The sequence below is a fragment of the Hemitrygon akajei genome, chromosome 13 (genome assembly GCF_048418815.1).
Source record: "Hemitrygon akajei chromosome 13, sHemAka1.3, whole genome shotgun sequence".
NCBI classification, from domain to species: Eukaryota; Metazoa; Chordata; class Chondrichthyes; order Myliobatiformes; family Dasyatidae; genus Hemitrygon; species Hemitrygon akajei.
In genome coordinates this window covers 60,608,700-60,680,788 of record NC_133136.1, presented here as the reverse complement: position 1 = coordinate 60,680,788, position 72,089 = coordinate 60,608,700, and positions in this window count along the sequence as shown.

The following is a 72,089-nucleotide window of genomic DNA, read 5'->3' as shown; positions in this document are numbered from 1 at the left end:
AATCCGGAAACAATCTCTCAACAGTATTTGTGTATTTCTTTTTCTTTTTCTTTTGGGATCTACTGGGAAAGTCTCAAAGATCGACCAGTCGATCGCGATCGATGAGTTGGCGACCACTACTCTAGATGCCTCCTGGCCTGCTGATCCCTCTAGTCTTTTGTGTATGTTCCTTTGGATTTCCAGCAACTGTAGAATTTCTCATGTTTATATATTGAACATGTCTGCATATTTTTATACATTGAGAGCTGATTATATATTTGCATTAATGAGCAGGTGTACAGGTGTACCAAATGCAGCAGCCACTGAATGTACATGAAGGTTATAACTTCATAGTTAGTCACTTCAAGTTGCCTTGTATAACTTCATATGAAGTGAAGTTTACTGAAACAGTCCTAATGACGTATATTATTATTCAAGTTACTTCTTTCTCAGTATCTTGTCTTGATTGATAACTTGTAATTCCATGTATGTTTCCATTTTATATCTAATAAACAATGCCCTCTTTTTAAATGTGGTAATATTTTTGAGTGCTAGGGTAAGGCTGATGGAAAATTCCAACATTGTGTTATACTCATCAGCACCTGTGTTGAACTTTAGGCTGAAAAGTGAAAAAATGCAGATACTAGAAATCTGAGCTGCTGAATTCGATCCTGTCCCCCCCACTATTGAAAGCCAACATGCTATACACATTTTTAACAGCTCAAATTGCACAGCAACTTTGAGAGATTCCTCTGTTACTTCCCACTGCTAGGAATCCTGCCATCAACCCTGCATTTGCCTTCAAGTCTGACCATCTAAAGTGTATCACTTCACACTTTACTGGACTGAACTCTACCTGTCACTTCGCTGCCCTGTCTATCACACTCGATGTCAACCTGACAATTCTCAAGCCATGTCTCATTGTAACCTATGACCATCTCCTACACTATCTACAACACCACCAAACAACGTGTCATCTGCAAACTACTGACACATCCAAGTCATTTATAAAAATCACAAAGGGCAGAGGTCCTGGAACAAATCCCTGCAGAATAGTAGAATACTCTCCACCTACTATCACCTTCTGCCTTCTATGGGCAATTCAGTTCTGTATCCACACAGTCACGTTTCTATGGATACCATTCCTCTGGTTTTCTGAATGGCCATACTGTTGGGATCTTTGTCACAGGCCTTAGTAAAATCCATATACTCCACATCCATTGCTCTGCCTTCATCAATTTGTTTTGTTACTTCCTCAATGAATTCTATCAGGCTCGTGAGGCATGACCTGCCCCTCACAAAGCCTTGCTATCACTTACCACACTATGCTTCTCTAATGCTCATAAATTCTGCCTTAAGAATACTCTCCAATTTTTTTGCCCACAAATGACAGAAGACTCACTGGTCAGTATTTTCTAGGATATACTACAGTCTCTTCAGTCATCTATTTCTGACTACAGCATAGTTAAATGAAATATTATGTTTGTTTTCTTGCCATTATTAAAATAATATCACTAGAGTTAACATTGAACGTTAATACAGATTGAGCACCCCTTATCCAAAAATTCAAAATCTGAAAACCTCCGAAATCTTTTAGCACTGACCTGATGCCACAAGAGGAATTTCAACAGGGTGCTGGAAAGTTTCCCAGGTGATGTGCCGGACTCTGCGCACAAAACCGTTCTGTGAATTGACCTCACATACCCCGAGTGGGGCCCTGTTAATGGTAGTTTGTTTTCAGTAGTCATCATAGCCGGACCTTCATATATTACTCACAGTGGTTACCATGTGTTTACCATGATTACCATGTACTGTGTAAGCTTTTAATCAAAACACGGTATTGTAGGTGGAGACTGAAAGCCTGCCATTGTTTGTTGTTCAACAACCGATTCAGATATTCTCTGATACTGCTGTGCAGCTTTTGTTACCCTGTATGCATTGTGTGTGTGTGTGTGTGTGTGCGCGAGGTCGAGTTGCTAGCTTGACACTCCACCAGGATGATTTTCTTGTCTTCGGAGGACCACTCTATGATGTCCGGTCTAAGTGTGGTTTGCATCACCTCTGGAAACTACAGCTTCCTCCCCACATTGACCCATGATTTGCAGTAGATTGGATTTAGGTCTTTTTGATATGACTGGTGTGGCCCTCTCCTTGATGAAAACGATTGCCTTGTTGGCATCTACCAAATGGGCTCTTTTCACGCCTCTCCTGCTCCAGTGTGTCAGCAAGGAACAGCAAGACTTTGTCGTGGCATCACCTATACCGTCCTTGTGTTAAAGCTGTTTTTATGCATCCTGACAGTATGTGTGCCAGTGAACCCTGCTGACCACAAAGCTTGCAGTTAGGGTCCTTTCTCAGCCCCATGTGTGCAGCTACGACGGTGCAGGGAGAGTGCCATGCATGGAAGACAGGAGGGAAGGAATGTGGAATGGCTCCAGTCTCCAAAGCTCTGCCCAAGTGATCCTGCACTTGGGAAGATCCCATTTTGCCCAGGCACCCTGTGACCTCAACTCCACTGCCTTCAATACCTGCCTTTCGTCCTTGTGGTTCCATACCTCTGCTTGGAACATGTCACGCCTACCCCTTGCATTTGCTCTCCCCCATTGTTGGAAGTGTGCAGAGCCGAGGCCTTGCTGTCCCAGGCATGGGTTGCCGATGATGTCTCTCAATTGCGTGGAGCTCACTGCCTGGTCTGTGGCTGAGCTGGCATCCCACTTTCAGCCTGATCTTGTCGTGACTCCTATTTGGTTTATTAATTTATCATTGGAGTCCTTCAGTGTTAACACAACTCTACAGTTTGCCACCTTGAACTCCTCCACTACTGACAATAATGAGAGTTGTAGCTGGCCTGATCTTATGTAGAGCCCCACTGAAGAAAAACTTGGGGGGATCCCAGTCACCTCTGCAGTTGCTTGTTGATTTCTTCCTGATGCCTTCTACGATGGTCATGGGGAACTCATACCCCGTGAAAAGCCAGAGCTGCCTTGGTAGAAGACCATGTTGGTACAGCCTTGTCTTAAATTTACAAGGGAGTCTGGTTTTGTTAATCTTCTTCAGTCTGCTTTACAGTGTTCATAACATTGGTGCTGTCCATCATTGCTGTATCAAACTACTTTCCAAGACACTTTGTTGGAGGAACTCAGCAGGCTAGGCAGCACCTACGGAAAAAGGTACAGTTGATGTATTGGGCTGAAACCCCTTTGCAGGACTGGAGGAGAAATGCTGAGGGGTAGATTTAGGAGTAGAGAGGGAAAAGGGGATGGGAAATGGTGAAGGGGGGTGGGTGGTGGGGGACATTACTGAAAGTTTGAGAAATCGATGTTCATGCCATCAGGCTGGTGACTACCCAAATGGAATATAAGGTGTTGTTCCTCCAACCTAAGTGTGAATTGGGAAGTGGAATTAAAATGGGTGGCCACTGAGAGATCCTACTCGTTCTGATGGACAGAGTGTACATGCTTGGCGAAGTGGTCTCCCAATCTACATCGGGTCTCCCCTTTTCCCTATCTCACTTTATCTCTTTGTCCACCCATTGCCCCCCTCTGGTGCTCTTCCCCCCTTTTCCTTTCTTCCATGGCCTTCTGTCTCTTTCACCAATCAACTTCCCAGCTCTTTACTTCATCCTTCCTCCTCCAGGTTTCACTTATCACCTGGTGTTTCTCTCACACCCCCCCCCCCCCCCAACCTTTTATATCTACTCCTCAGCTTTATTTTTCTCCAGTCCTGCTGTAGAGACTTTTCCATAGATGCTGCCCGGCTTGCTGAGTTTCTCCAGCATTTTGCGTGTGTTGCTCGGATTTCCAGCATCTGCAGATTTTCTCTTATTTCCAAGACACTTTACTGGGTTGTCCTCTATGAATGTTTGGAATGACTTCTCCCTGTACTTGGAGACCGAACTTGTTAGTAACCTTGTCCTTTTTGATCACCATGCATTTGGACTTCCTGGCCTTGAAAGCCATCCTATCCCAGGTCGCTACATTGTCCAGAGTTTCCAATACTCATCTTGCTTGGGCATGGGTTGCAGTATTGACTGTGATGTCATCAATGAACCCTTGAATTGCAGGTTGTCGGATGCCGGGCTCCAACATTGGGCCTCAGGTTACGTCTGCTGCTGCTGATATGAGGAGGTTCATGCCCATGACAAACAAGATGTGGAAGATGGTACAACAGGTTGGAACCCCTTTTTGCAGGTCTTGCCACCTGCTTGTAAAGTGGGCTGAAACGAAGTTTAGGTTGAATCCTCCTAGGCAGCTGGTGATCATGTCTCTGTTACAGGCAGGATATGATAGTGGTCCAGGCCAGCCTGGATGAGGTTGCGTAGAATCGACCTGTAGCCGTTGGCTACGTTTAACCAGACAACTGTTCAGCTACCTTCCTTCTGCCTGGTCTCATGGATCAATTGGCTGATTGATGTGTATTTATGGCACCCAGAAAAACCTGGGATGCCACCTTGCTGGAGAGATGTGTTGGTATAGTGGTTCTCCATTAAGTAAAAGCTCTGCTTTCTCACAAGAACTGAGAAGAATATCTTGCACTTCATGCTAAGGAGGGAGATTGTCCTAAACTGGGTGATTGTAGAGGAATCTTGGGAACAAAGCATCCTTCAGCCATTTTCTAGTTTGGTGGAATAGAGCCTTTGGTACAAATCTTCCTCATTACCTTCCACAACTTCTGGAGGAGTTTTGGGCATTTCTAATATATCTTGTAGGGTATACCACCTGATCCTAGGGCAGCAGATGACTTTGCTCTCTTGATTATATCTTGGACCCGCTGCCAAGTGGGCTCAGCGATGTTCAGACCAGTTTCTGGGATTCATGCTTGGAGGTCTTTTGGATTCAATTCTAGTCCCTGATTCCTACAGGGATTGCTATGTGATTCCCACAGAAATTCTTCCACTTCATATTTTGAGCTGCTTAGGGTGCCAGATTTTCTCTGGCTGAGAAGAGCCCTGGTGAACCTGTATGGGTTTTTAACAAACTGCGCTCTTCTTCTCTCTTTCTCCCTTCTTCGCTTTCGCAGCTGTTCCACTCTCCTGAGCTTACGCAGCTGTTCCCTCAGTTTACTGGTTAGGTCTTTGACACCTCCTTTTTCGATGTGTGAACTGTTTTTGAATTGTTTGTTCAGGGCTTTATCTCGCTTCTCAGGTGGCGAATCTCCCTTTCCCTCCTGTTTGGTTGCTGTGATGGTTTAAGATCCCCTTTCTTCTCCATTGGGCTGAATCACTCTATAGCAAAGTTAAACCCAATGACTGTAAGAGAGTTGATTTTCCTGTGGGCAGATCCTACCAATGTAGCTCCCAAGATGCAATCCAGGTCATCACTGAACTGCTTTTAAGATACATTGTCTAATGATTTAGGCCATCTGATCCTCTCTTGCCTCGATGAATGGATTAGGATGTCAGAGGGGGCAGTCATTTGGTCTCTTACTTGGCACTGGGGCGGCTCAGGAGCAGAGGGAGCTTCAGCTCTGAGGGGTGTTTCCTGGCTGGAGTTCTCCATCGTCTCGGCGGATGTTGAGTCCATGCGTTGCACCTGAGTCGTCTTTGTTCCACAGCTGGACCTGCTGGATTTTGAAGCCTTCAATGTTTTTGCGGACTTTGCTGCAATGGCGCTTTGCAACGAATGCCCCCCTGGTCAGTATTGTTTGTGTGAGCGTTCTAGTTATCTTATTTCCAGTCCTGACCATTGCCGTTATGTCTGTCCTATTCATGGTATGTAATAATATACATAAGTGTGACAAACAAGTGCTTACCAGAAGCACAGAAATTCAGAGTCGGGAATGATGGTGATACCAAACAGGCACTGACTGTCCACCCGGGTGGTTGAGGAGGGGCTGCTTTCCTTTCTAATGCTTCAATCACGGTTTTAATACACAAAACTATTAAAATGTTATATAAAACTACCTTCAGCCTATATGCATAAGCTGTATATGTAATTTAAATGGATTTTAGTTTTCGACTTGTGTCCCATCCCTAAACTATCTCATTATGCAGATACAAATATTCCAAAATCCGAAAATACCCAAAATCCAAACCACTTCTGGGCCCGAGCATTTTGAATGAAGTGTGATCAACCTGTAAAACTCTGTCAAACATTCTTTTTTTTTCCCTTACATAAAAACTAAAATGACCAGGTTCCTATCTAAAGTAATTAATATTGTATTGACTCATTCAAGCTTGAACAAGTCAAAAATTTTGTGAAGAACACAGCTGAATGGCTAGGTATAGAGTGTGAAACTTAAATACTTTGCCGCACTATTTTCTCTGTGAAGGATCGCCAGCGGCAAGGGGAGATGTAAGATAAGAAAATTTTTGCTAAGTTTTAGTCAATGTTAGTAGATTAAATAAGTGAGGAAGAATATTTGATGAGAGAAATCAGACTGCCTGTGAATAGGCTGCATGGCTTCTACTGAATGCCTCCCACCCACATATCCCCTTCCCCAGTCCCACTAGTCACATTTTATCTTTTATTACTGCTATTTCACCTAGTTACACTACTGCTTGTGTTATTATAATAGTGCCAGTAACATTATCCTGTCTTACATAATCATGACTATAATCATAATCATGTTTTATGTCAACCTGTCAATCTTCAGGGTCTATGCTAATATTATTTTGTGACAATATGAACTGGATCATAACTGATGTGCTGTGTGTGATTATAAGTACTGTGTTTTTCAACTTAGCCCCAGACAAATGATGTTTTATTTAGCTGTACACATGTATATGTTTAATGTCAATGAACTTGTATTGTGGTTTCCTAAGATTCTACTGTCATCAATAAATAGACACTTTGTGACTCAGTAAGGAAATGCACACAGCAAGTTCCATTTCACATCATTGATGCTAATGGAAAACCTGTATGGGGAACACAATGATTCAGATAGAAGAGGCGTATTCCTATGTATTAGCAATTAAAACTCTTAGTTTGTCTGCACTGCAACTTTGTGAGCACATTGAAGATTAGATTTTGTGGAGAAGAACTCAGTAGAGCAAAACTAACATTATCCCATAATATCTGACTCACTGTGCAGTCACAGACTTGCATTACAGAAAGGCTGAGCAGTTTGTATGCAGGATAAGCGGGAACTGAATTGAATTGAATTGACTTTATTACTTGCATCCTTCATATACATGAGGAGTAAAAATCTTTAAGTTACGTCTCCGTCTAAATGAGCAATGTGCAATTTATGGTAATTTATAATAAATAGTATGTAGAACAGGACAGTCAATATAACATAAAAATACAGTTGTGACAGCATGTATTAATCAGTCTGATGGCCTGGTGGAAGAAGCTGTCCCGGAGCCTGTTGGTCCTGACTTTTATGCTGCGGTACCATTTCCCGGATGGTAGCAGCTGGAACAGTTTGTGTTTGGGGTGACTCGAGTCCCCAATGATCCTTCAGGCCCTCTTTACACACCTGCCTTTATAAATGTCCTGAATAGTGGGAAGTTGTCATCTGCAGATGCGCTGGGCTGTCTGCACCACTCTCTGCAGAGTCCTGCGATTGAGGGAAGTACAGTCCGCATACCAGGCAGTGATGCAGCCAGTCAGGATGCTCTCAAGTTTGTGAAATTAAATTTCGTTAACTTTAGTTAGTGTCAGATAGTTTAAGTGTCCAGATGCAGAGCACGTAATTGGGATATTGTTTTGGTACTAATGCTGAATTTATGCGAACAGTTCAGGTCAGGTTTCCAGTAAATTTAAAGTTAAAAGATTAAAGTAGATTTATTAACAAGGTAACATATACGTCACCCTATACAGCTTTGAGATTCATTTGCCAGGGTGCCTGAGACATGTGTGCACTGTCCCATCTAATCTGGGAAGCGTGCAAAGGAAAGGGAGACTTAGTCGTTCTGTGGCTAGACCTTGCCAACGTGTATGAGTTATTGTCACATAAGCTGGTGGAGATCGCGCTGAACCAACATCATGTCCCGAGGAAGATAAATGACCTCATCCTTGACTGCTATGGGAACTTCAGATGGAGAGTATCCTCAGGGATGGCCACATCAGACTGGCACTAGCTTGAGAAGGGTATTATAAGCAGATGTACAATCTCCGTGATCCTCTTCTCCCTGATCAGGAATATGCTGGTTAAGGCCACCACAGAGGAGTGTAGAGGGCCTCTGACTAAGGCAGGCATGTGGCAGCCCCCAATCAGAGCCTTCATGGATGACATCACGATGGCAACTACATCACTTCCATGTAGCAGATGGATCCTCCAGCATCTAGAGAGGATACTTGTGTGGGCAAGGATGAGCTTTAAACCAGAGAAATCCAGAGATCTGGTTTTAAAGAAAGGCAGACTCATCGACAGGTTTAGTTTCTCCTTTTTTAATTTTTTTTATTGAATTTTCAAATGGGTTACAGAAAGAAAAAAAATTGTCAACCCTTCCCCCCTCCCCTTAACCCCTCCCCCAAACATATCCCTATAGAAAAAAAAGAGAAGAAAAAAGAAAGAAAGAAAGAATGCCTGGATATCGGAAGATCTCCACATGCTCCATGGAGTTCATAATAGCTTTAATATGTATATTTAATTATTTCCCCAGATAACCAACAATTTTATCTTCGGAGCACCTATATATTTAATCCTATCTTTTGTAAATAAGGGCACCAAATTTTCAGAAATATTTCATATTTATCTCTTAAATTATAAGTAATTTTTTCAAGTGGAATGCAGCTAAAAATTTCATTCTTCCAACGATCTATACTTAAGTATGAATCTGATTTCCAAGTAACTGCAATAGCCTTTTTGGCTACTGCCAATGCAATTTTTATGAATTCTTTCTGATATTTATTCAATTTGGATTTCAATTTTATCCCTTCAATATCGCCTTGTAAAAATAATGTTGGATTATATGGAAGTTGTATTCGAATAATTTGTTCCAGTAAAACTTATCCCTTTTACAATGGATAATCAACTTTTGTATAACTGGTTTCACAAAGGAATTAGATATATAGGAGACTGTTTTGAAGGAGGTATATTAATGTCATTTGTCCAATTAAAGAATAAATATAAAATATCAAATAACACTCTTTTCTGTTATTTCCAATTAAGGGCTTATTTAAGAGATAAACTGGGTCAAACAATGTTATTGCCGAAACCTAATGAAATAGAAACTTTAATTCATAAAGGAAAAATTAAAAAAATATTTCTGGTATGTATAATTTGATTCAAAAACAGGCAATTAAACAAGGAATTCATAAGTCAAGACAAAAATGGGAAACTAATTTGAATATTAAAATTGATGTGACAAGTTGGTCAAGATTATGTCTTGACAGTATGACAAATACAATAAATGTTCGACTAAGATTAGTACAATATAACTTTTTACATCAAATATATATTACACCACAAAAAATAAATAGATTAAACTCAAATTTATCTGATCAATGTTTTCGATGTAATCAAGAAATTGGTACTTTTTTACACTCGGTCTTGTTTTAAAATTCAACCTTTTTGGACAAATTTAAGAGTTTTACTGGAACAAATTATTGGAATACAAGTTTAGTTTCTCCTTGGATGGTATTGCTGTCCCATCCATCTCTGAGAAATCAGTCAAGAGATGCAGCTGCCAGCCAGATCACTTAGAAGTTTAGCTCGCCTGCCTGGCAAGTTCAAGGCCTGCATCTACCAGGATGGCATCCTCCCCTGAATCCTTTAGCCAATGCTGGTACACGAGGTGCCCATGTCAACAGCTGAGGCTTTTACCTGCAACCTTTGAAGATGGCTGGGCCTTCCAAGTACTCTGAGCAGTACTGCTGTGTGTGGGAAAAGGCACAGGCTGCAGCTTCCTTCAGTAGCCTGAAGGAGGAGTTTGTAGATTCCTACCCAAGAGAATTGCTGTCGCACAGAGATCACAGCAATCCCACAGTCTCAGCAGCCGGCACTGAGGTCCAGGACACACGTCTGGAGGGAAAGTGGTGTCTGGTCAGATGGTGCTAGGCAGCTTCACTTCAACTCACTTCGGCAGGTCCCAGGCCAGGGGCAGAATCAAAAGGTCCAGGAAGAGCTGTGAGCAGCTGTCGAAGTGCATACCACAAGGGTGGTAAGAATGGGGCAGCAGAGAGGTTGGACAAGGGGGGAGGGTGCGCTGAAGTGGAAGATCTCCTGTTTCAACATCAGGCAGGGAGAACCCCAGCGCATTAAGTTCATGATCCAGGAGGTGGCGTCCTGCCTAATCTACCAAACATTTTTGCTTAGGGCAAAACTGAAACACTGTCATGTCCTTTCTGCCTTGCCAGAGGGACCCTGGAACATATCCTCAGCAGCTACCCAAAAACCCTAGGAGAAGGAAGCCACTGCTCATGCCATGACCAGGTGCTGAAGGCAGTGGCAAAAAAAATATCCTCAGCCATTAACAGCAGAAAGCATCTCCATCAACTCAGAAAGTCCATAGTCTTTCCATAGTTCAAGCTGGAGACCGACCACAGCCTCAGCCCAGATCACCAGCAGGTTTGTTCACCACAGTGTCTGCCTGGCAACTGAAAGTCGATCTTGGCAAGCTATTAAAGTTCCCTGACTTCATCACATCATCATGAGTGAGGCCTGACATGGTCATTTTGTCAGAAACCTTGAGGCAGGTGGACTTGGTAGAAATGATAGTGCCTTGGGAAGACTGGATTGAGTAGGTCTTCTAGCGTGAGAAAGCTAAATATCAGGAACTCGTAGAGCGGTGTCAGAGATATGGGTGGAGGCCACGTTGTCAGCCTGTAGAGGTGCGGTGTAGAGGTTTTGCTGGCTGCTTGCTCACAGAACATAGAAATCTACAACACATTACAGGCCCTTTGGCCTCCAATGTTGTGCCAACCGTGTAACTTATTCTAGAAACTGCCTAGAATTACCCTACTGTATAGCCCTCTATTTCTCTAAGCTCCATGCACCTATCTAAGAGTCTTTTAAAAGACCCTACTGTATTTGTCTCCACCATCATCGCCGATAGTGCATTCCAGGCATCCACCAATCTGTGAAAAACTTACCCCTGACATCTCCTCTGTATCTAATTCCAAGCATCTTAAAACTATGTCCCCTTATGATAGCCGTTTCAGCCCTGGGGAAAAGCCTCTGACTATCCACATGATCAATGCCTCTCATTATCTTATACACCTCTATCAGGTCACCTCTCATCCTCCATCACTTGAAAGGGAAAAGGCCAAGTTCACTCAACCTATTCTCATAAGGTACGCTCTCCAATCTAGGCAACATCCTTGTAAATCTCTCTGCACTCTCTCTCTCTATAGTATCCACATCCTTCCTGTAGAGAGGTGATCAGAACTGATCACAGTACTCCAAGTGGGGTCTGACTAAAGTCTTATATGGCTGTAACACTACATCCACCGATCTACTTTCATCAATGTGATAGTTACATCCTCAAAGAATTCAATCAGGATCATAAGGCACAACTTGCCCTTGACAAAGCCATGCTAATTATCCTTAATCAGATTATGTCTCTCCAAATGCTCATAATTCCTGCCTCTCAGGATCTTCTCCAACAACTGCCCACCATTGAAGTTAGACTCACTGGTCTATAATTTTCTGAGTTATCTCTACTCCCTTTCTAGAACAAGGGAACAACATTTCCAACCCTCTGATCTTCCAATATGTCTCGCGACCCTATTGATGATGCAAAGATCATTGCCAGAGGCTCAGCAAATTCCTCCCTTGCTTCCCACAGTAGCCTGGGATACATCCCATCCAGTCCCGGTGACTTATCTAATTTAATGCTTTTCAAAACACAGATGCAGATGCCAACACAGATGCCTTGTGCAGGAAGGCACAGAGTCGACTGTACTTCCTTAGAAGGTTGGCGTCATTCAATGTCTGTAGTGAGATGCTGAAGATGTTCTATAGGTCAGTTGTGGAGAGCGCCCTCTTCTTTGTGGTGGCGTGTTGGGGAGGAAGCATTAAGAAGAGGGACGCCTCATGTCTTAATAAGCTGGTAAGGAAGGCGGGCTCTGTCGTGGGCAAAGTACTGGAGAGTTTAACATCGGTAGCTGAGCAAAGGGCGCTGAGTAGGCTACGGTCAATTATGGAAAACTCTGAACATCCTCTACATAGCACCATCCAGAGACAGAGAAGCAGTTTCAGCGACAGGTTACTATCGATGCATTGCTCCTCAGACAGGATGAAGAGGTCAATACTCCCCAATGCCATTAGGCTTTACAATTCAACCGCCAGGACTTAAGAACTTTTTAAAAGCTATTATTAATGCTTTTTGAGATAGTGATTTAGATGCATATCATATTTTTTACTGAGTTAAGTATTGTATGTTATTAGTTTTGCTACAACAGGTGTATGGGACATTGGAAAAAATGTTGAATTTCCCCATGGGGATGAATAAAGTATCTATCTATCTATCTATCTATCTATCTATCTATCTATCACATCCTCTTTCTTAATATTTATATGCTCAAGCATTTCAGTCTGCTGTAGGTAATCCCTACAATTGTTAAGGTGAAGCAAAGTGTTCATTAAGCACCTCTGCTACCTCCTCCAACTCCATGTACCTTACTGGTCCTATTCTCACATGCCTCATCGTCTTGCTCTTCACAGTATGTTCAAAGTTAAAATTGAAATTAGATTTATTATCAAGATATGTTTATGTCACCACATACTATTTTTGAGATTTATTTTCCTGCAGGCATTCACAGTATGAAAATGAAATATCACAGATAAAGGAATACAATAGGATACAGGAAAAACTATACACAAGCCAAGACTAACAAACAGCCCATGTGCAAAAATTAAACAAAGACAAACGAACAAGCAAATACATAAATAATTCTGTGAACACGAGTTGTCGAGTCCTTGAAAGTGAGTCCATAGGTTGTGGAATCAATTCAGTGTGGAAGTGAGTGAAGTTATCCACGCCGGATCAGGACCCTGATAGTTGAAGGGTAATAACTGTTCCTGAACATGGTGTGGGAACTAAGGCTCCTGTACCTTCTGCCCACTGGCAGTTGTGAGAAGAGAGTTTGGCCAAGATGGTGTGGGCCCTTGAAGGTGGATGTGGTTTTCTTGTGGCACCAGATGTGCTTGTGCTTGTAGATATACTTAATAGTAGGAAGGGCTTTTCCTGTGATGGACTGGCCTGTATCCACTACTTTTTGTAGGCTTTTCCATTCTAAGGCATTGCTATTTCCATGCCAGACTGTGGTGAGACCAGTCAGGATACTCTTTCACTGTGCATCTATAGAAGTTTATCAATGTTTTAGATGACATGCTGAATCTGCTCAGTCTTCTAAGAAAGCAGCAGTGTTGCCATGCCTGTTTTGTAATGGCACTTATGCATTGATCCCAGGACAGATCCTCTGAAGTGAAAATGCCTAGGAATTTAGTGTTATTAACCCTTTCCACTCCAATCTAGGACTGGCTCATGGACCTCCAGTTGCTTCCTTAGAGTCAATAATTAGCTCTTCAGTTTTTCTGACATTGAGAGGGAGGTGTTATGGCAACATTCAACCAAATTTTCAATCTCGCTCCTCTCTAGTAGCTTAGGAACAACAATATCTTCTCTTGAATACAGAAGAATAGCTGCAAGGAACAAAATGTTTATTGATTTACATCTGTTTTAAATGTTTTAGCTTATTTAAGATGTTTTAGCTATTTTAAAAATTTTGGTCTTGAATCATGTTTAACTTTTTTTATTTTAATAGCTTGTTTAATTTTTAACTGCGCTGGAATGTTTTGGAAGGCTTCTCAACGTCAGAAACCGAAACGGCAAGTTTTGATCGCTTTGACAGCCAGTTAAAACAATGATGTTGATCTTGTGGATGGCGTACATTTTGCGACCCCGCCCCCCGTACGCCTCTCAAATTCACTGATCCTCCTCCCATACTACTTAAACTGATTGGTGGTAGATTTACAATACACAAGGTCATGTTACGTCTTAAATCTTGATGCTGAGAATGGAAGTAGCCTTATTCAGTAGATTATTCTTTGGAGACACAGATATAGACTTTAGTGTTCTGATCAGTGTATTGGGCAGCTTGCCAATATCCAAGAATTTTGGACCTATTTTTATATTGATTTAGTTTGAGGTAAAATGAAGGTGACAATTGTTTAGTTTAATGGTCCATTTTAGTAATTCTATAATTCTCTCCAACCAGTAGAGAAGACATACAGAAAAGCATAGCCAGCCAGGTGGGATAAGAATGTACTCCTTATTTTCCACGATGTCTGCTCACAGCTCCCTGCTGAGAGTACAGAATTGCCTCTTAACTTCTTCCTACCGAAGAAGCATCATGATAATTAGTACAAAATTGTGACATGCTGGTGTACACTGAAATTTCTATAATTTGTTTTATAATCTCTTCTGTGATTGTAATAATTTGAAGAGAGCCTATAAAATTCAGGAGTTATTAAAACATAATACCTTAACATAAATTGTGGAATTAGCAAACACAACTGTGTTTGTTTTTATATGATTAAAATTCTGTAACTAATGGATGGGAAATTACAAACTGGCATGTGACAGCTTGGTGACGTGCAGTGAAAGCATACATCAAGAATGCAGACTGATCATTGACATCAACGTGATTGTTTCTGTGAGCACACAGCTGATATTGTATTCCAGGCAACCTTTGGAAGGCTTTTCTTAAAATCATTTTCAAGAAAATGCCTTTCTCGAGCAAGTTATTCATTTATACAGTCTAACATACTTAACTGCCCTTTTCATCTTGATGAAGTTGTTGGAACTAAAAATTGAGGTAGTTATAAAATCTGCTTTACCATGTGCAATCTTCGGAGAGAATTTTTAGCAGCAGTTGGATTTGACAGTCATAAATTTATTAAGCTCATTCCTATTAGCTCAGCGCTGGCATTTAGTTGTTGTCAAAATGCATTGCACTCATTACATATTTTACATTAAATTCATTAAGATTTTCAAATTTCTTGGCTCATTAACAGTTTTGAATTAAACTCAGCACAGTTACCATATCATTGCTGGAAATCTATTTGAAATTCTGTTGTGATAGTATAGATAGGATGGAAACTAATATATTGTCAGTGTTAATTAAGTAAATTATTGGCCAGGTTTAATTATTTTGAGTGAGTCTTGCTTTAATTTGTATATTAATGTGTCATACTGTTTGATTTATAATGATTCACAGTTTATCAATGGTTCTGGTGTAGGGTCTTAACCCACAATGCTGACATTTCTTTGTCTACACAGGGGCTTCTGTTCATCCAATAGGTTATTGTGTTTTGATCTTGATTCCAGCATCTGTGGTTTCTTGGTCTCCATTCATGAAACATGCTTTTACACATAAGCTCATGAAATTAGTTCATCCCAATTGGAAGTACTAAATGACCAATATAAAAGCTGTAACTGATTCAAAACATGTACAGCAAAGATCCACATTGATATAGCACTGTGAGAGTAGTGAGCTACCTCAGTACACTTCATGTGATATTCAAAGTGATAGAAAGGTTCAAAGGTCCAATTTAATGTCAGAGAAATGTATACAATATACATCCTGAAATGCTTTTTCTTCGAAAGCATCCATGAAAACAGAGGAGTGCCCCAAAGAATGAGTGACAGATAAACATAAGAACCCTGAAGTCCCCCCCAGCTCCCCTCCTTCCCGTGCGTAAGCGGCAGCAAGCAACGAACCCCCCCCAAGCGAAAAAAAGCATCGGCACCCACCACCGAGCACTCAAGCGTGAGCAAAGCAATAGCAAAGATACAGACTTAGTTACCCCAAAGACTTTGCGTTTCACCCAGCATTCGACATACCGCAGGTTCTCTCTCTCCCTACTAAAGGAGAAGGAAGTGTCTCCATTTTCCCAGCGAGCGGGAAAACATAGCAACTCGCTGGTTTACAATGTTAAAAGTCTGTTATGTCACTTTTTCCAAGCTCTGCTCCCAAAGATCTCAAAGATCCCAGGTCTCTGGGCACACAGCCAAAGATTTTCCAACTCCCTTGACGACCCACGGGTCTCCTGCCGTAACACCAACCATCAATCCATCCATCTCCAGGGCCCCAAGATCTTAGGCTTCCCAATCCAAGCTGGACTCTCAGGCTGAACCCTCGGCGTGCCGAACTATAGCCAGCCCTGAAACCCTGTGAGTGGGTCCCATTCCTGCAAAGAACCGTAGTCAGCATGTAACTCCAGGTCAGGGTCTTCAAAAGAAACCTGAAAGGGAAAAACAGAGATATTAAAGATGGAAATAGTGCTGTTTCCCAAGGTGCAAGCTAAGGAGTCGCCGTTAAGCGCCATCTTGACTTCAACATATTGCAGTGGGTGATGCCTGAAAGCTTAATTACTAAGCTGGACTTTTAAAGGAGGGAAGAGATGCAAAGAGATCAAAAGAGAGAAGGTAATTCATAAGACTTGGCGGATATCTCCAAAGGGCTGTATGGAATATAGAGTTATCGTGGGTCAAGGCACAGAGGGATTTGGAAATTAGAGTGGAATGTTAAAATTGATATATCCATTGACTGAAAGCTGAAAAAGATCAATGAGCAACAGCACTTTTTTTTGTTTAGTAGAAATTTGGATAACTTCAAATTTACAGAGGGTATGAAAAGGTGTAAGTATGTGGTCCAGAATGAGGTGCTTTGGTCTAGTCCAGGATTACAAAATATGAAATAGGGCATTTGGTATATAATGCATATAGATTCTTAGTCGTAGTGAATGATGTTATAAGGGTGGAAATTAGTAGCTATCAATATATAACTGGTTAAGATCAGTTTGATTTACTGTCAGATAGATTTCCCATATGGAATTGGTAGCTAAAGAACAAGGAGCTGCATGAAGAGCTTAATTTTGTTTTCCTAATTTTAAGTTAGAAACATAGAAACATAGAAAGCCTACAGCACAATACAGGCCCTTCAGCCCACAAAGCTGTGCCGAATATGTCCTTACCTTAGAAATTACCTAGGGTTACCCATAGCCCTCTATTTTTCTGAGCTCCATGTACCTATCCAGGAGTCTGTTAAAAGACCCTATTGTATCTGCCTCCACCATTGCCACCGGCAGCCCATTCCACGCACTCATCACTCTCTGCGTAAAAAACCTTACCCCTGATATCTCCTCTGCACCTGCTTCCAAGCACCTTAAACTGTATCCTCTCGTGCTAGCCATTTCAGCCCTGGGAAAAAGCCTCTGACTATCCACATGATCAATGCCTCTCATCATCTTTTACACCACTATCAGGTCATCTCTCATCGTCCGTCGCTCCAGGGAAAAAAGGCTGAGTTCAGTCAACCTATTCTCATAAGGCATGCTCCCCAATCCAGGCAACATCCTTGTAAATCTCCTCTGCAACCTTTCTATGGATTCCACATCCTTCCTGTAGCGAAGTGACCAGAGCTAAACACAGTACTCCAAGTGGGGTCTGAGCAGGGTCCTATATAGCTGCAACATTACTTCTCAACTCCTAAACTCAATCCCACGATTGATGAAGGCCAATGCATCGTATGCTTTCTTAACCACAGAGTCAACCTGCTCAGCAGTTTTGAGTGTCCTATGGACTTGGACCCCAAGATCCCTCTGATTGAAGAAGGGATTTCAAGAAGATTTTTAAATATCCATCTCTGAATGTTATCTGTTGAGGAGTTTTTCCATCGTCATCTTGGTAGCAGTGTACCTTCAACCCCGGCCAATGCCAGGCGGGCACTCTGAGCTGCAGTCATGAAATAGTGTGCCCTAATACTTTCTCAATCTTTGCAGGATGATTTCAACCAGCTAGAGGAAGTCTTTGAACAATTGCCACCAACATATTGCCTGTGGAACCATAGGAGTCAACACACTTGAATAATGTCACACCACCAGCAGGAAGGCTTACTGTCCCACCTCACGCCCACACTTCAGCAAATCTGATCACCAGGCTGTACTTCTACTCCAAACATACAGACAAAGACTCAGGACCACAGCTCCAGTGGTGAGGACCACAAAGGGAGATCAAGGGAGGTGATGGAGCACTTACAGGACTTCTTTGAACCAATGCACTGGACAATATTCAAGGGTTCATCTACGGATCTGAATTGATAATGCAACAGCTGTCACCAACTTCATCAAAACCTGTGTAGATGAGTGTGTGTCTTTCAGATCATGCCAGACATACCCAAACCAGATGAACCAGAGATTCGCTGTTTGCTGACAGGAAGATCTGTGGCGTTCGAGACCAATGATCCAGTATTATGTAGGAAGTCTAAGTACAACAAACAGAAGGCTAATTTAAGATCAAAAAAGTAATTCCAATTGAAGTTAGAGATGGAATCAGATGCACATCAGCTCTGGCAAGATTTGCAAGCCATCACTTCCTACAAGGCAAAACCTAACATTATAAATGGTTGTGATGATTCACTCCAAGAGAGCTCACTGCCTTTTATGCGTGCTTAGAAAGGGAGAATAAAACTAAATTTGTGTGAATTCCTGCTGAACCTGGTGACCCTGTGATCTGTCTTAGAGGCTGACGTCAGACATCAAGAGGGTGAACCCCCTCAAGAAGTCAGGCCAATGGTATACCTGGAGGGGCACTGAAACCTGCGTCAGCCAACTGGTGGGAATATTCAAGGACATCTTCAATCTCTCACTGCTGCATCCAAAGGACGTCAATCATAGCAGAGCAAGGTGAGCTCCTTCAATGACTATCGTCCAGTTGCACTCTATTTTACTATGATGAAGTGCTTTGTGAGCTAGGTCATGGCTAGAATTACCTCCTGCCTAAGCAAGGATGTGGACCTGCTGCAATTTGCCTACCGTAACAGTAGGTCTACAGGGGATGTAATCTCACTGGCTCCTCACTCAGCTATGGACCACCTGTGCAACAGCAATACCTACGTCAGGCTGCTGTTTATTGATTACAGCTCACCATTCAACGCCATCATATCCTCAGTACTAATCATCAAGTTTCAAATCCTGGGCCTCTGTACCTCCATTTGCAACTAGATCCTTGACTTCCTCATCAGGAGACCACGGTCAGTGTGATTAGAAATAACATTGTCCCTTCACTGACAATCAATAGTGGCACACTTCAGGGATATGTGCTTAGCTCTCTGCTTTACTTTTTCGACTCCCTGACTGCGTGGCTAGACACAGCTCAAAAGCCATCTGTAAATTTGCCAATGCCACCACTGTTGTTGGCAGAAGCTCAGATGTGACAAGGGGGAGTACAGGAGTAAGGTAGATCAGCTGGTTGAGTGGTGTTACAATGACAACCTTGCACTCAATGTCAATAAGACCAAAGAACTGATTGTGGGCTTCAAGATGGGGAAGTCGAGAGAACACACACCAGTCCTCATTGCGGGATCAGCAATGGAAAGGATGAGCAGGTTCAAGTGTCAATATCTTTGAGGATCTATCCTAAGCCCAACACATTGATACCATACATGAGACTAACACAGAGAACACAAGAGGGCACAGGTTTAAGGTGCTTGGAAGTAGGTACAGAGGAGATGTCAGGGGTAAGTTTTTTTACTCAGAGAGTGGTGAGTGTGTGGAATGGTGACGGTGACGGTGGTGGAGGCGGATAAGATAGGGTCTTTTAAGAGGCCCCTAGACAGGTACATGGAGCTTAGAAAAATAGAGGGCTATGGGTAAACCTAGGTCATTTCTAAAGTAAATACATGTTTGGCACAGCATTGTGCTGTAGGTTTCCTATGTTTCTATGTTTCATACAAAGAAGACATGTTAGTGTCTATATTTCATGAGGAGTTTGAAGAGATTTGGTATGCTATCACTCCAGCATATTTCTGCAGATTTATCGTGGGACACATTCTAATTAGTTGTATCACCATCTGGTATGGAGGGGCCACTGCACAGGATTGGAACAAGCTGCAGAGTGCTTCAAGCTCAGGCAGCTCTATCAGCTTCTTCTCCTCCACCATCAGATTTCTGAATCGACAATAAACCAACCCATGAACACTACCTCACTATTTTTGCACCCTTTTTGCAATACTTACTTCTTATTGTAATTTTTAGTTTATTTAACATTTTGCACTCTGCTGTTGAAGTGGGATGGCAATGAGGGGGAGCTGCTGTCTCATTGTGGTGGCAACTGATTCTATTTTTTGGACAGTGTCACTCAGGGAAAAAGATAGATTTAGAAGAAAAATTAAGGTCTTGGGGAAAACCCAAGGTAATACTGACCCATCAGAAAGACCAATCCAAAATGGTTCTCATTGTAAGTTGGCAGATATTTACCATCTACAAGATTTATCCATCCTGTATCTAGAGGTTCAGAGACCTTAGTTCAAAACCCAGCATGGCATTTGTGGCACTTAAATTCAGCAAATGAGCTGAAGATTAAAAATAAAGTTAATTTTGTATGAAGATTACAAATTATTGTAATACTGTAAATAATAGATTGGTTCATTCATATCATTCAGGGAGGATTTATGACATCCTTACCTAGAGTTGTCCTGCTTGCGACTCCAGCCCAATACTGTTGTTGGCCTTGATATGCTTCTGTAATGGACATCAAGCTGCTCAGTTCAAGGACAATCGGGAAAGGCAATACGTATTGGTTTTGCCACCCTTGCCCAGGTCCAGAAACATAAATAAATAAATAAGTCCTCAAGCTATGAAAGAAAGAACCAGTGAAGTTTGCCTCCATCAAATGGATACAGTAGAAAAGTTTGGTGCAGTATTGCACAACAAAGACTGCAAGGACTGACTTGGAGGGTGAATGTGGTGGAGGAATAAATGAAGTTTATTCTAGCTATTGAGTATGTTTATGACCTTGGTAAAAGCTATTTATGCACAAAAGAAGAGGCCAAAATAATTGGAGTGCCTGCATCAAGAATCTTGGAAAAAGGATATGAATTTGGGTTGACTCAAATTCTCAGTGTTATTGTATAGAAGATTTAAAAGTTGTTGATGTATGCACTTAAGAAAATAAAAAAAAGGCACTCTGTCATAAATGATAACATTGTAACTGGAGAAGAAATATTTCTCTAGTCTATCCGCACTTCCTTAAATATGCTATGAATAAGCTACATCTGAGTAAAGCAGAGTATTTCATTAAGACAAGTGATCTACCACAGTTAAAAACAATTCATTAAGATAATGGATCTCAAAATAAATCTTTTTACTGAAATAAACCTACAGCAGTGACTCAGATTGAGCAAGCATTACCATTCAACTTCCAATTCCTTATTTCATGGAAATAGGTTTCACTAAAATGTCCAAAAATATTTACTTACATTTTCAAACATTGGAAGCAATTTGCATTTTGAAGATAACTTGCCAAGTAGATTTTTGTTTTGTGTGTTTTTTTTATTTCAGAAGGCTCTGAACAGTTTCCTGCATTTCACATGATATTTTTCCATCCCTAGGAGTTTAAAAAAAGCACAGCATACCAATACCATACTATTTTAACAGCTTCTCTTCTGCATAAGTTTAAGTGTTAATTTATTCCCAAGGGTAAGGAAAGAGTTAAATGTAATTCCTTTTTGGTCCTAAAATAAAATGTAAGTTGTAAGACAAAATGGTACTAGCTTCAAGTGAGGTTGTTTTGAGAAAGGCAGGGAGGTCTACAGATATAATAGTGGGGAGAGGTGTCTGTACTAAAGATCATAAGAGATAAGGGGGTGCAGCTGGTACCACCAAGCGATGAAGAAATACTAATGTAAGGAGCTTTAAATGGAATAAAAAGGGCCACTTTGTACAGGTGGGGAGCTATGACTTAGTTAGGCTAGATCACAGTCGGTGCTAGTGCAAAGATAGGAACTGTATGAGAGAGAGGGGGGAGGAGAGAGTGAGAGGTTTAAAGTAAATTTATTTTTAAAGTACATACTGTATATGTCGCCATATACAATTCTGAGAATCATTTTCTTGCAGGCATAATCAATAAATCCAATAACTATGATAAAATCAATGACAGATATGACCAATAGGGTGGACAACCAGTCTGCAAATTGAGAAAGAAAAAAGGTAAGGAAATAGTAATACTAATAATAAATAAGCAAAAAATATCAAAAACATGAGAAGAAAAGTCCTTGAAAGAGAGTCCATAGGTTATAAGAATAGTTCAGAGATGAGGCAAGTGAAGTTGAGTGAAGTTATCCCATCTGGTTCAAGAGCCGGATGGTTGATGAGTAAGAATTGGTCCTGAACCTGGTGGTGTGAGCCCTGAGGCTTCTGTACCACCCTCCTGATGGCAGCAGCAAGAAGGGTGCATGGCCTGGGTGGTGGGGGTTCCTGAGGATAGCTGCTGCTTTCCTGTGGTAGTGTTTCATGTAGATGTGCTCAGTACTGGGGAGGTCTTCACCAGTGATGGACTGGACCATATTCACTACTTCTTGTAGAATTTTCTGTTCAAGGGTATTAGTGTTTCCATAGCAAGCTGTGATGCAGCCGGTCAATATACTCTCCACCATGCATCTACAGAAGTCTGTCAAAGTTGACAAAACTTGTTAGCAAATAGACAAACAGACTATGTGAAAGATTGTTGGGTGTGTTGCTTCTCTCTGACAGTGCAGAGATTGGCTTGTTTTGCTGACCATAAGTATTATTTTGATTTCTGTACTGCTACTACCGTAGACATATTTTTTTCTTTCTGTATTGCACTTGTGCCACTTCTAATAAAGTTTTTTCTTGTGGCTTAACATGTGTGAAGTTTCTTCTTTGTGAGATGCCTATGCAAACACCCTAAGCTCAATCTGAAAAGAACACACAGAATTTATATAATTTTTGTTATTTTAAGGGGGCTATTTGGCCCACAAGTAGCAAAATAATGTGCTGCCATTGACTGATAGATACTATCAAAATTCGACAGATCATAAGGACCAGTCTACACTTTAAAACTCAGTTGAACAACAGTGTTACTGGATATAAATGGAAATTGATCTGATTTGTTTGCGTCATGTTTTCAAGTTGTATGTGATATGTGGTTTAACTCTTGTATTGTCTCAAACAATGATGAGACAGAAAACAAGAAGGAGATAGAGAGTCTAGTGGCATGTTGTCAAGACAATAATGTTTCCCTCAAGATTGACTTCAGGAAGCATGGTAAGATGCATGTCCTTCTCTGTATTAATGATGCCTTGGCGGAGTTAGGAGAGATATCCAAGTTCTTAAGTGTAAATATCACCATATAATATAATTTGTCTGTGTCCACCTGGAAGAACTTTATAGCTAAAAAATCACACCAATGGTTCTATTTCCTCTACATTGTTTAATACATTTTATAGATGCACCCAAGAGAGCATTTATCCAGATACATCTTAGTTTGTTATAGCAACTACTCTGCCCATGGCCACTAGAAATTTGTATATACAGCCTAGTCCATAAAGCAAACCAACCTCCCTCAGTTGACTTATTCTATACTTTCTGCTGCCTCTAGAAAGTTGCTAAAGTAATCAAAGACTGCTCCGAACCTACTTATTCTCTCTTCTCCCCTCTCTCATCAGGCAGAAGATAAAAAAATCCTGAGTACAGGAACACCACTTCCTCTGTAACTGCACTGAACCATTGTTTCAATATGTTGCCTGTAAAGAAAGCACTTTGACAATTTTGACAATTCTACATTTTGTTTTCTTTTTACCACTTTGTTGCAATTATACGTGGCATGATCTGTCTGGATGGCACACAAAACAAAAGCCTTTCAATGTATCTCAATACTCGTGACAATAATAAAATTATGCCACTGCCTTAATACTTTCTTTCTATGAATGATTGAATAATATCCTTAACAAAAAGTAATTTTGGATCTAGAAATATAATGCAGATATTTAATCATGATTACAATTTTATAAACTATTTTCCCACTGGGAGTAGACCGGTAATGACAGAACAAATTTCAAGTCTTAATCTAATCTGGGGACGTGGTCCTGTATTATTTAAATCTTCATTTCCGACCAAGTTAAATGGTGGGTACGATTCAAATCTCTTGTTGGAAATGTGCTGAGTAAATGCTGTGTTGGGTGAAGAAAAGCAGGAGGTGTCCTGAATAACTTGGCAAAATTGCGGATGGGTGGTGAGGTGCAATGGTTACAACCTGTTTGAGGAACTTCTCCAGCACTGGATTGCCCTAGGGATGTCAATGCTACTGTGATCACATTCAAACAGCTCAAACCCAGGAATTGTCTGCAATAAAATAGAATGTAGTTGAACAGCCAACAGCTCTTCCTGAAATGAAATTAAGCACAACCTCAGTTACCAACTTCCTAAACTATTATTCTCCCTGCTGGCGTTTGACTTGACCCGGTCATTGACCTTCAACTTCAATCCATGTTAGCCCGTGGTTACCAGTTGACCTTTCATCCTTGGTTGCTAATAGTCTTGACCTCTGATTAGCCATGCTCCCAACCTGCGTTATTTGCCAAAGTTTTAGCCTTCATAAACAAAGTGTCAAGCAGATGTGTTAACATATGTAGTCACAGGCACTTTTAAGAAAAAGTAATATTATGATTTTCTTTTGCATTGAGAAAACATGATTTAGACTACAGTAGTTGTTATGTAAGAATACAAGAAATGGAGACAGAAATAGGTGCTTTGGCCCTTTGAGCTCATTCCACCTTTAAACAAGTTCAAGACTCATCTTTTGCTTCAATGCAAAGTTCTTGCACTATTCCAACATCCCTTATATAAGAACAGAAAATGCTAGAGAAATTCAGCAAGTCCAGTGGCATCCAAGCATCTGAGGAAGGAGACATTGAGTTAGCATTTCAGGTCACCAAATCATATATCTCTTGATTCCTTAATATATAGAATTGATTGAACCCTTTTATGAATTAAGTCAATCATAGAAACTCCACAACCTTCAGGTGGAGAGAATCCACAGATACGCCATTCTCTGAGTGAAGAAATTTCTCATCAGCTCAGTCCTAAACAGCCTAAGCCTTATTCTGAGACTTCTCAGTCAGGGAAAGCATCCTTCCTGTATCGAGCATGTCAAGACCTGTAAGAAATTTCTAACCGTAATTTGAGACTGGCTTGGTAGTCTTTCAAGTACTTTTTTCAATGCAATCACTTGCCCTCAATTTACTAATTTAGTGAGTTACGTGCATAATGCAAGAAAACACTTGAAAGGAAATAATTTAATTTTTGACTTTTTATTCCTGATGTTGTTCAACACCCTTGTTATATCAAGGTGATCCTCTCCACATGCACCCTTTGTAAACATGAACTCAGACAAAGCTTATCTGCAACTGGCTCAACTGACATGATGTTCCAGTCGCATGTCACTAAATAATATCTTGCTTCTGTATTTTACACTTATGTTCAGATAAACGTTATGACCTTACCCCCCCCCCCCCCCCTTAATCTCTATAAATGCTTCCGGATTTACAACTAACCTATTTGACTAAAGCCTTTAGACACCTGTCCTAATAGCTCTTTATAGATGTTATTAATGTTGGTGTAAAATTTTTCCAGATAATGATGTTGTAGAGTGTCTTGGGACATTCTTCAGAATTGAAATTGCTATATAATTGCAGTGGCTGTTGTTGACCTTTCAATGAAATGGGTATTTTCAAGTCCCAATCAGCAAAAGTATTAGCATCTAATTTAAATGAAATCAGAAGGTAGCTACAGTGGGCGAACAGTCTAAATAAATGTATAATCTGTTTACCTTCATTTACCTGAAGTTAATTCTATTACCTCTTCCTGAACAATGACTTATGAAAATGTACACTAATTTTACACTATGGTTTAAGTATAGGGTGTTAGTGGAGAGTAAGATTTGGGAACAGGATGCAAAATGCATCTTTATCTCTTTGTTCTGATCAAAATATACACAAAATTCAAGCTTCCACTTCTTATCCTGATTATGCAGCCAGTTGATTCCACATATTCTGTTCAGTGCCTTAGGGCATGCTCCTGCTCTTGACTTCCTGAACTCTCAGCAACAGATAAAGTGAACTGGCACTGACTGATACCTAGACCTCCTGAAGGATAGATGTCTAGTGCCTGTAAAGGGTGATAGATGTCAGGTCAGAGGCTCTGGGGAAGTTGCTATGGCAGATTATGATGAAGGGTGGGATCACTGACTTTCAGGTGTGACGATAGACTCTTTTCCATTCCCCATTCTGGTTATCCTCTCACTCCTTTTCTTCTCCTCACGTGCTCATCACATCCCTCTGGTGCCCCTCCTCCTTCCCTTTCTTCCATGATCCACTGTCCTTCTCCTTTTAGATTCCTTCTTTTTCAGGCCATTACCTCTTCCACCAATCTTCTCCCAGCTTCTTACTTCATCCTCTTCCCCCACCCACCTACATTTCCTCTCACTTGGCCTCTCCTATCATCTCCTTCCTCTCCTCCAGCTGCTTATTCTGGCTTCTACCTGCTTCCTTCCCAGTCCTGATGAAGGATCTCGGCCTGAATTGTCATCTGTTTATTTCCCTCCATAGCTGCTGCCTGACTTGTTGAGTTCCTCCAGCATATTTTGTGTGTTGTGGTGATAGTCATTCTGAGAAAGGAAGTGGAGGAGAAATGTCTTTTTGTAACAGGGTCCCAGGATGTCCCCCAGATAAGTGATCAAGCGAAGGTTACAAACACACTCTAAATCAGAAGAGAAACCACAACAACATGAGTTAATTGTACCAATGAGTGAAAGCATCAACAGGTACCTAACCCTACATTGGTGCACTATTGACCTTTCACACAGTTCTATGTTATATGCACTCTGAACCAATACGTCAGTCAGGACTCCTACATGACATTGAACATCTTCATCCTCACACAATTAATATTACTCTGAACCTTACGCTCGTGTTTTCTAGCTTTGTACTCTGTAATATATTTAGCCATCAAATGCATATCACATCAGCACATTACAACACAGTCACGAACACACCTTCGTCTCACTTGCTGATGAAGATGTTACATTACTGGTCCTAACAACAACAAGTACACAGACACAAGAAAACAGTAGCAGGATTATGCCACCTTCAACCTCTCCCCACCACTCAACTCAATCATGACTGATCTACTCCTCTGCACCAGATCTGCATAGCTCTCAATACCCACTTATCAAAAGTGTTCACCTCCAACGTAAACAATTTTCATGAAGCAGTCTCTACAAATAGAGTTGATAGGTTCTTGATTAGTCATGGTGTTAATGGCTATGGGGAGAAGGCAGGAGAGTTGAAAGGGATAATATATCAGCCATAATGGAATAGTAGTGCAAATCCAGTGCGTGGCCTAATTCTGCTCCGATGTCTTATGGTCTCAAGGCGTTATGCTCTGCTGCACACTGGCAAGATGAGCATTACTGAAAAAAACAATGTAAAGGACAGGGTGATAGTGAAGGACATTGGAAAGAACTGGCAATACTGACAGTGGCTTGTAAATTAAACTGGTAAATTGGTTTGTTATTGTCCCAAGTGCTGAGTTAGGGGATGATTGGAATAAAATTGTAAGAAGGAAGACAAGGTATGAGCATAAAACCATAAAACCATAAGATTTAGGAACAGAATTAGGCCATTCCATCATGACTGGTTTATTGTCCCTTCCAACACCATTTGCCTGCAGCAATTAAATCCACAGATTCACCATGCTCTGCTAAAGTAATTTCTATTCATCTCCGTTCTAAATGACCACCCCTCTATTCTGAGGCTTGCCCTCTGATCCTAGACTCCCTGACTATAGGAAACATCCTCTCCACATCTACTTCCTCTAGGCATTTCAACATTCAATAGGTTTCAATGAGATCCCCTCTCATTTTTCCAAACACCAGTGAATGCAGGCCCAGAGCCATCAAATACTTCCATACAAGAACCCTTTCATTCTGAGAATCATTCCCATGAACTCTTCTGGACTCTCCACAATGCTAGGACCACTGTTCTTAGCTGAGGGGCCCAAAACTGCTCACAACGCTCTAAGTGTGGTTTGGAGAATGCCTTATAAATTATCAATGTTCCATTCTTTCATTATATTCTAGTCTTCTTGAAATGAATGCTAACATTGCATTTACTTTCCTTACCACTGACTCAATCTGCAAGTTAACCTTCAGGGAATCCTGCACAAGGATTCCCAAATCTCCTTTCACCTCTGATTTTTGAATTTCTCCCCATTTAGAAAATAGTTTACACCTTTATTCCAATACCGAAGTGCATGGACATGAACATGCACTTCCCTGCATTATATTCCATCTGAATCTTCTTCGCCCATTCTACAAATCAGTCTAAGCCCTTCTGCAGACTCTCTGCTTCCTCTGCATTACCTGCCCCTCCACCTATCTTTGTGTCAGCACAAAGTCATCGATTCCGCCTTCCAAATCATTGACATATAATGTAAAAAGAACTGATCCCAGTACAGTCTCCTGCAGAGCAACACTAGTCACTGGCAGCCACTCAGAGACGGCCCCCTTTATTCTCATTCTTTGTCTCTTGCCAGTCAGCCAATCTTCTATCCAGGCTATTATCTTTCCTGTAATACCATGGGATCTTATCTTCTTAAGCAGCATCATGTGTGACACCTTGTCAAAGGCCTTTTGAAAATCCAAGTAACCAACATACACTGACTCTCCTTTGTCTATCCTGCTTGTTATTTCCTCAAAAAATTCCAACAGATTTGTCAGACAAGATTTCTCCTTAAGGACTTTGGCCTATTTTATCATCTGCCTCCAAGTACCCTGAAACCTCATCCCTAATAATAGACTCCATCATTTTCCCAGCCACTGAGGTCTAACTAACTGGTCTATAATTTTCTTTCTTCTGCCTCCCTCCTTTCTTAAAGAATAGAGTGACATTTGCAATTTTCCAGTCCCCTGAAACTATTCCTGAATTTAGTGATTCTTAAAGATCATTGCAAATGTTTCCACAATTTCTTCAGCTACCTCTTTCAGAATCCTGGGATGTAGTCCATCTGGTTCAGATGACTTATCTATTTGCAGACATTTCAGCTTCCCAAGCACCTCCTCCTTAGTAAAAGGAGCTGCACTCACTTTTGCCCCCTGACACTCCCGAATTTATAGCATACTGCTAGTGTCTTCTACAGTCAAGACTGACAGAAAATACTCATTAAGTTCGTCTGCAATTCTTTGTCCCCTATTACTACCTGCGTCATTTTTCCAGCGACCCAGGATCCAATTTCGCCTCTCTTTTACTCTTTATATATCTGGAAAAAAAACTTTTGGTATCTTCTTTTAAATTATAGGCTAGGAAAGTAGCAAGAATAAAGATAAAGGAATCAATAATACCCCACCCCATCACCACTCACACCCACTCACTCCATTCTTCAACTTGCCCATCTCAGCCAGCAGCCAAAATGCTTTCTTTGGAGTGCATTAGAGACCATTTTATAGACTGGCTCTATGGACAATGAATCAAGGGGATAAAGGTGCCTGCTCAATGAAATTTAATCTCACACTATACATATGCTCCCAAAACTCAGATGTGGAGTTCAGGGAGGTAGCCTGTGGAAGTTTGGCAGGCAAGCACAACAAATGGTGCACATGCAAGCCTGCTTGAACACATGCATGGAATTTCAATTGGCGTGGTAGACTATTGTTCCTGTTTGATTACCATGTTGGATGATGTCTGCAGCCTATTGCTTCTGACATGGAAGTGGTGGCCAGTTCCATTCTACCTGCATGGGCCTAGTCAAGAGAAAATATCTGGTGCCAATGTCTCCACTGGCATTGTAATTGCATTCGGAATCAAGTGTTGTGGTCAGCATTTTGACTGACGCTGATATGGCTCAGTGTATAAAGGCTAAGGGTGCCATTGGGACTCCAGCAATTTGCCCCAATATTGAACGTCTCTACAAATGCAATCACCAGGCTGCAGTGACCTTGACACGGGGATAATGCAAACCAGAGGCACAAGCAAAGCTGCCTCTATTGTCTTTGAGCCTTCATATCACACTACAGCATGGGACCAGGATCTTCAGCCATAATGTCTGTCAAATCATGATGTCAAGTTAAACTTATGCCATTAGCTTTCATGTGAATCAAATCATTCTGTTCCTTCATGTTCATGCGTATGTCTAAATTCATCTTAAACTCCACTATTGTACCTGCCTATAACACTGAACTGGAGATATATTTCAGCCATGAACGATTCTTTGTGCAAAATCTTACTGGGTATAACTTCATTAACCCTTTCCCCTATCATCTGAAAGGTATGCATTTTATTTGATATTTCTACCCTGGGGGTAAAAAAGAACTCTGACTACTTATCCATGCCTCTCATAATTTTATAAACTTCTGTAAGGCCTTTGGCACTCCAGAGAAAATACAAGTTTTTCTCATCTGATAGCTAATACTCTGTCCAGACAGCATCCTGGTGATCATCATCTGCACCCTCTCCAAAGTCTCCACATCCTTTCTGTAAAGGAGTGATTAGAACTACATTCAATAACATAATCTTAAAACAGAATCTTAACTTGGGTGGAAACCTCAATAAATTTGAAATATTTTCTCCTTGTTACACATTTTCTCTAACCAACTTTACTTTTAATTAATCAACAAATCTGTAATTCACTGAAGATACCTTTGGTGGTTCGGAGGGATGGGATTGGATTGACTAGCAGATGCTTTAGCTCAACTGTACCATCTGATTTGCAGCACAGAAGCCAAATCAGCCTTGTGCAAAGGTTTATATCATTGGCTGTCAGCCCCACATACACCTAACCTGGACGTGTTTATCATTCTGTGCTCCTGTGCTGACCAGGTGGTCACCACTATGTAGCAGAGAGCTGCAATTCAGTTGAACAAATGGAACCAAAGGGGTACTTGTAACCAGGGCAAACCTCTACCATGGAGACTCAAGAAATTTGACACTACCATCCCATCAGACACTAATAAAATTTTAAAGATTTCAAGTGTATTTATCTTTATCTCATGTTTGCATGCTTGAAGATATTTGTCTTGCATTTCACAGAAGTATTTTCTGTCATGTGTTTTACTGGGATTTTGTCTATTCAGTACATTAATGCTCAATTTTTGCTGTAGCTCTTAGACAGCCTGGTGACATTTTCAGATGTGACTGCTATTTAGTAGTGAGGCAACTTGCAATGTTGATCTTTACAAGAGATGAGACAGTTTCATTTATCATCATGTAAACTCAATCACAAAGATATATTGGTTGAGGGATCCCTTCAATTGGAAACAATCCCTAGTATGCCTTAGAATTCTGTTTTAATTAGTTGAGACAGAAACATATTTTGTACATTATTTTTGCGACAGCTCTAATGACTACAAATACACTGATGTCACGCAGCATCCAGTACAAATTGTCTGATTGTGATGAATGCCATGCTCAAAGCCTGGCATGAAAAATTCTGAAATTAATGTGCAATAAAGTTAACATATGCTAGAACACATGCAGTCATTTTTGAAAATAGAAAAAGAAGATTCTTTTAATGCTCAGGAGGTGCAGTAAGTCTGCATGCCTAAGATTGAATAATCTTTTCTTTAGGTTTTTATCTTGATAGAATTAGATTGAATATTTAACCCTTTTGTAGTTTTTGAATTTCTGAATTATCTGAAGGGAAGATTTTGTTTCCTTGCCTTGTGTATCAAATTTCTAATTTGACACACATATTGTCCAGAGGGGATCCATGTCACACTATATATTCTAATTTTTATTGTGTTTTAAAGTCCTGGCTTTAGTATTCCTTTTGCTTTTGTTTAATAACAAATATTTATACTTCCTAAATTCTTTCCATTGTTTGACACAACAGGACAATCTTCATTAAATGTAAGTATTCTAACTTAACCACTCACATGCATGTCGTTATCCCAATTACTTAGTGTAACCTCAACTGGAGATTGCCAAAGTATGTGGAGAAATAAGAGGAACTTCAACATGTCAGGAGTAAAGCTTGGGTAAATTGCTAGCGCAGATAGTGACAGAGTGCATTCATAGATGCCAATTCAGAGCTTTCAAGTGGTGAATTATTTGTAATCATAGAAAGAGAATGATCAAAGGAGAGCCATTTAGACTGATCTCACTTTCAACTCTCTGTTCCATTGAGGATTATGGTCCTTCAAGAACTTATCATTTAGTCTTTTAATAGGATGGGGTCCATTATCATTTCAGGAAACGAGGTTCAGATGCACTTCACTCTTTGAATGGATTTTTTCCCGTTAACTTTCATCTCCTCCATCTGATATTAAACTTGCATCCCCTGGTTGTTGATTACTCTGTTAAGGGAAATAAGTCCTTTTCATGGAATGTACTGGGATTCATGTAATTTTGGATATGTTTCTCTTGGTCTCCTTTACTCCAAAGTAAACAAAACCAGTTCCACTAGACTCTCCTTATAACAAACACTTTCTGGGCCTTGAAGACTCCAAAGTGCACACTGAAGTTGCTGTCTATTTTTATTTTAATTCCCTTGGCAATAAACAATATCTTTTCCAAATATTTGCTGTACCTGCATGTTAGCCTTTTGCAAATAATGCACAAGGGCACCCAAATTGCTCACTCAGCCATTTGGATAATATGCTTCCTTTAAATATTATTCTGCCAGTATCACATGTTTCCACATAATATTTCATTTACTAGATCTGTGCCCACCCATTTAAACTATCCGTATCCCTTTATAGCCTCCTTTGAGCAGCTTACTTACCTGCCTGTCTCATGCTGGAAAAAAGTGCACTGAAATCATGTTGTGCATTTGCCTCTGTCAATCTGGCTTGGTGTAGGTCACATAGTGGGAGCTGTTGTAGAATCATTATATAATGAGACTAGTAATCCAAAGTCCTTGCCTAATGATCTGCAGACTTAAGTTCAAATCGTACCACATCAGCAGAACAATTTAAATTCAGTTAATTAAATAAATTTGGAATTATAAAAAGCTGTCATCAGTAATGATGACAATGAATCTGTTACTCATTAAAACCTAGTTTGCCAATGTTCAAGTTTGCCAACGTCCTTCAAACATGGTTCTTGATGTCTTGTCTTACATGAAGTTAGAGGCTATTTGTCATGAATTACAAATAGGAAGAGGTTATTAACAAGATTACTGACAGGAGTGGTTTAATGAACCATCCTTTTGCAAAAAGCATGAACAAATCCCAGCATTTAATTACACATACAGCTCAATGCTATGCATCCCTCTTGCTCACCAAACAATATTCTCTGTCAATCTCAGCTAAGCTGTGACCCGACTCACCCTCAAACACTGTGATGGCAAAAGGCAATTTCAACATTTTCTGCTTGGATCTTTGGTGTGTTCACAGATTGATCAGTACCTGCCACCAGTACCTGGCTTCAGGGGTCCGAGTCAAACAAAGGAAGAGCAAGACTCCTGGCCAATATCACCTACACCACCAGGTCCGTCTACCTGAAAGGGTAGGGGAATCTGGCTCAGAGGGGCTGAGGTATGTAACAAAAATTAGCCAGGGTGACTTGTGTCTGTGGAAACAGCACATTCTGTTATTTTTTTGTTTTCGATTCCAACACCTGTAGTTTCTTTAGTCTTCATACCAGGAACTCTTGTCTTCATTAAGCAATAGCACCAAAAAGACACTTCATCCCGAAGCTGATGGTTGTGGCCACAAGCTCAGATTTTGGTAGCTAAGGCAGAACACAAAGATGGCCCAGATTCTCGTCCATTGGAAAAAAAGGTAATGGAGCTTTACCTAAAATGAGCGCTAAACATTTAAACACAAGAGGAGACAAATGAGAAGTTGTTCAGGGTAAGAACAAGGTCAGATGAGCAGATGATTGTGCTGGTGGAGGGGAAAAGGTTGGACCTTTGTTGATGAAAGGGGAGAATTCTGAGGCCTTCCTGGTAGAGTATGAAGGTGTATAAAGACTAGATGCCCATGGTGAAGTTGAGGTGGGGGAGGTCATGGAATCAGACAGAGGGCATATGAGGTGACCTGAGTGTAGCTGGGAAGGCACTGGACAAAGAGAGTCAGGATAAAGTCAAGATATGAGGAGATAAATTCATGAGGTCAATAGCAGACAGAAACAATAGGCCTATCAAGACCGTCCTGTTTGTTGATCTTGGTTCTCTTAGAGTATTGTTCCTTTCTGAAGTGCAGATCAGAAGAATCATTCCCGTTGTTAATAGTTCTCTGGTATAGGCCCCTTCACTCACTGTTCTTCCTTTATTGAGTATGCTGCCCTTCACTGCTAGTCCTCGCTCATTTCTTCCTATTCCTGGGGAATTGTCACCAGTTCACCCATGCCTGAGAGTATTAGTATTTCATTCACGATTGTCATCAATATGTGCTCCCTTTCCTCTGCTAAATCGGTTAATAAGACTACTAAAATGTCTCTGAAAACTTAGAGAAGACTGTCTTGCAACCCACACCACCCAACACTCTGTAAATCAATCTGCGTCTGATGCTTAAGCTATTTCAAATGGCACACTCATGGGATCATTCCTGTTACAGAACATTGAATATTGAAAGGCATCACACTCCAACCAAGCCATGTACAGGATTATTCTCACAATATGCAAGAGCATTGCATGAGACTATGTCCTTCCCAATTTGGCTGATGACATGAGGAAAGCTAAATATGTGGGCACATGCCCCACACAGGAGATTCAATGAACTATGGCAGCATTCGTACAACTGGGGTTATGGTGATGATTTAAAGATCCAGCCAGTGATTTCTGGATGTGCTAAAGCTAACAGTTTGGACCTGTTCTATGAGCAGTAATTTTATTGGAATGAGACAAAGTTCAAAATTAATCAGTTTTTCAGCAGATGATAACCTGGAATTGAGCCAAGCAGGTTAAGTTTATTAACCCTAATGACAAATGAATAATGATGCTGTACTCTGTGCCAGTCTGCTACAACAGCCATTGATTTACACAAAATCCGTGCTGAAGTCCCACAAATTGTAGGTTTCTGCAGGTACATGGTGTGGCCATTGTAAACCTTTCCTCAGATCAAACTTCTTTGATGAAATTTCTCAAAAAGAGCAGATGGTTACATTGATGATCTACAGGCCTTAACATATAATTTACATCTGTATTAAAGAAATCATTCACATGTTGGTACACAAGGAAGTAAGTTAGTTACTTACCAGTCTGGCAGTCAATTTCGATGAACTCTTACCCCTCACCTTAAATGCTACTTTACGAAAAAGAATCTGACTATCTACTCTACTAGATAAAGGTGCATAAAATTCTCTTTATGATTTTTTTTGTCTTTATCTAGTTATTTTTCAGTCTATTTCCTCTCAGAAAAAACAAGCCCTGCCTAAAATCTCTCTCTATAACAAAAGTTATCCCATTTAGGAAACATCCCGATGAATTTCCTCTGCACCCTCTCCAGCACAACAACGTCCTTCAGAAAGTGTGGCAACTACAATTGCATCCAATACTCCAAGTGCAGCCTAACAAATGTTTGCAAACAGTCCCAATTATTATCTTCTTTGCACTGGAAAACAATATTAGCATTACTATCAAAGCAATTTGATCGAGGTGTGTAAGATTATAAGAGGCATAGATAGTGGACAGCCAGCGCCTTTTACCCAGGTTGGCACTGGTTAATACTTGAAACCATGCTGTTCTAGTGAGTGGAGGTATGTTTAGGGGAGATGTCAGAAGTAGGTTTTTTACAGTGACAGTGGTAGATACCTGGAGTGCATGGCCAGGGGTGATTGCAGAGGTTGATATATTAAGGACATTTAAGAGATCTTAGAAAGGCACACAGGTGAAAGAAAAATGGAAAGCTATGGGCTATGTAAGAGAATGTGCAGCAGGTTTATGAAGGTTGGTCCAATATCATGGGCCAAAGATCCTCTACTGTGCTGTATTATTGGATGTTCTTTAGGAACGTAACATCAGCACAAGGGCAGTTTATTTTATTGCACAAGTTCTTAAGGGATCATCTAGTCACAGCAGTCTGGGTGGAGTAACATATTTGCATCTGTTTAATGAACTGACAAGCAGGTGAACTAGAGGAAATGTGACTTTGTCCACATGAAGCTCCCCTCTGCAGAGTTCCGGTATATTGTGAACTAGCATAACAAGTGAAAAATCTGCCCGACAGTATCTGTGTTCACATGCTACACTGCAGACACCAATGTATCGGATTTCACGATCACTCCCTGGTGCTTAATGTTTTAAAAAAATCAGTGCATGTTTCAAATATCAGTGGTGATATAAACGCACAAATAAAATTGCTGTCTTATTTTTGTTAGTTACACACGCACTATCTGGAATGTTCTCCGGAGGTTTTCATTTGGTCTGCCTCAACTCAGCAAACTTCAGTGAAGCATTACAATGGTTTGTATGAGGAGCTGGAACTGCTGTGTTCTGCCAATTAACTAGCTATTTTAGGGCTGCTTGGCATATATCCTGGGAAATAATTTCCAAATGCAGTCAGAACACTTGCCAGTGCAAGTTTCCTCTTTTTCCACCTTTTGCATAAAATAGTTATTTTCTACTGTATTGTTCTCTTTTACTGAAAGTGAACATTCACCATAGGCGTGGTTGGTATGGTTAAGTTCACTGAACTTGCTTCTGACCTCTGGTGTTATTACTGCAGTGTGAGGAGCCGTCTGCTGGGCCAACATGTTGCATTACATAAATCTCATGACCACTAAAGACCCAGTTCAGTTTGTCATTACAATTTCATAAAATTCCTAACAAACATAAAGTGCACTGAGATTTCAGAAGTAACTTTCCTCTGAGACTTTCCGTCCTGACGAAGTGTCTCGGCCCGAAACGTCGACAGTGCTTCTCCTTATAGATGCTGCCTGGCCTGCTGTGTTCCACCAGCATTTTGTGTGTGTTGTTTGAATTTCCGGCATCTGCAGATTTCCTCATGTTTCCTCTGAGTAGTTAGCATCAAGCTTAGAAACGACCATACACAATATTGCCTATGAGACACCGAAGTTTAGAACTTTTTTTGGTTAACTCCAACTTTTTGATAGTAAATTCAACAGAAGAATGGAAGGAACACATGTAAATGGGAAGCTCATTGCACATTTGCTGGAATCACTGAGTTTGAATAAGGAGCTCTAGGATTTAATAGCCTGGTATTAAAAGTGAATGATAAAGTGACAGTACTCATCACAAAAAAAAACTATTTATAATGATCTCCCTAAAGACTTTCCAGAATCCTGTTGCCCTCAACTGTCTGATCAAACTTAACCCTGATATGCAGCTATGATGACACCATCAAATTAGCTCAGGAAGCATTATCATTAAGGGATTCTCACAGGCCAGATATCACGAAAGAAAAACACAATGTTTATTTAATACTTTTAACATTATATAGAGCTGTAAACGAATCACATTGCAGAATAAACTCTCTTAAAACAACAGGTACACAAATACAGAATGGAATAAATATTAGAAGAATATGAGATTAATATTACATGCAAGTGAAAGACAAAACTGAAAACATAAATTTCATTTTTATTATTTAGCAATCAACTTTTGTAAAATATCTCTAGGGAAATTATAATCCATGTGCATAAAATTGACCGACTTTGCTTACCACTACTTAAAGATTAAATACATTAAAAACTCACTATACAATGCAGCAAAGCATGACAATTTCATGATATCCTACAGTGAGAATAGTTTGTAAGGATGCATCTTGTATTCTTATTGATGCACTAATTACTATTGAGCATGTTGGATACACTGATAAACAGTTTGGTCTCTGAAGCAGTATAAAAGAAGCACTTATAGCTTAATCAAGCAATATATTAACAATATTACTCAAATATTACTGAAAATATTAAATATACAACACTCCTACCTGCTTAGTTATCAACTCAAACTCAATATAGAACACATCTGAACTCAAATATGTAACGTATTGCTCCCTAGCCAGCTATATATTTATATATTGTATATGGTTTGTTGGCATCTATCTTTCTCAAGGGACAATGGGTGATCATCATTATCATCATCACAAGTCTGGGTGGAAAGTATTGAGATCCTGAGATGCCCAGTCATCAAGGACCCTCTCTCAGCTTGTAGTCCAAAGGAAAGCTTGTGAAGCAATATGTTTGGCACCAGCTTGACTGCAGGAGCTGCCGGAAGGAAGTTCAATGATGTCCAGCCACCTTAGGGACTCCACTCCGGATTTGCTGTCTGTGTTTACTCCCATAGCCATCATCTCTCCCCAAGGCTGCCCACAAGGCAGCAGGACTATTTACCCAGAGCTGGGGATCAGGTTCAGGAGCACCAGGGCATGTCCACATGCCGGTGGGCCTGCGTACTATGTGTGCAGGGGTCAGACCTCCTCCCCACCCTCTGTAGTTCAGCCTGAATCTGAAAGGAGTTCAGTTTCCATGTGTCGTCAGCGAGGAGGGACCTGCTGTTGAAAAGGCTATGTATTGACACGGAGAGACTTACACATTCAGCTCTCCAGAATGCTAGCCAGCAGTCAAAACTGAAACTGAGAGCCACAAGCACTACCCATTACACTACCACACTAGACGAGTAACATCAACCATCTTGACACCATATATTGTACATATATAACATATATCTGTGTGTATGTATGTATATATTTCGCTCCGCTTATTTTTAACTCCAGTATCTTGCTGCGCTTTAACAGGTAGGTAGTCATCTCGGGTTTCTCTTAAAGCTACCTTGTTGTTACTGTTATCTTTTCTAACTCCTTATGACGCGCTTATGACGTGATGGCATGATGACATATGCCATTCATTTACTTTTACATATAACTCGTAATAAATTATGTAAACAACAAAGAATGCTGAATCAAACAATATATGTAAAATATTACTCAAGTATTACTGAAATATTAAATACACAATAATGTTCAAATTTGTGCTGTATTTCATTTAAAGTAAATTATTTGATAATAAGTACTTTGTATTTTTTTAATGCATTTTTAACAGTTTCCATGAAACCATAGCTAATTTTTGGGCTGCTGCTTAATTGGACCAAAACATACTGGTCCTAATGTGTCCTAATTAACTGGAATTCACTGTATTCACCAACATTTATTTTGAAAATTCTCGAAGGAGTACATCTGTGTCATATGGACCTTTGCAAGTTTGGTTCTGTAAAACCAATTGGTCATTGGCTGTGACTGTAATGCTCATGTCCCTTTAATTATTGTGTCATGTGATCATTTAGTCATGGGGTTGTAACAAAATTTATACCAAAAATGGTTTTATCATCAGCAAATTTATAGATGGTATTTGAGCTATGTCTAGCCACACAGTCATGGGTACAGACAGAGCAGAGCAGTGGGCTAAGCACACCCCCCTAAGGTGCACGAGTGGTGAATGTCAAGCAGCTCAACCTTTTTTGACCTGCCTCTCATTGTCAAAGGCCTTGCTAAAATTGATGTATACAGCATCCATTGCCTTCAGCTACTTTCCTGGTAACCTCCTTGAAAAACACTGTTGGATTAGTTAGACATAGCCTACCATGGAGAAAACCATATTGAGTATCCCTAATCAGACCCTGTCTATCCAAATAGTTATATATATTATCCCTCCAATAACTTACCTACTATACTTTCTCAGCTTATTCTTAGAGCCTTTCCTGAATAATGGAACAACATTAGCTATCCTCCAGTCTTGAAAATCTCTGCTGCTTTAAACATTTTGTTTCTTTCCTGGTGCATCTGATATTCTGAACAAACTGAAAAGGGTAAACACAATTTAAAAATCTCTCACCAATAAATCTAAATAATACACTTCTACTAATGTAAATAAAATATGTTTATAGGTAAAAAAAATATTCATGGGGGTCCTATGATATCCACTATTTACCATTATTATCATTAAATATTGAGTGTTCACTCACAATACCACTGGCCCAGCCATTTTTTATCCAAATACTGATGGATACACCAGTATCGCCCATCATCACGTGTTCTTGCAATTATCTAGCAGCCAGCTTGAGATGTTTCCTGTGAAAGCATCTGACTGCTCTTAAATGGTAAAAATTATTCCCTGCTTCCTCTGGTAGTAGAGGTAGCCATTATGTATCTTTTTTCTTATGAGTAGGGTTTAAAGAGTTGCAGGGCAACCGTATGCTGTGTGCCAACAGAGGTTATGTGTGTGCCATCTTGGACACACATGCCAAAGGTTCAGCTCTGCTGGATGAAGTGTCTTACAGGTATTTGTTTGCAAGGATCTTCATTCAGGTTAATGAGCACAAACATTTCATAGGAATCACCTGGGCAAAATATGATCATCAGGGCAAGTGATGAGGCCATATTGCTGAGGGTCCCTCTTGTCTGCAGGAAGAGTGAGAGGTGACCATGAGAACATGCACAGCAGCACTAGCTGATACAGGATAGAGGGTCATGCGTATGAAGAGATGGTGAAGCATCTTTTCACTGTCCAACAAGATCCAATGTTTTCTCCCTAAAGCAAAGAGAAATTTACCTGTATATGGGTCTAAGATTAAAGGGCATAAGTTTATGGGGGAGAGTCAAATATTTCTAGGGGATCTGAGGAGGAATCTTTTTCAGGGGTAGTTGCAATTCGGAACATGTTTTTGAAGGGGCCGTGTGGACAGGTGCTATCTTAACTTTAAAAAAAATCAAAACAAGCACTTAAATCACCAAAACATTGTTTATAAATGGATGGGGTAGGCCAAAGGGCCTGTTTCTGCACTTTGTGATTGTAAGATACTATTTATGTAATACCTCTCAGCACAGACTGTCAAGTATGACACAAACAATATGATATAATTTCCGTAAAATAGTACTGTAAGCATGGCAAACATTTGGTACAGCAAGCTCGCACAATGAGTAGTACAAGAATAACTGAAAGATAAGGAACAGCCAGAACTTCAGGATTAACTCATACACACTTGTTCAAAATAAAACCTTGGCACATTTCAAATCCACCCAAAATGGAGATGAGTTTTCACTATTATGCTGCAATACAAAAGCTGTTTAAAAGTTAAACCTGGAGCCAGATGATCCAGGTAGGCTTATATTCAACTTCTGCAGTGTCAAAGACAATTGTTCCCAGCTTGGGTATGTGTAAGTACAATCCCTATTCCTAGTCACAGCAGCCAGCTCACCATTCCTCTTAGTTATTTAGGATTCTTGTTCGAATGTTTTCGGTGTTTGGTGAACTACATATACCTGTCTGGACACGCCCCCACTGCTGACTGCTCCTGTGGCTCCTCCCACAGACCCCTGTATAAAGGCGATTGGAGGCACTGCTCCTCCCTCAGTCTCCAGGATGTTGTGTGGTGGTCGCTTGCTGCTTGTGCTTTCTTCCAGCCAATAAAAGCCTACCTTAACTCACGTCTCCGAGAGTTATTGATGGTGCATCACGGTGCTCTGGCTCTTCTAAAATACTGAAACACTTATGATTTTTACCATTGTCACATTACAGAATTATGGCGGATGTAAACTGCCTTTCCTCTTTCTTCTCGATTCATTTGCCATCTTTGATACAGTTTCCCACAACATCCTACTCCAATTCTTATCTGCCATTATCCTGGTAGCTGAGGATGCACACACCAGATCTCTGTTTTACCTATCCTCAAAGTCTTCTTTGCAATCTTTGGCCACCTTCTGATTCTCATCTGTGTTCTGCTGCTTAGCTACATCATCTGAATGCATTCTCAGTTTTCACATGTAAACTAGGTCCCCATGTTAACCAAAAACAGAAAATTCACTCAATTCTGTAGGTCAGGCAGCATCTTTGGGAAGAGAAACAATGTTCATGGTTTTGATCAAATCAAAAATCTCTTAGTTCTGCTCTTTCCACTGATTTAGAACATCTGCATTTTTATTATTTTCAACACGATTTTACTTGTACCTTTCATAGAGTGTATCAATGATAATTGACTACTTGTCCAAACTACATTATTAAGTGAGCAAAATCATCCTTCATTTAGACATTGGGAAGGCCAGATCTATTGACTTTGATTCCTTTGTGACTCTGTTCTTTTCCTGGTTATCTATCTGAAACTGAGCCAACCTGTTTCTTCCCCATGTTTGACATGAGCTCTCAACAACATATTCTTCTCATCATTGCTATTATCCATTTCTATCTCTGTAACATCGTCTTTGTTCTTACCTCATCTTGTCTGCTGCTGAAACTGTCATCTATGCCTTTACCTCCTCTAGGCAGGACAATCTACAGTCCCTCCTCTTATAATTGCCTCCCTCCTCCTACCCTCTGCAAATATGAGTTCATCCAACACTCTACTGCCCATGTCTCAATTCGCACACATTCCAACCTCTCATCCTCCCATTACTTGCTGTCCTGCATATACTTCCAGTAAATAATGCTTCATTTTAGATTTCTCCTAGGTTTCAATTCCCTCCAAAGAGCCCTTTCTTTCTCTCTTAATCTCCTCCAACCACTTTCATAAGGCTTGTATCCTCTAAATCTGTCTTTCTGATTATCCCTGATTTTAATCATTCTACCTAGATGTCTATGCCTTATGATACCAAGGCCGTTAAGTCTGGAATCTGGAGCTCCCTTCTAGTAACTTCCTCTATATGTCCTTACATTGATGATCAGGCTTTGGATTAACTGGTCATCCGTCACTTTATAACATGGTGACTTGCTATATTGAAAGGGATTAGACAGTTAGAGTGTTTTAAATTCTTTTTTCTCATTCCCTACAGGATCAGTCCTTGACCCTGATGATCACCTCTCCCTTCTGAGTCTGTCCACATCAGCCTTGAGGCCTGTCATTGAGATCTGAGTCGTTGAGATGCCAGAGGCATCAGTAGATGTGTGTAGCTTGTCAGACTGCAGTATCTTATTCCCCACACTCCACTCATGGCAGATGGTTGCTGTCAGCCGATTTCCAGGCAACTCTCGCTCTGCTGATGGATTCCTTTAACGTTCTGAACCAGAGTTCTGGGATCAATCCCACAGCTCACAGGTAAGTGCCATTTTACCCCAGGACTTATCCATCTCTTCTAAACTCTTTTAGCTCATCTTTTGTTTGGTTTTCACTGCTTCAGTTTTAGTCGCCCAGCCTCCAAAAGCCCCCAATTATGGAGCATCAGGAGGATTATAAACACACTTTGCCATTACATTTGTACAGAGCATGGAAGCATTGAAAATTGTAATATGACAGCTGGAAAGGAAATTGGACTGTTCGAGTCATCTGACAGAAGACTTGTCTTCTGATTGAATGTCACATCCACACCGAGAGCAGAATCATATGAGAATTTTCCTGTGTATTGCTTCCTGGTTATCTGATCAAATACAAAAGCATCCTTTAAATGTAGCAAATGGGCAGTGGATTATCCACATTACAGGGATATACATACAGGGAAAATATATATGAACCCTGAACCATTTCATTATGATTACCCAGGAAAGGATCATACAGAAAGATTGCTCTTACTTTCAGTAATAATAGAACAAGTTTGAGGCTTTTCAGGAAGATCTAATTCAATCAGTTTATAGGAGAGCTGCATAAGTCAACCTTCAATTTGACTTCATGGTTCACAATGTTTTAACTATTCAAACTGAATTCCATGGAGAAGCTTATTGCTTTGTTTAAACTACTATTGAGAAACAGTGATTTTACATGACACAAATATTGATGATTAATTATCATATTATTAAACCTGCTCTGTGGGAACATACATAATGTCATTTCATTTTGTTCACATCTGCTCATGTTTATTTGTGGGAAAACAAATAGAAATAAAAATATTTTCTCTTTAGTTGTTTGTTACTTTGCTTTATTGATGGACGGTGATGAACTGCCGGAAATATATTTACAGCAGAAACTCTCCCATGTTTCACATTGGATATTTTTAAATTAATATTCAGTAAATTATCACCCTAGTGTGAAAGGAGCCTTATCATTTCAAATTGTTGGATCCAATATTTCGATATACAGTATGGCCCATTTACTAAATATATGTTGTAATTACGGTTTTTGCAATCTGACCATTGTTAGTGTTGCCATGAAAGTCTGTAAAGAGTAAGCATTTCACAGAAGTATTTAACTGGCAGTACATTTGCAATGGTGCTCATGGGACTTTAGCTTCTCTCCTATGGTTATCTTCCTAATGAGCCAAGAGGTTGAAGCCTTCATTCAAGACTCCTGACAATGTGAAATAGCAGGCACAAAGAGGGAAGTTTCCTGGCAGTTCCTGCCATAACTAACCAGCCAGTATTTTGCAACTCAGTGACATCCATCACTGAACTACCTTCAGGTTTTGCCCAGCAAATAATTCTTGATGTGAAGATATTATGTTAATATCTCTTAGTTTGTATAAAATTACCATATGAATTTGTAAGGGAGAAGGTTATTTAAATTGTGTTCCAGTTACTTAAACAGAAAATGATGTCGTAGGTGGTTCTGCTTTTAAAAAGACTCAAAAATATTTCCAGCCTTCAAAGATAAACACTTTCGTTAAAATTTAATGTTCAAAGAATATCCAGCAATGAGTTACAGTATATTTAACATTGTAAGAAAACATCTTAATAAAAACACTTCTGTTATTTAGTTTATTTAATTTATTTTTATTCTGTTTTACTCTTTATCCCTGTTTTTACTCTCCATTCAAGCCAAATCCAAGGTACACTCTGCTGAGCCTGTGACGACGTTTCAACAATGGCTGTGAACCTGATTCACAGGATCCAAGAGGACTTTTTGCAAAAATAAAATGCCATTTAGATTACCATGTCTATAGAACATAGAGCAGTACAGCACAGTACTGGTGTGCTGACTTTTTAACCATTTCCAATTTCAATCCAACCCTTCCCTCCCAAATAGCCCTCTATTATTCTTTCATCCAAAAGCCTATCTAAGAATCTCTTAAATATTCCTAACGTCGGCAGTACGTTCCATGCATATACCACTCACTATGTCAAAAAACTACCTCTGACCTTCACCATATACTTACCCCCAATCACCTTAAGATGATCCCCTCTTGTAATAGCCATTGTGGTCCTGGGAAAAGGGTGCTGGCTGGTCTACTCTCATGCCTCCTCTCATTTAATACAACTCTATCAAGTCACTTCTTCTCCCCTTCTCCAATGAGAAAAGCCCTAGCTTACTCAATCTTTCCTTATAGTACATGATCTCAGGTCCAACCTGCAGCCTGGTAATTCTCTTTTACACCGTCCCTAGAGCTTCATATAATGAGGCAAGCAGAACTGAACACAATACCGTAAGTGTGGTCCAATTAGTTTCACAGAGCCACAGATTACCTCTTGGCTCTTAAACTCAGTCCCCCAGACTAATGAAGACCAATACAAAATATGCCTTCTTAACAACCCTACTGACTTGCATGACAACTTTGAGGGATCAATGGACGTGCACCAAAAGATCCTTTTGTTCCTCCACACTGCTAAGAATCCTGCCACTCACCCTGTACTCTACCTTCAAGCTAAACTCCCCAAAGTGTATCACTTCAAACTTTTCCAGATAGAAGTCCATCTGCGACAACTCTGCATCTTGTCAATGTCCCATTGTAACCTATTGCAACATCAACACTATCCACAACACCAACCTTAATGTCATCTGCAAACTTACTAACCCACCATTCCAGTTCTTCATCTAAGTTATTTATAAAAATCACAAAGAGCTGGGTTCCCAGTACAGATCCCTGTGGAAAACTGATAGTCACCAACTATCAGGCACAACAAACCCCATCTACAACCACCCTCTGCCTTCTGTTGGAAAGCCAATTCTAAATCTACGCATATTGGTTTCTCTGGATCTCATGCCTTCTGAATTTCTGAATGATATTCTGTGGGGAGCCTTAACAAATTCTTTACTAAAGTCCATATACACAACATCCACTGCTCTAGCTTCATCAGCCTGCTTTGTCACTACCTCAAAGTCTCACGATACACAACCGGCTCCTCAAAAAGCCATGCTGATTATCCCTAATCAGACTATGCTTCAGCAAATTCTCATAAATCCTGTCTCTAAGAGTCCTCTTGAACAGTTTGCCCACCACTGATGTGAGACTCACTGATCTAAAATTCTCTGGATTATTCCTGTTATCTTTCTTGAAAAAGGGAATAACATTTGCCACCCTTGAATCTTACAGTACTATTCATGTAGCCAGTGAGGATGCAAAGAATTTCACAAAGGCATAACAATCCCATCCCTTGCTTCCTGTAATAACCTGGCTATGTTCTGCCTGGCCCTGGGGACTTAACTACCTTAATATTTTCAAAAGTTCCAGCACATCCTCTTTCTTAACAGCATATTAGTCTGTTCTGTGCTGTCCCCATAATCATCAATGCCCCTCTTACTGGTGAATACTGGAGAAGACCATTAATTGTGGACCTCCCCTACCTCATCTGAGGCACATACTTCCTCTTTTATCCAAGATTGGCACTACCCTCACTCTAATTATCCTCCTGTTCTTCACATTTATGTATAATACCTTGGAATTTTTCTTAATCCCACTACAAAGACTTTTTCACATCTTCTTCTTGCTCTCCCAAGTCCCTTCTTAAGCTCCTTCCTGACTACTTTATAACTCTCAAGAGCTGTGACTGATCTTTGTTCTTAAACCTTAAGTAGGCCTCCTTCTTCCTCTTGATGAAATGTTCCACTTCTCTTCTCAGCCATGGTTTCTTCACCCTACCATCCTTTACTTGCCTTAATGGGACAAACCTATCCAGAACCAAATGCTAGTGCTCCCTAAATAACCTCTGTATTTTTGTTGTACATTTTCCTGTGTCCATCTTTTTCCAATTTTATGTTACCACTTTCTTGCTCAATAGCATCATAATTCACCCTTCTCTAGTTAAATATTTATTCATACTTTCTACTCTTATCCATGTCCAAAGCTATGGTAAAGGTGAAGGAATTGTGGTCATTGTCACACCTACTGAGAGATCTATTACCTGACCAGTTTCATTACCAAATACTGTATGCAGTATGGCCTCTCCTCTGGTCAGCATGTTGGACCAGCATTCCTTCCTGGACATACCTAATAAATTCTGCCCTGTCTAAACCTCTAATACTTTTGCACTAAAGAGATGAATCAGAATTAGAATCAGGTTCAATATTGTGAAATTTGTTTTTCCTACCTGGTCTACTACTGGTTGGAGAACACACAGAGATAAGCGCCTTCTACACTTGACAATGTGGAAGAATACTTAAGAATTATTATTGACTGGACTATTAGTACAGGTGTTACACATCCTGGGACATTCTACAAGCCTTCTGCACAGCTATGGCAGTGAACTACTTAAACAAGCAAAATAAACTGTCGGGATGAACCTTACTATGGTAAGGGAGGCCAGGGTTTGGTAGTAACTAAGTAACAAATAAAATATAACCAGGATGATGTTTTAAGAATTCTCCTAAATACTACCGAACTCAATTCCCAAAAGATTTCCAACACAGTACAAATAAGAAGCTGATGATGGAGGTAAGGGTTGGGTATGCTGCCTTAAAAGAGGATAAGAAGAAAATACTTAGTGTCCACAAGTGGGAGACACTGATTCAAGAAGGATTCGGATCATGGTGGTGGACAATCCACTTATACAAAATTAGCAATGTTATACTGGTGGCCTTACACATTCAATGCTCAAAGTTCAAAGTAAATTTATTGTCAAAATACATATGTGCACCGTGTACAACCCTGAGATTCATCTTCTTGTGAGCATATTCAATAAATCTATAGAATAATAACCATAACAGAATCAATGAAAGACTGCACCAACTTGGGCATCTGACTAGTGTGCAAAAGACAACAAACTGCAAATACAAAGAGAAAGAAATAATAAAAATAAATAAATAAGAAATAAACATTGAGAACATGAGACAGAGAGTCCTTGAAAGTGAAAAGATTGGTTCTGGGAACATTTCAATGATAGGCAAGAGAAGTTGAGTGAAATTATTTTTTTACTTCACAAGCCAATGGTCAAGGAGTAGTAACTGTTCCTGAACCTGATGATGTGAGTTTGGAGGTTCTTGTACCTTCTTCCTGGTGGCAGCAGCAAAAAGAGGTCATAACCTGGGTAGTGGGGATCCCTGAAGGTGGATGCTTCTTTCCTGCAAATTTTGTGTAGATGTGCTCAATAGTGAGGAGGGCTTTATCCATGAGGGACTGGGCTGTATCCACTACTTTTTGTAAGATTTTCCCTTCAAGGACATTGATGCTTCCATACTAGGCTGTGATGCAGCAAGTCAATATTCTCTTCACTACACATCTATTGAAACATCTATTAAAGTTTATCAAACTTTTAGATGACATGCCGAATCTTTGCAAACTCCTAAGGAAGTAGAGGTACAGTACTACTGTACTTTCTTCATAATTGCACTTACCTGCTGGGCCTAGGACTTTCTCTTGTTTGTAAATCAGCTCCTTGGTCTAACATTGTTATGGCACCACTCAGCCAGATTTTCAATCTCCTTCCTGATTCATCACCACCTTTGGTTCAGACCATGACAGTGATGTTGTCAGCAAACTTGAATATGACATTGGAGCTGTGCTTAGCCACACAGTCATAAGTGAAAAGTGAGTAGAGCAGGAGGCTATGCACACAGCCTTGTGGAGTGATTGCAAGTGATTTGTTACAAATAGTGAGGCATGTCTGGCCTACAATAAAGGAGCTGTCACAAGACCAGCTCCTGTAAGACAAACAGACCAATGCAGGTGTGGCAATATAGTCCTATTTCTGGCATCACAAGGCAACGTACCTTATCAGAAACCTTAATAAGTATAGTCCTGTGATAACTGATCTTTGTACAGGATATACATGGTTAGTTCCCTCAAGTTCTTGCAGTGAGACCACAACCTCCACTGCACTGCAAAACTCCACGTTCCCATATGCTGCCATCTCTGCCTGCATAAATGCCAACCAAGGGTCTTTCTTCAGTGATAACATCCTTCAAGTCATGTGTGAACTTATTAAATGGAGTACTACACTCCATTCCAGCCTCGTCTCATTACCTAGGTGATCAATGACAGGACTGTGGTAATCGAGACTGGGAGGGGAATTGAGACCGTAAGTAGAACTGTCTCCACAGATAAAATCAAACTTACCCCAGCAGGATTTATCCCCCCTGAATGAGTGGAACTCCAATATTAGATCAGTAATGGGTCCATCACAAAACCCTTACACCCTGATGGGGAGGGGAAGCGAAGTATTGAAAAGATCCTTAAATTAATATCTTAAAAGTAACAAAAAGATCCTGTTCACTTGAGGAAGATCTCATCTGTCCATCGCTTCATGGATTATACATTAAAAATGCCTTGTTATTTTCAGAGTAAGACAGACTCAAACTCCAGGAAGAAATGTTGCTTTTGCCGTATTTTATTCTTAATATTTATGCTTGTAGCAATATTGCTCAGTGTTACCTTACTTGCCATTTGCTTATTCAGAGATGATGTTGCATTTGCTATGGAAATTATCTCAGCCAGCTTGGACACCACTAAAACTTAATGATTCAGAGAATATCAGATTAAGGGGATCTGTGAGGAATGTTGATTCTACAAATGTTTATAATTTAAATATCCCCAAATGGCCCTTATCTCATGGTCATATATGAACTAATACACTGGAAACCTTAATGCTTGCCTCTGGCAAAGTGACTGTTTCTGGCCACTTAAAACATTCACTCTGATCACATTGCAGATGAAATGAACATAGAATCCTGGGATGGCAAAGTATCATTTGTAGAAACAATTAATAACACCCTAACAAAACTGAAAGATTTAAGCCCAGATATTGAAGGTAAACAATTAGAGGAATCCCTTGACATGGATCCTTCTATATTTGAAGAAAATTATAGACTCTGTTATGTCCCTGAATGGTCCCACACATGGAAAATAGATATTGAAACTGCTACACTAGATTGTGAAAACCCTATTTTTTATGAACTTCTTTATTAGACAGATATCTTATTGCACTTTCTCTTTCATTGATCCTGTTATAGTCACTGTTCTATAGATTTTCTGAGCATGCACACAGGGAAATGAATCTCAGGGTTGTATACGGTGACATATATGTACTGTGTTACGTATTCAGGCAACAATAAATACAGATGAGATAGGCAAGGGTTTAACAACAAATAACATGTTTATTAAACACTGAAACAAACCCCCTCAAAAGTAAACAAACTCAAACATTGACCCGAATCCAGCTGCTGGCAGCTGTTCAAACAGTTCTTAATAGCGTTGCAGTCTCAAACAGTCTTTAAAGCGGTATTGAAAAAAAAAAAGTTCTTTAAAGCGATATGCTGAAAGAAAACAGTTCTTTAGAACGGTATGCCGACAGTTTAAAAGCTCACGGTACTTTTAAAAGGAGAGACTTTTTAAAACGATTTAAATTCTCTTCCACGTCGATGTCCTTCGATTCCCAGCGTCGAACTCCCACGTCGAATTTTATTAAATATAACGGCTTAAAGTGACTGACCTCTCTTCCACACTATTCTCAAACCCTTTCTGGTCATCCCAGGGATCAACAGCGAGAATAGTCAACGAAATCCTTCCGAATGAGGATCAAACAAGGTCGAAATCAATCCACCGTCGAAAATCGGTTCTTCTCGATGTCCATCTTCCAAACTTCACTCTCCATCAGCAAAGAAACCGTTGGCTCTGACCTTTTAAACTTTAGGCATTATATAAAACTTCATTTTTAACTAAACTGCGTCATCACATTAAATCACACAGTAACATGAAGTCATCTTGGCAAATCTAGCCACGAACTGCCCCACCTGACAGGGTGGGTCTTCCTTTTATACCCTGTAGAAAAAACCTGTCACATGACCTCTACTGGCAGGAAAATGACATCACTCCACCATCACAAGACCATTACCTCATGTCCAGTATAACTTCAACCCCAGTCACGTGACAAGGGTACCACTGTCACGTGTCACGGGTACGTAACAACTGTGATAATCAAATTTACTCTGTACTTTGTACTTACTCTTCATGATCAACAAGTATTTGAACATACTTGCTACAAGGATGTTGGATGTTTCAATTTTTACAATTATGGCCACTATTTCACCCCACTGTCATGGTGACAGACAATTTTCTGCATTTTGGGGTTATGTTCTAAATGATTCAGTGAAGCAGAAGCTGAGATAAAACAGAATTGTTTTTCTCCCTGGTCAACTGAAATTGATAAATCCAGTAAGTTTTTAGAGATTTTTAATTCCATAGACTATTGTATCTACACAGATTTCTTATTTGCCCTTAATAAGACCATAAGATATGGCAGCAGAATGAGGCAATTTGGCTCATCGAGTCTGCTCTGCTGTTTCATCATGGCTGAACCATTTTCCGTCCCAACCTTTATCTCCTGCCTTCTCCTCGTATCTCTTCATGCTCTGACTCATCAAGAACCTATCAACCTCAGCCTTAAATATACCCAATGACTTGGCACCCATAACTACCTGTAGCAATGTATTCTACAGATTCATCACTCTCTGGCTAAAGAAATTCCTCCTCTCTCCAATCAAATAGTTATGAATAGTTCATACTGTGGTGCAAATAATACCTTCTAGTGAAAATTAATTCAGAATTATTGGTGTCCTTACAAATTCCATTATACCTCAGTTAAACATCCACTATAAGTTGAAAACAGAAAAAACAAGCCTATCGCAAATTTTACTGTTGAGACCAATTGATCAAGCTAAATTTTTGACTTACGCTGGTAACATTACATCTTAAATAGACATTGTTGCATACACAGACAAGCCTTCAATTATTGCTATGTATTCAGTCGCATGGTGCTATCTTCAACAGGCAGAAAAAAAAATGATTTTGCCCTAAACAATTTCACGATTTTTAAAAAAAAATGTTAGAGTAAAACTGCTTGTCCAGCTGTGCCTTGATAGTTCTCACTTTCATAACAGCACTGATGTGATTCTTTGGTTTATTCAGAAGATGGAAGTTTCTGATGAAGAAGTTGTTCAGACATACTGTTGTCAGAGGATCACACACTCATTATGGTTTATAGAGGAAATGACTCTTGGAGCAAATTAATGATTTAATCTATGTTGCTTATCTTGAAACAGAAATGCAAATCCAGCTTTAGGGAATAATTTATGATAGGTGCAACAAAGGAAGCTCTAAAAGGGCTTGAGATTCATCAACAATGGCAAGAAGAAATTCAGTCAAAATAAAGAATATATCTCTTTTTATTATGAGAGTACCAGAACTGACATCATCAGACAAGTGAGGCACCTTCCTTCACAAGTTTTCTTTGTAGACTCATACTAACCCCTTGACTGGTAAACCTTTAACTGAAACAATAATTAAGACCCTTCCAGCTGTTGCACATTTAGCTTCCACAGTGGCTAATATAGTTTCTGGGTGAATTGGCACAACTTTAAATCGAATTAAAGATTTCATTTTGCAGTTTCCTAATGGACAACTCCCCTAGCAATTGGAATTATTGGTGTGCTTTTATAATGCTCTTTTTTGCTGAAGCATTGAAGTCTGCAAGGATGGAAGTGTAATTTCTGCTTTTTGTATACTGGCTCATTCCAGAGACTTTGTTAACTCCTGCACTCAACCTTCACTAGTCATAGTCATTTCTCATATGATTATGACTGCGTTGCTTTCCATTGCCTCACACTCACTTCTTTACCTATTCCTCAGGTTTGTCCTCAACCCTGGAAGAGTGAAGAGCTCCTCTCCCTTTTCCTTGTTCTGATCGTGCATGGGCATGCATATTGTGTGTATGTATACATATGTATGAATGTATGTATGTATATATATGCATATATAAATGGCAGGGGAAAGATAGAGTTATAGAATTATAGCACAGAAACAGGTCCTTTGGCCGATCTAGTCCATTCTGAACCATTTAAACTGCAACCTCCCATCAGAATCAGAATCAGAATCAGATTCTTTATCTGATGTGATGTGAAATTTGTTAAATTAGCAATAGCAGTTCAATGCAATACATAATCTAGCAGAGAGAAAAAATAATAATATTAATAAAAAATAAATAAAACATAATAATAATAAACAAGTAAATCAATTATATATATAAAATAGATTTTTAAAAATGTGCAAAAACATAAATGCTACATATTAAAAAAAAAGAATGTGAGGTAGTGTCCAAAGCTCAAATGTTCATTTAGGAATTGGATGGCAGATGGGAAGAAGCTGTTCCTGAATTGTTGAGTGTGTGCCTTCAGGCTTCTGTACCTTCTACCTGATGGTAACAGTGAGAAAAGGGCACGCCCTGGGTGCTGGAGGTCCTTATAATGGATGCTGCCTTTCTGAGACACCGCTCCCTAAAGATGTCCTGGGTACTTTGTAGGCTAGTGCCCAAGATGGAGCTGACTAGATTTACAACCTTCTGCAGCTTCTTTTGGTCCTGTGAGGTAGCCCCTCCATACCAGACAGTGATGCAGCCTGTCAGAATGCTCTCTAAGGTACAACTATAGAAGTTTTTGAGTGTATTTGTTGACATGCCAAATCTTTTCAAACTCCCAATAAAGTATAGCCGCTGTTTTGCCTTCTTTATAACTACATCGATAAGTTGGGACCAGATTAGATCCTCAGAGATCTTGACACCCAGGAACTTGAAGCTGCTCACTTTCTCCACTTCTGATCCCTCTATGAGGATTGGTATGTGTTCCTTCGTTTTACCCTTCCTGAAGTCCACAATCAGCTCTTCTGTCTTATTGATGTTGTGTGCCAGGTTGTTACTGCGGCAACATTCCACTAGTTGGCATATCTCACTCCTGTACACCTTCTTGTCACCATCTGGGATTCTACCAACAATGGTTGTATCGTCAGCAGATTTATAGATGGTATTTGAGCTATGCCTATCCACACAGTCATGGGTATATAGAGAGTAGAGCAGTGGACTAAGCATACACCCCTTAGGTGTGCCAGTGTTGATCGTCAATGAGGAGGATATGTTATTACCAATCTGTACAGACTGTGGTCTTCTGGTTAGGAAGTCGAGGATCCAATTGCAGAGGGAGATATAGAGGCCCAGGCTCTGCAACTTCTCAATCAGGATTGTGGGAATGATGGTATTAAATATTGAGCTATAGTCAATGAAGAGCATCCTGACATAGGTGTTTGTGTTGTCTGGGTGGTCTAAAGCCGTGTAGAGAGCCATTGAGATTGTATCTGCCGTTGACCTATTGTGGCAATAGGCAAATTGCAATGGGTCCAGGTCCTTGCTGAGGCAGGAGTTCAGTCTAGTCATGACCAACCTCTCAAAGCATTTCATCATTGTCGATGTGAGTGCTACTAACATTGACCTAACGATGAGTTTTCGGGGTATTTGGAGATGAATGATAAAATCAGTCAAAGCCAGCACAGTTTCTGTCAAGGGAAATCTTGCCAGACAAATCTGTTAGAGTTCTTCAATGAAGTAACCAGCAGGATGGACAAAGGGGAAGCAGTGGATGTCATTTACTTGGATTTTCAGAAGGCATTCGATAAGGTGCCATACATGAGGCTGCTTAACAAGATAAAATCCCATGACATTACAGGAAAGATAGTGGCATAGATAGAGGAATGGCTGACAGGCAGGAGGCAGGAAGTGGGAATAAAGGGGGACTTTTCTGGTTGGCTGCCAGAAAGTAGTGGTGTTCCTCAGGGGTCAGTATTGGGACCGCTAATTTTCACATTGTTTGTCAATGATTTGGAAACAGGTATTGATGGCTTTCTGGCAAGGTTTGAGGACGATGCGAAGATAGGTGGAGGGATAGATAGTGCTAAGGAAGCAATGCAATTGAAGCAGAGCTTAGACAAATTGGAAGAATAGGCAAAAAAGTGACTGACGGAATATAGTGTTGGAGAATGTACGATAATGCATTTTGGTATAAGGAACAATAGTGCAGACAATTATCTAATGTGGAGAAAATTTAAACATCAGAGTTGCAAAGGACCTTGGGAGACCTTGTGCAAGACTCGCAGAAGGTTAATTTACAGGTTGAGTCAGTGGTGAAGAAGGCAAATGCAATGTTGGCATTTATTTCAAGGGGGATAGAATATAAAAACAAGGAGATAATACTGAGGCTTTATCGGACTCTAGTTAGGCTGCTGCACTTGGACTATTGTCAACAGTTTTGGGCCCCATATCTCAGAAAGGATGCTTTGTCAATGGAGAGAGCCCTGAGGAGGTTAATGAGGATGATTCTGGGATTGAAGGGGTTAACAAATGAGGAATGTTTGGCATTTTTGAGCTGGTACTCACTGGAATTTAGAAGAATGTGGGGGCTCTCATTAAAACATACCAAATGTTGAAAGGACTAGACAAGGTGGATGTGAAGAGGATGTTTCCTGTGGTGGGGGTATCCAGAACTAAAGGGCACAGCCTCAAAATTGAGGGGTGACCCTTTAGAACAGAGGTAAGGAGGAATTTTTTTAGCCACAGAGTAGTGAATCTGTGGAATGCTCTGCCACTGACAGCTGTGGAGACCAAGACTGTGGGTAAATTTAAAGCAAAAATTGACAGATCACTGATTGGTCGGAGCATCAAGGGTTCTTGCGAAAAGGCAGGTGTATGGGGTTGAGTGGAATCTGGATCAGCCCTGATGGAACAGCAGAGAAAACTTGATGGGCTGAATGTGACCTAATTCTGCTCCAATGTCTTAAGGTCTTATGGCACCAAGATCAGGGCCCTCCATACCCCTGACATCCATATAACTATCTGGACTTCTCTTAAAGTTTGAAATCAAGCTTTCAAGCACCACTTTCACTGGCAGCTCATTCTGCACACTCATAACCCTTTGAGTGAAGAAGTTTCCCTTCATGTTTCCCTTAAAATTTTCACCATTCACCCTTAACACATGACCACTGCTTGTAGTCCCACCCAACTTCAATGGAACATGTCTGCTTGCATTTACCTTATTTACACCCCTCATAATTGCCTCTTAGTCTTCTACACTCCAAGGAATAAAGTCCTAACCTATTCAATCTTTCCTTATTTCTCAGGTCCTCTGCTCCCAGCAGCACCCTTGCAAAATATGGTGGAGGGGCAGGTAGTGTTGAGGAAACAGGTAGGATGCAGAATGACTTAGACACATTAGGAGAATGAGCAAGAAAGTGGCAAATGAAATATAATGTTGGAAAATGCATGGCCATGCGCTTCAGTAATAGAAATAAATGTGCTGACTATTTTCTAAACGGTGAGAAAATCCAGGAATCTGAAATGCAGGGGGACTTGGGAGTCCTTGTGCAGAACACCCTGAAGGTTAACTTGCAGGTTGAGTCAATGGTGAGGAAGACAAATGCCATGTCAGCATTCATTTCAAGAGGTCTAGAATACAAGAGCAAGGGTGTGATGCTGAGGCTTTATAAGGCAGTAGTGAGGCCTCACCTTGAGTATTGTGAACAGTTTTGGGCCCCTCATGTTAGAAAAGATGTGCTGGCATTGGAGAGGGTACAGAGGAGGTTCACAAGGATGATTCCAGGAATGAAAGTGTTATCATACTAGGAACATTTGATTGCTCTGTGTCTGTATTTGCTGGAATTTTGAAGGATGATGGGGGATCTCCTTGAAACCTTTCGAATATTGAAAGGCCTAGACAGAGCAGATGTGGAAAGGATGTTTCCCATGGTGGGAGAGTCTAGGAGAAGAGGGTACAGCCTCAGGATAGAGGGGTGCCCTTTCAAAACAGATGCAGACAAATTTCTTTAACCAAAGCGTGATGAATTTGTTGCCAAATGCAGCCATGCAAGCCAGGTTGTTGGGTGTATTTAAGGCAGAGATTGATTGGTTCTTGATTGGACATGGCATCAAAGGTTACCGGGAGAAGGCGGGGAACAGGGGATGAGGAAGAAAAGAAAGAAGAAAATAAAAAAGGATCGGCCATGATTGAATGGTGGAGCAGACTCGATGGGCCAGATGGCCTAATTCTGCTCCTATGTCTTATGGTCTAATATGATCTCGTCTGATCTGTCCTTGTGCCAGCTCCACAAAGCAGACTATTTCTCAATTATCCAAAAATGTATCTAGCCCCTCTTTAGTACCTTTGTATACAATGGGAACATTAGCCTTGTTCACTCTCATTGCTCAGTAATCTCTGAAGTTGCTCAGTGGCATACCTGAGCCCATATTAGGGAGGCAACTCTAGAATCAGATTGGTTGGTTATCTCCAGGATGTCTTATATTGTTATTTGCAAGAAAGCTTATGAATGAATGCCAAAGGATATAAAAACATTAAAAAAAAGATCCATAGGCTTTCTCTATCATTCCTCTACTTAGGCACCCTTTTCCGGCAGTATCCCCATATTCCTATTTCTACTAGTATCCAGAAATCTATCATGTTTTACTTATTTTATTTCACAAATCCAGTGTAGTGTACGCCCTTCCATCTCTAAGAGCCATGTGCCCCAGTAACCCCACAGCCCCAGTTAACCCTAACTTAATCACTGGACAATTTACAATGACCAATTAACCTACCTAGTATGTCTTTGGACTGCTGTGTGAGAAAACTAGAGCACCCTGGTGAAACGCATGAATTCCACAGGGGAATGTACAGAGGCTCATTACAGAATGGTGGCGGTATTGAACTCCGGAACACCCTGAGACGTCATAGCGTAGTTTTGAGTGAACAGAACCTCCACTCCCCACTGAAGTAGAAAAATCAAAGAAAACATCCTCTGCACCAAGAATGCTTTTTGTATTTAGACTGGTTTCTTCTGATTTCTCTACGTCTAGCGAGAGTGATGATTTGTGCACAGTTTAGGCTCCAAGCAGCTCAGGCAGACTTCATATTTTGCTTCACCAAAGAGTCAGTTCATAATTAAAGTCAGAAATCATCAGACTTCTCTTTATTCGCACACCATTTTAAGGAGCAACTTTATCCCAAGAGAAGAAACTTCCTGCACAATTTAAACTGTATATTTTAAGCTTATTGTAAGTGCAGAGGAGCTGCGGTGAACAGAAATATATTAATAAAATGCCTTTCACATCCCTTCAAAAGGATCTCTCAGCTCACAATGCTTTCTGTAGTGAAGCCATTGTTCTAGGAAACAATTTCTGCATGAGAGTTTCCCACAGACAGAAATGATCAGTTACTCTTTTGTTTTAAGAAATGTTGTTTGACGGAAAACATGACCAATGACCAGGAGTATCTCTTTGTTCTTTTTTGAAGTTGTGCAATGGGATCTTAGATTTCTCCCTGAGGGTAAAGAAAGGGCTGTGGTTTAATATCTTATGTGAGAATCAATACTTCCAAAGTCAGAGCAGCTCTTCACCACTGAAATGGTGCAACACCTTAGTCCTTTGTGCTTCCTCTGAACTCCATGGTGACTTGGAAGTTGCTAACTGAACCACAGTTCTCATTAGTGTTATCCTGAAGCTGTTTTTCTAAAGTTCTAGAACTTATAGTGGATCATTGGAAGAATGCACCATCCCCTCTGCACCCTCTCCCACTCCTCCATTGTATCTGTACCATCCCTATCTTGCTCCATCTCTCCATTGTCCATCCGAATCATCCTAATGAAGTTTAATTCTTCAATGACCCCTTAATTGGCCAGGATGAGTTCACCTAACTCAGGACAACCTGTGGATTGAATGATGCTCCAGAACTGATGAATACACAGCAAACTTGTCCCAGTCTATGCATCCATATGGATATATTGCTGATTGAACAGCAGATAACATATGTATAGAAAAAAGAGAAGACTGAATAATGATTGGACTATACACTGGAGTTGAGCTGATATGGCAAATGAACAGGTTAATTACCTTGTTATTCTATTAAATATAGCTTTAACAGGAGAAAGAGTGGTTCACAGGAACTTCTGATGGAATGTTCTTCAATTATTTAGGAACTAAAAATGGCAACAATTGAAAACCTAGTTGTATGGTTAGATGTGCAGTATTGTCTCTTTTCTTATTCCAATAAGGTTTAAATTTAGCTCCAGATAAGCCTGCAGAAATCTGCATTTAGATTGATTTATGTATTTATTATAATCATTATGCTTATTTTTCTGCCTCAAAATAGATGTTCTGAGGGGTTGTTTGAAGCTGAATCACTTGCTTATTATGCAGCCCTTACCGTTGCTCTGACTCCCTACTCAGAACTTGGCTGATAAGTAATGAGCAGTGATTCACCTAGGGAGGGACATGAGTTTGAAAATAGCTGTGAAGTGCCGTCAGGTTGCTAGTTTTAGAACAATTGCTGACTTATAGGGTACCATAGGGAGAAATTGGATTCCGTTGGAGCACGTGACAATAAGGTAACAGTGATCCATGCTGAGGTCAGACTGGTGGTTTAGCTTGGAGTGAACTCGTATGCAGTGAGGTTCCTGTGTGGCTGTTGCCCCTGTGGGCTGAAAAGGTTACAGGTCTTGGAGGTGTTGCACGAAAGGACTTGGTGGATTTCAGTAGTGCATTTTGTTGAAGGTCTCTCTGCACCCATGGTTTGGCAGTGATGGGGAAGGTCACTGAGTTCAATCCCACTAGCTTAACCTAATCAGGACATATGAGCATGTGCTGTCATTGACTATGTAGATGGCTGGCATCGTATCCCATGCCAAATGTACTGTAGAATCCACTCCCTTTATTTCAATGGGGATCCTCAGACTCTGGATGAGAGGCAAACAAGAAGGTAAGGAACATTTTAATAAATTATTTTGCTTCAGTTTAATGTAATTGCTTCTGAGTACTCTAATGTTACTTCTTTCTGTACATTTAATAATTTAAATGTATTTTTGTTAATTTAAAAGTCACACTGAGATATAAAAACCTATTAAATATTACATTTAGCTGCTCCATCAAGCATACCTGTGAGCTTTGTTGCCTCTTCATTGGAAGTGGTGTAGCTGCTTAGACAAGATAGCTGAACAGGCTAGAGAAGTTGGGTCTTCAGCCCACACCAGACAAGACTGGGTTTGGGGAACTTGAATGGATTGATATAGCCAATGTTTATGGTTGGGAGTTAGGTGCTGACGAAGTGGGCTGATTCATCCTGGTTGAATCAAATACTTCAAGCGCTTTAGAAGCTACACTAATCTGAGATGGGGTCTCTGAGAATTCACATACCCTTGGTACTGTATTGAAATATCAGCTGAGCTTTATGATGGCACAGTGACACAGTCAGTAGATCTGCTGTGTCTCAGCTTGGAGAGCTGGGTTCAACCCTAAGCTCTGGTGCTGTCTGTGTGGAGTTTCTGCATTCTCTCTCTAACTGTGTTGATTTTCTCCTGATGCTCCAGCTTCCTCCCTTATCTACAGACAAGCAGAGGTTAATTGACTTCAGCTAATTTCCCCCAGGGTATAGGTGGATGATAGAAACTTGGGAGAGCTAATGTGAATCTTGAGAAAGGTAATGTAGGATTAGTGTAATGGGTGTTTAATGGTTGACCCAGGCACAGTGTCTGTGATGTATTATTTGTTCAAATAACTGGAATGGGGCTTAAACTCACAACTTTCTATCTCAGCGGTAGGAGTTCAATCTTAGTTCATCAGAGACAAGCACCACATCTCATGACAACAAAGTTAGTCCAAACACAAACACTTGTTAGATGATATAATTAGTCAACTGAAGGACCACAAAGAAAGGCATCACAGCTGAACACTTCACTGTCTGATCTACGATCTCCATCAATCTGATTCCAAAATATCAGGGACTTTACACGTGTTGTTACAAGAAGATCAATGTCAAAGTTCACAAGTTCAAAGTAAAATTTATTTTTAGGGTTCATACATGTCAGCACATACAACCCTGAGATTCTTTTTCTGGGAGCATACTTAGCAAATCTGTAGAACAGTAACTGTAAACAGAATCAATGAACAACAAACTGTGCAAATACAAATATAAATAAATAGCAATAAATAATGAGCATCAAATAACAAGATAAAGAATCCTTAAAGTGAGACCATTGGTTGTGGGAACACCAGGAATAGAATGAGTGTAGCTATCTCCTTTTGTTCACGACCTGATGGTTGAGGGCTCGTAACTGTTCTTGAACCTGATGGTGTGGGTCCCGAGGCACTGGTACCTTCTACCTGATGGCAGCAGTGAGAAAAGGGCATGGCCTGGGTGGTGAGGCTCTTTGACGATGGATGCTGCTTTTCTATGACAGCGTTTTAAGTAGATGTGATCAATGGTTTGGAGGGCTTTACTTGTGATGTCCTGGGGCAAATCCATTACCCTTTGTAGGATTTTCCACTCAAAGGTTTTCCATGTTAGGCCATAACGCAGCCAGTCAGCACACTTTCTACCACATATCTATGGAGGTTTGCCAAGGTTTTTGCTGATACGCCCAATCTGCGCAGACTCCTGAGGAAGTCGAGGCACTGTTGTGCTTTCTCTGCAATTATACTTATATGATGGGTACAGGGCAGATCCTCTGAGATAGTGACACCCAGGAATTTCAAGTTACTGACCCTCTCCACTTCTATAGATAAGTGGTAGCAAGTGTGAGTACTGGCTCATGGACTTCTGGTTTCCCTCTCCTGAAGCCTACAATCAGACTCTTGGTCTTATTGACATTGAGTCAGAGGTTGTTGTTATGACACCACTCAGCCAAATTTTCAATCTCCCTCATGTATACTGATTCATCGCCCTCTTTGATATGGTCCACAACCCCGGTGTCATCAGCAAACTTGTATAAGGTGTTGGAGCTCTACTTAGCTATACTTTGGTGTAAAGTGAGCAGAGCAGGGACTAAGCACACAACCCTGTGGTGCTCCTGTGGTGTTGGAGACTGTGGAGGAGATGTTTTTACTCATCTGAACTGACCAGGGCCTACAAATGAGGAAATCCAGGACCCAATTGCACAATGGGGTATTGCACAAGGCAGCACTGCTCAGACAACCTCTCTACTCCCATCTTAAAAGAACTACAAATGTTGCTAAATTTATGATCTGTATTGAAGTCCATCAGTTTTGGCACCCGTAAAGAGATTCATGGCTTTCTATGAAGAAGAACCAGAACTGGTTCAGTGAGAAAGACTAGGAGACCTAGAAAGTAATTAACCATAGACATACAGCATTGGTGAATTGGAAGCTCTATCACTCTTTTGGGCAGAGATTCAGCAGAAGAGTTGGTGAGTGGAAGGAGAACAGGAGGCTTGGTGATTTGCTATCAAGGCTATCCATGATTAAAACTCCCAAGGTCTCATGGTCTTAACCAGACTTGGAGTATTGTGAGCAGTTTTGGCTCCCCTATCACAGAAAAGATGTGCTGGCATTGGTGAGGGTCCAGTGGAAATCCTGAGAATGATTCTGGGAATGGAAAGGCTAATATTTGAGGAGTGTTTGATGGCTTTGGGCCTATACTCACTGGAGTTTAGAAGATTGAGGGGGCATCTCATTGAACTCTATTGAATATTGAAAGGCCTAGATAGAGTGGATGGCGAGAGCATGTTTCCTGTTAGGACACAGCTTCAGAATAGAGGAATATCCATTTAGAACAAAGATGAGGAAGAATTTATTTGGCCGGGGGTCATGAGTCTGTGGAATTCTTTCGCACGGTCAGCTGTGGAGGCCAGATCATTGAGTATGTTTAAAGCAAAGGTTGATTGATTCTTGATTTCTCATGGGTTATATGGGGCAAGGCAGGAAAATGAGACTGAGGGGGATAATAGATCAGCCATGATTGAATGGTGGAGCAGATTTGATGGGCTGAATGACCTAATTCTGCTTCTCTGTCTAATGGTCTTGTGGTCTTAAGTTCTAAAACTTTGCAATGAAAAGCATCATTCATGCACTATCAGCCTCATCATTCACACCCGGGAAGAGCAGCATATACCAGATGACTGCAGAGTTTCTGTAATCATGACTGTCCTCCAGAAAGGAGACAAGTCCCAATGTGGTAACTACGGACATGTGACTGGCACAAGGATAGTTTCTGCCATCATCCACCTCAGCTACTTCTTCTATTGGGCCTGAGTATCAGCGTGGTTCTTGTCCATTAGAGACACATTGGATATCACCATCACCAAGGGACAATATCCAGAAAAATGCAGGAATAACACCAAGAAAATGCAGGGACTAGCACCAGCTAGCACTCAGCAAAATTCAAAATGAATTTATTATCAAAGTACATATATGTCACCATATACACCCCTGAAATTCATTTTCTTCTGGGCATTCACAAAGAAACACAATAGAATCACTGAAAGACTACTCACAACAAAATGGAAAAATAACCAATGTGCAAAAGAAAACAAACTGTGCAAATACAAAAGGAAAATAATAATAGTAAATAAACAATAAATATTGAAAACATGAGATGAAGAATCATTGAAAATGAGTCCATAGGTTGTGTTCAGTTCAGTGCTGGGGTGAGCGAAGTTAAGTGAAGTTATTCACTCTGCTTCAAGAACCTGTTGGATGAGGGGTAATAACTGTTGCTGAAGATGGTGGTGTGGATCCTGAGGCTCCTGTACCTTTTGGTTGATGGCAGCAGTGAGAAGAGAGCATGGTCTGTATGGTGGGGTCACTGATGATGGATGCTGCTTTCCTGCAATTGTGCTCCGTGTAGATGTGCTCAGTAGTGAGGAAGGCTTTACACATGATGGACTGGGCTCTATCCATTATTTTTTAAAGCCTTTTCTATTCAAGGCAAAAATGTTCAAGGTATAAAAATGGCAAAATTATCTGCTCATTGAAATGCATATCCAGCTTGTGCTTGCTTCTCAGTAGAGTCCTCACTGCTGTGTTAATCAACAGGTCCATTCAGAGTGCAACTTCTGTCATACTAGGTTCAAAGTTCCAATTTAATATCAGAGAAATGTATACAATATATATCCTGAAATGCTCTTTTTTTTTTCACAAACATCCATGAAAATAGAAGAGTGCCCCAAAGAATGAACGACAGTTAAATGTAAGAACCCCAAAGCTGCCCCAGCTCCTCTCCCTCCCGTGCGTGAGTGGCAGTGAGCAATGATCCCCTCCCCACTTGCAAAAAAAGCATCGGCACCCACCACCGAGCACTCAAGCATGAGCAAAGACAGGGACTTGTAGTTACCCCAAAGACTTCGCGTTTCACCCAGCATTCAATATATCACAGGCTCTCTCTCTCCCTAATAAGGGAGAAGGAGGTGTCTCATTTTTTCCAGCGAGTGGGGAGAGGTAACAAACAACTCACTGGTTTATGATGTTAAAAATCCGTTACATTATCTTTTCCAAGCTCTGTTCCTAAAAATCTCAAAGATTCTGGGTCTTTGGGGTACACAGCAGTAGATTTTCTGACTCCCCCAATGACACACGGGTCTCCTGCCATGACACCGACCCTCGATCCACCCACTCCAGAGCCCCGAGATCTCAGGCTTCCAAGTCCGAGCCGGGCTCTCAGGCTGAACCCTCGGTGTGCCGAACAACAGCTAGTCCTGAAACCCCGAGAACGGGTCCCATTCCCGCAAAGAACCAAAGTCAGCATAAATACAACTCCAGGTCAGGATCTTCAAAAGAATGCTGAAAGGGAAAAATAAAAATATTAAAGATGGAAATAGAGCTGTTTCCAAAGATGCAAGCCAAAGAGTCACCATTTAGAGCTGTCCTAACTTTGCTCCGCCTCGTTACATCATTGCTTAGACACTTTGCTCAATCTTTTTCATGCAATATTGTACTACACCTTGAACACACTGAGAATCGACCTGATTTTCAGCACTAATGGGAAACTTTTCAATTCACAGTGATTGAACTTCAGAATCAGGAATACCATGTTGTCATCTGTCTTGCTTCTTTGCTGACTACGTAGCCATGGATACAAGGGCAAAATTATATTGGAAGCAGCAATGACAATGATGGGAAATGTGCCCTGTTCAGTGTACCTCCTAACATGCAGAGGCACTGAAAGTTCTGATTCATGAATCCATTGATGGTGTCCAATATGTAACAAGCATTTCTATGGCCCCTTTTGTAACAGATTGGTTGTTGTTTGTTCTGGTTGTTGAAGCTCTGATTCCTGGAACAGTATTCAGTTATAGAGAAGAATGCATACATTCCCCAACGGCTTTGTGTTGTGGTGGAATGAACCAGTCTGGTGACCTCCCTGGATACAGCACTTTGATCGTGGCAGCACTTGTCCTCCTGCCTGGAGACCTTTTCAGCCTCTATCCTCCAGCTGTCTCTTCTGTTGAGCTGTTTTTGCTTTAGACCATCTACACCACCACCCAGTCAAATGGGAATTCCAACTCAGGAGATCCCTTAATGTCTCAGGTGACATAATGAAATAATCACTCATCGTATGTCTATATTGAATATGCAGACTCCCTAGTCACATTGGAGAAAAAGCTGCAAGTAACTGAGGGTCCCTTAAATGCAGGACCTGTGATGGTTATGTGATGTTCTTCCATTTGCTGAGACCAGATACTCGTGCATGTTTGCAGATCAATAGGGTGAGCTGGTGAGGGAATCCGATCAGCACTATATGGTACTCCTGATGAAGGGTCTTGGATCTTGTGCAACTGGATCCTTGATTTCCTCTCTTGTAGACCCCAGTGAGCTCAGATCGGCAACAATATCTCCTCCGCAATCTCCATCAACACAGGTGCACCACAAGCTGTGTGCTTAGCCTCTTGTTTTACTCGCTTTACGCCGATGACTGTGGCACAGCTCCAATGCCATATTTAAATATGCTAACAACACCATTATTGTTGTCCACATCAAAGGTAGTGATGAATCAGCGTGTAGGAAGGAGACTGAAAAACTGGCTAAGTGGTGCCACAACAACAAACTCTCACTCAATGCCAGTAAGATCAGGAAACTGATTATTGACTTCAAGAGGAGGAAACTGGAAGTTCATGATCCAGTTCTCATTCTGGGATCAGAGGTGGAGAGGGTCAGGAACTTTAAATTCCTCAGTGTTATCATTTCAGAGAATCTGTCCTGGATTCAGCACATAAGTATCATTACGATGAAAGCCCATACTTTTTTTTTAAAGTTTGCAAAGACATAGCATGTCATCCACAACTTTCACAAACTTCTGTAGATGTGCGGTGGAGAGTATATTAACTGGTTGCATCATGACCTGGTATGGAAGGAGTTGAGCTTAGGAGGCAATGGCACCTAACAGCAACTCCTTTGCTTACATCTTCAGAAACAGCTATCTTTAAATATCTCTATTTTTCCCTTTCAGGGTTTTTTTGAAGACCCTGACCTGGAGTTACACGCTGACTTCAGTTCTTTGTGGAATGGACCCACTCTTGGGGTCTCACGACTGGCTGTTATTTGATATACCAAGGATGCGGCAAAGAAGATTACATCACCTTTGGAGTTTCGGGATTTCCTGGCTCTGGAGGTGGGCAGGCTCCAGATTGGTGCCTCTGCAGGAAATCGGTGTATCGTGTGAGATGGCAGATCTCTGGCTGTGTGCCCAGGCACCCAAGTTCTTTGGCCACAGAGCTTGGAAAAAGCTACGCAACGGACTTTTAACGTTGTAAATCAGCGAGTTGTTTGTTATGTCTCCCCCCTTGCTGTGAAATGGAGACACCTCTTTTTCCCTTATTGGGGAGAGAGGGAGAGCCTGTGCTATGTTGAATGACCAGTTGAACGCGTAGTCTTTGGCGTACTGCAGATTTATTGATGCTTTGCTGCACGTTTGAGTGCTTGGTGGGGGGGTGCTGATGCTTTTTTGCTGGTGGGGGTGGGGGTCGTTGTTTTGCTGCTGCTTACACATGGGGGGGCAGCTGGGGGTTTCTTTGGGATTCTAACATTTAACTGTCATTCATTCTTTGGGGCACTCCTCTGTTTTTGTGGATGGTTGCGAGGAAAAAGAATTTCAGGATGTATATTGTAAACATTTCTCTGACATTAAATGTACCTTTGAAACACCAACGCCTTTATACGGAAAAGCCTACAAAAAGTAGTGGATACAGCCCAGTCCATCATGGGTAAAACCCTCCCCACTCTGAACACATCTATGGAGAGCACTGTTGAAGGAAATCAGCGTCCATCATAAAGGATGCCTACCATCTGGACCATACTCTCTTCTCTTGCATCAAGAAGCAGTTACAAGAGCCTCAGGACCCACACCACCAGGTTCAGAAACAGTTATTACCCCTCATCCATCAGGTTCTTGAACCACAGGTGATAACTTCAGTCAATTACACTTGCTCCTTCACTGAACTATATCCACACCTATGGATTCTCTTTCAAGGACTCTTCATCCTATGTTGTCAATATTTATTGCTTATTTGTTGTTGTTGTTTGTTTGTTTATCTATCTCGCTTTCATTTTGTATTGCACAGTTTGTTATGTTTTGCTTGTTGGTTGGCTGTCCATCCTGTTCGGTGGGGTCTTTCATTGATTCTATTGTGTTTCTTGTATGTATTATGATTGCCTGTAAGGAAATGTCTCAGGGTTGTAATGGTGACATATAAGCACTTTGATAATACATTCACAATTGAATTTTGAACTTTGCACATTGAAAGGTTGGTTGTTTATTTTGTTCCAAGATGCTGCCTGACCTGCTGAGTTTCTCCAGAATTCTTGGTGTGTTGCTCGAGATTTCCAGCATCTGCAGATTATCTTGTGTCATGTGTATTAGGAGTCCTAATACACATGATTCCATATTGTTCAAGATGACTGAATCTGGTGGTGAGTCACCTTCTTGGTTGGAAATAGAATTGGTTTATTATTGTCACATGTTATGAGATACATTGAAAGCTTTCATTTGTGTGTCATCCAGACACCATCATTTCATATATAGCCACATCACGACAGTGAAAAGGAAAATAGGATTGGGCATGTATTGTTATAGTTAAAGATAAAGAGCATGCAGGGAAATAAAGTGCAACACACAAAATGTCGGAGGAACTCTGCAGGTTAGGCAATATGTATGGAAAGACTAAACAGTCAATGTTTCAGGCTTGGACCATTCATCAGGACTGGAAAAAAAGGGAGGGGGTGATGTGGAGAGAAGTCAGCCAGGGACAAATAAAGTACAAGGCCCACAGCAAGGTAGAATGAGAGATCCAAATTATCATTTAGGTATGTGAGGCCTGTTCAAGTGTCTGATGCAGCAGGATAGAATTTGTGCTTGAGCCTGGTGCTTTATGCTCTCAGGGTTTTGCACCTTCTACCCAGTGGAAAGAGAGAGTGACTGGGTGGAAGGAGTTCTTAGTTATGTTAGGCAGCTGGAAATATGGGCAACAACTAGACTGAAAGTAGCCTCTGTGATAAGAGACATGGTTTTGGATAACAACTATTAATTAGACCCTTTGATAAAGAATGAATAACAACATCTTTCCAAGCCAGGATGCTGTATGATTTAAAGGTAAACATTCTGGTGGTGGTAGTGTCAAATGTGCCTGCTCTCCTCCTTTTATATGGTATAGTCACTGAAGATGGTGTTAAATCCTAACCTGGAAGAGAAAATCAGCTGGAATTTAGTATAATCCTCTCACCTGATCTATTCTTTCTTGTTCAGCATGACAATAGTTTGCATTCAATAGACAATAGAAAATAGACAATAGGTGCAGAAGTAGACCATTTGGCCCTTCGAGCCTGCACCGCCATTTTGAGATCATGGCTGATCAATTCCTATCAATACCCAGTTCCTGCCTTGTCCCCATATCCCTTGATTCCCCTATCCATAAGATACCTATCTAGCTCCTTCTTGAAAGCATCCAGAGAATTGGCCTCCACTACCTTCCGAGGCAGTGCATTCCAGACCCCCACAACTCTCTGGGAGAAGAAGTTTTTCCTTAACTCTGTCCTAAATGACCTACCCATTATTCTCAAACCATGCCCTCTGGTACTGGACTCTCCCAGCATCTGGAACATAGTTCCTGCCTCTATCTTGTCCAATCCCTTAATAATCTTATATGTTTCAATCAGATCCCCTCTCAATCTCCTTAATTCCAGCGCGTACAAGCCCAGTCTCTCTAACCTCTCTGCGTAAGACAGTCCAGACATCCCAGGAATTAACCTTGTGAATCTACGCTTCACTTCCTCTACAGCCAGGATGTCCTTCCTTAACCCTGGAGACCAAAACTGTACACAATACTCCAGGTGTGGTCTCACCAGGGCCCTGTACAAATGCAAGAGGATTTCCTTGCTCTTGTACTCAATTCCCTTTGTAATAAAGGCCAACATTCCATTAGCCTTCTTCACTGCCTGCTGCACTTCTTCACATTCCTTGTGGTAATGCCACGAAGCCAGCACAGATAATGCATAACTCAAGTATATTTTACAAGAAGTACACTATAAGTTATTAGTGCTTTTATAACTTCATTATTAAGGAATATTGCTTCTGAATATCTGTACTTCTTCATCTGCAGATATTCAGTGGACACACAAAGCTGGGGAAAAGTGCTTTTGTGACGTTATCCTTCCCCGAATTAGCACCCACACATTGTAGATTTTTGGCATAAGACCTACACTTGCACTCAGCTCTGTAATGATGGAAGTCTAGACAATAGTATAATGCTAATCTTTCTCTGTCTACCTACACACGTTGAGAGAGCTAAGAAAAGAAACATGAATATTTCAACACAGCAGTATTTTTAAGAGCTGTTCTCCAATTTCTTCATTGTTTTTGGAAATCTTCTCAGTGGTTAAAATAAAAAGCAACACACAAAAGATGTGTTGGTCTTAATATTTTTCCAGTCATTTCTGTATTTATTTTAAATTTGTTTTTATAAAGTGAATGCATAGAAGAGAATAACTTTAGTGAATCACTCAGTTTAGTAAATTGTGAGCTGAATTAAAATGAGCGAATATAATCAATATCTGGTGTGCTTCATTGAATTCAGTTTTTTTTTAGTGTGCTTGCTAATCCAATTTCCATTCACTGTTGGTTCAGTAACTTCTTCATGATACTTTCTTCAATGAGGTTATCAGTAAAGCAGAACAAGAAAATGCTTTAAATCATCACCAATTTTTCAGGAGCTTTATTGCTTCCAGAGCTTGTCAATATAAGAGTCCCTGATCATTGCATTTAGCTGAGAAAAATACAATAGTTAAAAGTAACAGCTCAAGTTCCCTTAACAAATCAATATAACCTTAACAGTCAGGGCACTCACTAAGACTGAATCAGGTTGTGAATCACATCATCTTCATTGTTAAGATTTAGATTTAGCTTTGTCTAGGGAACTGCCCAGGTCTATCTCCAGGCTGACTCTCCCAAAAGGTTTAGAGATTTTCAAAGAAAATGAAAAGTGCCATGATAGAGCCCAGTGTGGTCATTCGTGGGACAGTTGAGAGAATTGTTGGTTTTCTATTTGATTAAAATACATTGGTTCCATCTGACTTGTGTAGGGAACATCATATTCAGTTGTTTCTTGCCACCTGGATACAACCTAGTTACAACCCTGCATGGTTGTACATGTGCTCACACATTCATGCATTCTCACATTCACACATACAGCAATCATAAACATACTTGCAAGAGAAAATCTGCAGATGCGGGAAATCCCAGCAACATGCACAAATTGCTGGAGGAACTCACAGGCCAGGCAGCATCTTGTTCACACAGAGAATGATAGGAAGAAGAAGAAAAGGCTTATTTCCTGTGACCCTGCATCCTTAAATATTGGGAGAAGAGAATTCTACATTTCTACCATTCTTGGAAAGTTAACAGTCAACGTTTCAGGCCAAGACCCTTCATGCAGTCCTGATGAAGGGTCTTGTCCCAAAACATCAGTTAATACTATCACTCTTTCTCATAGGTGCTTCCTGACCTGCTGAGTTCCTCCAGCATTTTGTGTGTGTTGTTTTGGATTTCCAGCATCTGCAGATTTTCTCTTTTTTCTGTTCTACTATTCATTGTGTGAGAACAATTTTGCTCACACATCAGACACATGTCACATTTAACTAAATTTTTGATTCTCTCCACTCATGTAAAAGAAATATACACAAACACATAACATGTCAATCTGTGCTCTCCAAGGACATGCTAAACCTCACATTGAATTTCTGAACTTATAATAACAATCCTTGTGTTTATGAAAACCTATAATATGGTGAGAACAAATGAATGATTGTTTGCTTTTCTATAAACAAATAAAACTAATTTGGGTATACATTAATTGGTTGAAATGTGGTTATATTTTATTGTAATTTGTACTAAATTGTAATTAAACCAATAACATTACCTGCATTTATTAGTAAAGAACTAATTACCATTTATCTTAAAAATAACTACTGAATATGAGCAGTCAGCAAAAATAGATCATTAAACCTGCCAAGTGAAAATATATTGAATGTAATGTTAACTTGAATACTCCAATTTACTTCTGCTTATAGCAGAACAATGGTGTGAGGCAAATGCATCTGTTTAAAAAAGTATGCTCTTTGAAATCATTATGTGCTGTATTACTCAATGATGCTATTATAGCATAATGTGTTTGTGAAGAGATTACTTTTACTCCTACAGTAAAGTTTGCACAACCCAGTAAACTATGCTCAGAGATAAATTTATTTTAATGTCTGAAAGGAGTTCTCCATGAGTAACTTTGTGGACAGTGTTCTATAACAAGAAAGATAAAGCAAGGTCTGACATTTAACTGGTACTCCTGTTTTTCATTAAATACCCACATGCTATTTGACAGAGCAGTAGGTTTAAAATTAATGGCTTGTTACCTGCTGAAGCCCAAAAGCCTCATAAGCTAAGCATAAATGCAAGAGATTCTGCAGATGCTGGAAATCCAGAGTAACACAATCAAAGTATTTCCCAGGGCTGAAATAGATGCCACAAGAGGACACAGGTTTAAGGTGCTGGGGAGTAGGTACAGAGGAGATGTCAGGGGTAAGTTTTTTACTCAGTGAGTGGTGAGTGCATGGAATGGGCAGCCGGCAACAGTGGTGGAGGCGGATACGAAAGGGTCTTTTAAGAGGCTTTTAGATAGGTACATGGAGCTTAGTAAAATAGAGGGCTATAGGTAAGCCTAGTAATTTCTAAGGTAGGGACATGTTTGGCACAACTTTGTGGACCGAAGGTCCTGTATTGTGCTGTAGGTTTTCTATGTTTCAAAATGCTGAAGAAACTCAGCAAATCAGGCAGCATCTATGGAGAGGAATAAAGAGCTGATGTTTCGGGCTGAGACTCTTCATCAGGACGCATCAAGTCTTGAACACACAAGGTTTTGCTTGAATGACAGCTATGGCGAGTATGCATTACTAGCAACCAAGAAAAGGATTAAAATCTGAGGAGTCCAGGAGTGCAGAAATCCTAATCATTTATGAAATAGGGCCTGAAAACCATCAACAGATAGAAGTGACTTGGAAAGAGGAGAGTGTAGGGGTAAATTGATAATAGCATGTTAAAATCTTTCACAATTGCATCAAGACTTCTTTGATGTTGCACTTCACTGTAATAAAGGACAGTATACTCTTTGCATTCCTAGCTGTTGGTTTATGTTAACTTCTGTACATCTATGCAAGCAGACAGATGTTCCTTCTGCATACTAATATTTACTACTTTCCCACTTTATAATTTCTTTTTAAACTTTTCATTCCAAAATTAATATGCTCAGAATTCACCACAATATA